This window comes from Phytophthora infestans, genomic scaffold, assembly GCF_000142945.1.
Source record: "Phytophthora infestans T30-4 supercont1.3 genomic scaffold, whole genome shotgun sequence".
Lineage (NCBI taxonomy): Eukaryota > Oomycota > Peronosporomycetes > Peronosporales > Peronosporaceae > Phytophthora > Phytophthora infestans.
Genome location: NW_003303756.1, coordinates 2,545,496 through 2,610,225, shown reverse-complemented (window position 1 = coordinate 2,610,225; position 64,730 = coordinate 2,545,496). Strand labels below are relative to the sequence as shown.

Here is a 64,730-nt window from a genome sequence, read left to right as displayed (position 1 = left end):
CCATGTCTCGTGGCACGGCAAAGAACGGTGCGGAGACACGCTCCAAGGCTGCTGCCGGAAAGGCGCAAGCCAAGAGCACTAAGCCTCACGGCAAAGGCTCGGCACTTTAGGAGGCTACTCATGTGGTCTCCGAGGCGTTCAGTTCATCGGGCGGCAGGGCTGTGGGCAAACAAACAAGCAAGCGCCACAGCCCGTCGCCCTCCGCCTCTCCAGACAATCGTCCGAGCCCTCGGTTCGTAGAACGTGAGTTCGACTCTGGCAGTGAGGACGAAGCCGAGTCCGAGAGCACGCACGATGCTCCTGCGGGCTCTGCGGAAGGGCACAGCCCAGTGCCCAGCGAGCCCTAAGACGACAGCGTGCAGTCGCTCGCTAGTGATCAAGGTGATCACAGTCCCAGGACGTCTATGCGCTCTGAGAGTCCGGCCGTCAAGGCTAAGGGCACTCCCAAAGCTGGTGGCGATGAGGAAGAGAATCCTTGCAAACGTCTCTCGCTTGCCGAGGGTCTTGCGCGTGCTAAGGCCTCTAAAGCTGAAGGCGCCAAGCCCTCCAAAAAGCGTACGGCCTCTAAGTCTCCACTCCGCGAGGAGAAGGAGACCCGGCACTCCCATCGGGGCCTCTTCGACTCCTCGGATGAAGAGGAGGAGAAGGAGGAGGAGGAAAGGGGTGCTATCTCTGAGCCTCGGGAGATCTCGAATGATCTCGACCAGCAGCAGGAGGCCTTCCAAGCTGCGTGGGGGTTCGGTGGTGGCACCCGTCAGCCAGGGAGCTGCCATCAACTCGCGAGGGTGCTGGCCTCCCGAGGAGCTCTGGGTCTGACCTCTTCCTGGAGCTTCTCGTTGCTCCCCGTGGCCTTGTTGGTGGACAGACTTCTAGGGGCATTTACCAGCGTACCCTTGTTCAGAAGGAACAGTTGTTCGTTGACAACTTGAAGGCTGCTCGGTGTGTGCTTCTCGCGCCACACCGCATCCCCCTTAAGGACTTTACGACTTGTAGTAAGAAGCCCGAGAACCGAGGTGGTCTCTATCCTCTTTAGGGATACCCCTGGGTTCTACCCGAGAACTGTCCCACTTGGTGTTCTTGTGAGGACATGCTCTGGGCATGGGTGGAGTCTCTCAAGTACTCACCCACGCAGTTACAGAAACTCCATGAAGATCAGCTGCTGTCCCGCATCCTGGACCAGCGTGATCTTCGTGTTCGGTCCGCCCACATGGCCAGCAAGCGCATGCTACCAAGGGACATCCTGAAGCGCGCGGCTGCTAGCGCTCATGATGAGCGCGGGTACGGAGTGTCTTCAACGTCCGTACCCCGTTTGGGCAAGAAGCCCCGGACTACTTATGAAGCTGCCGCCGCTTCTGTTCCCAGATTGCGACAGCCTTCGGGCAGTCAATCAGGAGCCGTTCAATCGGCTCCCACGAGTTCTCGGAGTGGGCATAACCCCTCCACTCCCCGAGGAGCTGTCACTTACCGCGACGCCTTTGCTCCTGGAGGATCCGCTCCACGTGGAAGTGGACTTCTCCATTCCGGTCAAGCAGGGGCGGAGGTGCCCTCGTACGAGTACGAGTACTCGGCGCCTCCCGAAAGCCACTCTTGTCCGAGTGCTCCGACTGCGGGTCCGACACAGGGCCCTGAGGTTGACCACCTCCGTCAACGTGTCTGGCGGTGATGCTGCCGCCCAGGCCGGAGATCAGGGCGACCTCGCACGTCTTGCGGGCCGCCTAGACCTGTTGGAGCGTGAGGTCGCGAGCCTGCATCTGCGGGTGGATCGCCGGGCCTCTTCGACCGATCTGGACGAGGCCTTCCGCACGATCCGACGGATCGAGGCTCTGTTGCCACGTCCGGAGCCGCCTTCAACGCACTCCCAGACGTACGCGTATCGTGCGTATCCGGCGTACTCAGCGTACTCGGCGTATGGGCGGGGTTCGTTCGTACGGAGCCCCTCCTGCGTACGGTCTTGACCGCAGTTTTGCCGTCCAGACCAAGCTTGGGCGCCTGCTCCGACGCCCTCGTCGACGTCTGTGACCCGCCCTCGCTTTGAGGAGCTGGGCCAAGGTGGGTCTGCGAGTCAGCAACCCCCTACGGATCAAAGTACCGCTTTAGACGTCCAACATAGAACGTCGGGTGCGTCGTCATTGACTTTGGCAGGTCGATGGTGTACGACGCACCATGTCTGGCCAGGACTGCAAATGTCCCGATGAAGCGGTGCTTCAGCTTGTTGCTGTCGACAGAGCTGACAGTGTCAAGAGGTAAATTCCTCGTATCTAGTAGCACTGAGTCCCCCACTTTAAATACACTTAAGTTTCCTCTTCCATGTTTGTCGGAATGCTCCTTTTGTTTATCCTGGGCCGCTGCCATGGCATCGCGGACCCTGCTGACAACGCTCAGCTTGGTATCCATAAAGGATTCCACCTGTTTCCGCAGCGAAACTGGTCTCACATCCGTGACTTGGGAGAAAAGAGCTTTCCGAGCCTCTCCCCCACTTAGAATAGAGGAGTCAGTGTCTCCTTGAAGAGTGAGAGGCACTCTGGGGCGACGGAAGCCGTTCAAGTAGAGCGCCGTGAACCCCGTGGACGCGTGCAACGCAAAGTTGAGCGCAAACTCAACAGCTGGAAGCTGCGTCGACCACGTACGTGGTGCTGCAGCGCACACATGTCCTCGAGCACTCGATTGACGCGCTCTGTCTGGCCGTCTGTCTGCGGATGGTCCGCAGTGGACATCTGCAGACGAGTTCCCAATAAAGGAAACAGCGTTTTCCAAAACGCAGCCGTGAACCGCGGGTCTCGGTCCGAGACAGTCGTCTCCGGGAGACCGTGATAGCGGAACTCGCCATCGACGAACAACGTTGCGGTTTGTTCGCCCGTAGCAGTGACGGGAACCGAAGCAAGATGTACCATCTTGCTCAGCCGACACACGAGCACCAAAATTCCGGTGTTGCCGTGTCCGTCGGCGAGAAGCCCATAGATGAAGTCAAGACTCATCGACTTCCAACAGTCAGCCGGTACGGGTAGGCTCTGTAGTGGAGCCGAAGAGTGCCCTGCGGGTTTGACCCGCTGACATGTTTCACATGTCTTAACGTATCGGGCGACTCACTTGTACATGTGGGTCCACCAGAAGGCCTGAGAGACCGACAGAAAGGGCTTCTCGCGGCCCAAGTGGCCGCTGGAGGGCGCGTCGTGCGCCTTCGCGAGGATGTCGAGCTTCAGTTCCTCGTCGTTGGGTACAACCACCCGTGGAGGTTCATTTGGCTCCACCCGGTAATAGAGGAGGCCATCCTTCAACTCATATCGGTGGAGCCGTGAGCGCTGTCGCGTCGAGAGCCAGTCGGACTTCGCGCTCGTTCCTGCCGTGAGGAACTTGACGATTGGCGCGACAGCCTCATCGTCCCGATACGCCATGTGTATCCGATCATATAGATCCGTTGTCACCCGTGTGATGTGGGCCAACTCATAGTCCGGACGCCGAGAGAGGGCGTCCGCAAGCACGTTGAGCTTGCCCGGCTTGTATTCGACGCGGAAGTTGTACTCCGCGAAGAAGGACAGCCACCTCGCCATCCTTTGCGAGAGGTGAGGCGAGTTTTTGCGAGAGGTGAGGCGAGTAAGTCGCCGTCCTCAAGGACGCGTGGTCTGTGTAGATCTTGAAGGGTCGAGAGCCCAGAAGGTGAGCACGAAACTTCACAAGGGCATATTTATTGCCAGGAGCTCCTTGTCGTGGACAGGGTAGTTCAGTTCGGCGGCTTTGAGCTGCCTAGACTGGAGCGAGATGACTCGTTCATGTTCAGCCGTGTCGGCCTGCAGCAATACACACCCGATGGCGTAGTCGGAGGCATCGCAGACGACGCTAAACGGCTTCGTCTCGTCCGGCAGGGCCAGGGCAGGGGGCGCTTGGAGACTGGCATTGATGCTGCCAAAAGCATCCTGGTGCTCTTGCTCCCAGCGCCAGTCGACGTCCTTCTGAAGGGGGTCCGACAAGGCTTAGCGAAGCCCGCGTACCCTGCTTTGTACTTGTAAAGGTAGTTGGCCAAGCCCAACCACTTTCGAAGATCCTTCTGGGATCAGGGCGTTGACCATGCTGTTATGGCCTTGACCTTGTCTGGGTCAGCCCAAACGCCCACGTTGCTTACGAAGCAACCGAGAAATTTAATCTCTGGTGACGCGAAAACGCACTTGTCGATATTGGCTAGAGCTTGTTTGCTCGCATTACGTCCAACACTCGACGGAGGTGTCCTAGATGCACCTCCATGGCCGTCTTGCCTCCCTCGGCACGGCTATGGACGAATGGCGTCGAAGTGCGTCTGTACGAAGGTACGCAAAGGGCGGAACAATTGCGTTACCAGGCGATTGAACGTCGCTGGGGCGTTAGACAAGCCCTGCGGCATGACGAGCCACTCCCAAAGCATGCCGCTTGGAGTGCTCACCGCGGTAAGCGGGATGTCGCTCTCTCGCATCAGGATCTGGTAGTATCCGTCTACCAAATCCAGCGCACTGAACAGTACGCTCCCGGCCACGTTGTTTAGCAACACATCCTTTCGTGGGATTGGTGCTTGGACCGGCACCGTCGCGTTGTCCAGCTTGCTTTAAGCATGAGCTAGACGCCACTTTCCGTTCGGCTTCCCAACACAGAAAGTTGGCGTCGAGTGCGGGGATTTCGACTCCCGCACCATGCCTGTCTTCGCTTTCGCGGCGAAGAAAGCGTCAATGACCTCGCACTGTTCGCGCGGGATAGGCCATTGCCTCGTGACACAATACTTTGTGCCAGGCACGAGATCAAACTCATACCGTACACCTCGATCCGGTGGGAGTTTGGTCGGTGGGTGTTTGTTCACCACGTCCGCATACTCCGTCACCAAAGGATACACCGGATCATTGGGGCTCTTAAGGATCTCAGAATCCAAGCGCGTCTGACGCTGCTTGTTTAGGTCCTCCAGGACGTTCTCGTCCAAGACAGAGGAGGCGTTCAGCTCCTCCCAAGTGGTCTCAGGTCTCATGAGCACCATCTCGGCAGCCTTTCCAGCCTTGATGTTGGCCAGGAAAGACTCGACCGTCATTTCCTTGAGGCTCAGTAGTATCTCTGCAACCTCCGGCAACGGTTCCAAGTGGACACCAGATGCCTTGACGGGTAAACCGGTCTCGCCATCGAAGATGTGATAGCACTCTTCCACCGGCCTTGTCGGAGGAGCCCGGGCCTTGGACTCCGAGTCGCATGAAGCGACGTCGATCTGAACGAAGTTCGGATCCGACTTGAGGCAGCGGCGGCGTCGTCGTCGACGGCGACCGTGACGTGGAGTTTTGCTACCCACGTATGGGGATGTCGGCGCTCCGACATCCGAGGCACTCGTGGCCTCGTGTGGTACTGTGGTACCCACACAGGAAGCGTGTTCGACGCCTTCCTCTTCAGTTAAGGTCCGGACGATCGCGTGTGGCACTCGGTTACCCACACAGGAAGCGTATCCGACGTCTTCCTTCTCAGTTAAGGTCTGGGCGACCGTGTGTGGAACTCTGTTAACAACTCTGAACACGCTGTTCTTGGTGTTCGTGACAGCTGCAGCTGTCTGCGGAGCGACGTTACCCGCTTGTGGACCTGACCTAAGTTACCCACTTGGCCAGCGCCTCTTCTGGGCGCTGCCACCATCAAAACATCCTCGGAGTCGTCAAATATGTCGACGGCCCCAAGCATCTGCCGGATGCTTTGGTACCCTGGCAGCCCTTGCGAGCGCCCCGGGTCCTGACAGAGGTGGGAGCATGACTCACCAATGCTCTGTCGGACTGCGCAGGGCAGCTGGCACCGATGGCCTTGCCTCGCCAGGCGATCCAGGGCTCGTGCTTCTCAAGCCAGGGTATGCCCAGGATCATATCGTACGATTCCGCAGTTTTCCCGACCACGATCCATCTTTTCGGACTGTATCCTGCCACTTCTCTCCCTCGATAAGGTCAATCTTCTTCTCGTTCCACAGTCTAGCCCAAACATCCTTAATCTTGGCTATCACGAAAGAGTCCGCTGGCTGCCACAGATCCGTGGCGTTGGCAGGAAATAATTGTAGCTTGGCATTAAGAGTAGCCAGCTCGACCTTGCATTCTTCTTCGCTAAAATGAGATGCGCAATTGTCCAGGAAGATGGTCTTCGTTCGGCCTAGGCGATCCGAACTCATCGCTCTCTTCTCAGAGAGATACTGCCGAAACACTTTCTTATCCATCCACCCTTAAGGGCCCGTACGATAGCAAACTCCGGGTACATCGTCCTTCACGCCGCGGATCGGATATTTGGAGTCCTTGTTAGTGAAGATAATCATTGGAGGTAAAATGCGTGCTCCAGGACCACCTGAAATCCTCACGACCATCGTGATGCCCTCCCCGCCTGACACAACATCCGCGTACTTAACTTGCTTGTCGTCGACAAACCCGAGCGTCTTCTTGTTGTCGAAGTCGACTACAAAGTGAGTCTCATCGATATTTTCCACAGTTTCTTCATTCAACGAGCCATCCTCAAATGCACGCTTCACCTTACCTAGGTGGCGCGCAACTTCTTGATCTATCGCAGCCTGCTTAGCTGCACTGACCTGCTTTTTGCCAGTTTGAGTTCGCAACACGATGTGATGATTCTCCATAAAACTTTGAATCCACTGTGAAGTCACCTTATCGTAGAGCTTAGCACCGTTCTCATCTACACTTTCTTCATTATAGCCTTCTCCTTGAGTACGTAGGATTCGCAGTGCCAATTGACGCAGCACACTGGCGTCAAACTTGAGCCCCGCTTTTTGAAGACGGTCAAATTCATCCACGAGATGCCCATACAGCCAAGACACCCATACGGCGCGTGAACGTCCGCGCCCAGGTGAAACCTTCAGGCTCACGCGCTTTCTACCTCCTTTGCGACGAGACGACAGCGTCGTATACCCCCTTTTAGCTGCCAAGAGAGTTTTCTTTTTCTTCCACCAGTCCATAGCTTTGGCAATATTGGCGTTTCTTGTTCGCGAGTTGAAGATCTCAGTAAATTCGTCTACAGCAAAGGCATAAATACCCTTGTGATTTTCCCGCTGACTCATTTGATCTTCTATCCAGCGAACAACCTTCTGACGCTTTGAAATGGCTGTAGTAGCGGGTAGGCTTCGATGGCGCGGTGGCATAGACGTCTCGTCGGCAACGATAGCCTCGTCACTCTACTCTTCATTTTTTGACTCTGAAGTCGCAGTTGCAGACACAGAGTCCACCTCGTGACTGCAGGAAACTTGAGCGGTACGCTCAAATGCCGCGATTATCGGAGATCCATCGCTGTGTACAATGGCATCTTGTTGGGTCTCACAAGGTGGGCAGAGTACAGGCTGCCCGTATCCCTCTTTTCCGACAGGGGTGCCACAGAAAGGCTGCATGTTGATCCTGCACTTCGGGCAGACGTGAACACCGCCAACCAAAGCGCCACACCCTCCACAAGGTTGTTCTGTAGTCAAGTTGTTCATGAGTGCTGAGTGCTGAGTGAAGTGTCGGTTTAGCAAAAAATTTGAAAATGATTGGTTTCAGAGCTAACCATTAGCGGGACCTACAGTTAAAACAGAGGGTTGGGATGTCACTGGACTGTACAGTGGCAGAGAGAATTATAAAAAAAACATTATGAAATGAAGAAGGCTTAGACACAAGTACATGCAATCATATAATTTAAGGCCACAGCCAATTTGTACTTTTGTTGGTATTATTAAATAAATACAGTGGAATTTTTCTTAAGTACGAACATCAGTGCTTACAGAACGGATGCCAATTATTGGGACAGAACACTCCACAGAACATACATCACCGCAGATCTAACTCTAAAAGGGACAATTGACATCCGATGCACTGCTGCTGCGGGACTTGAACTCATGTTGCAGCGATTGGCTAGGGCGATCATTAACCACTGCACCATAAGCAAGCCCGATAGTGAGTACAAGATATCAACCACAACTGAGATTAATAATGAACTCTGAAAAGGTTTGTTCACGTGAATTATTCTCAACAAACTTGAGTGAGAATATTTAGTGTATGAGATTATTTATCAGCTTAGATTAATTACCGTGACCACTGTAGTGGAAAATCGACCGGTAATCTATCCGTCATTTATTCAGATTTGAGACCACTTACGAACCTAAGTATGAATCGCGATTAGGCACTCTAAACGAAAGCGGGGCGTCTCCTTTATCTCTTAAGCCCTTATAAGCTACAAAAAGCTTAAAACTGAAGAAGTTGTGGTCACCCAAAAACATTATCTCCATTTATGGGCCCTCGAAATGACGATACATTTAGGAGTGTTGTGAGCTCAATATTTTTTTAATTTTAAAAGTTCAAGTGCTATTTAAAAGCTCTTGTTAATAGCAATTGAATAAGGGTAGTTTTACAGTCTTTTCGATTGAAGTTTACAATAAATGTCACAGTTTCGGTTAATTGCGAAAATCTAGTGGTCAACTTTTAGCTCGATTATCTCGATAACTCTAGTAAGTATCTTTTTGTTTTGGTTGTGTTATTTCAGAAGCTGTGTGGTTCATTTTATGTATGCTGCTCTCCGTTTTAAATCTTTCCTTCCCGGATTTGATTTTAATCTTACCCCCCTAGTGGAGTCTGACGTGTGTCTGTCCGTACGTCCGTCCGTTACGGGCCTGTTTGCTAGCATGAACCTTTCCTCGCACATGGCTACACTCCACCTGTTCGGTACTATATTTACCATCCTTTCGACTGCACCTATCTTTGTGACTCGGCTTGACTATGCAAAAATTGCACTTTTAGCCATGAATAGGGTTAATAAAACTCACGCTAATACGCGCGTTCTACTGGCTGCCGAGCGCAGCGAAGGCGGCGTCGATTGGCTTAAATCGCATTATGTGGTCTACACATCGTACTTAAATGCACCGCTCAAATTTCATTTTGCTCTCATTTTCAGCTGCGGTTCGGAAGGCCACGCAAAGGGCGCTGCCTGTGTGCGCGTTAGTTAGCATAATGAAAAGGCGCCGATGAGCACACACGTACTATATCGTCGTAGGAGCTGTTGAACAAAATTGTAGGCTTTGGTGACTTATATTTAGGCCTCAATCGAAACTTTAGTACTTATTGGATATATAATGATGTTTTAGGCTTCGTAGTACTTTTGTATTAATTTAACTTACAATATTATTTTTCTTAGTATTATTATCTAGGCATTTCATATTTTTGCTTGCAGTCATTTGTAGTAGTAGTACACATAATAATTATATCAGCGTTTAATAATAAATAGCAATTGTATTACTATTAATAATAATGTGAAAACTTTAAAACATGACTATTATGGCTTACACCCCTGTACCCCACAGTGCCTCCGGGAGAAATATCACCTTCCTTTGTATTTGCGCGTAGTGTGTGACCTTAAGATATTATGTGAGCTTTCCAACAATATATGTTGCGTACATCAAACAAAATGGGAACAGCGTTTGCGATCAAGTTTGCGCGGAGGCACGCGACTCAGCAAGAGCACGAAACACGATGGGATAAAAGAGCAACACGAAGCACAGAAGGTCATGGACGATGATAGAAGATTTAGCCAATGCAAATCACGAAGTGTTTTACGTAGCGTGAAATATGGAAGTGCACCCAGCCATGAAAAGGACAGAAGGACAAGAATATGAAGCGTACGGGCCACAGAAGGGAACTTAATACGTTGACACCCTAGCATGCCGAAATGCGCGGGCTACGAACGAGCACGCACGCTCGAAGCCACGGTAGAACACGTAACGGTAAGAGTGCGCGGACAAAAATTCTCCCATAGCACCAATGTTGAACACGGCGCACATTCGACCGACCAAACATGAAGCCGCGGAAGACCATTAACAGGAGGTTGTCGAGTATTGAAACACGATACCAGGGTAGAACCGGAGCTAACTGGGGAGCGCGATACTAATGTAGATAGCGAAAGCTTGGACGACAGATCAACCGCGACACCAGGAGATAGCACGATAGCATGGACGATGGGACAGCCACTAAAACATGGGAGAACAAGCAGCCACAGGAAATCACCGAGCCACTCAGCACGATAGCACTGTAGAACCTTAGATCGCCTTGCCACTGAGGACGACACTTCAATAAAACACGTTTACCCGGACGGCCGGCCAGCCACAAAATCGCGGGGAAACGCTGTTAGAGACCACGATTGCACACCGCGGATCACGGAACCATCGTAGAAAGCGATAAGATTGGCGAAACATCTATGCTATGCGATCACGATAGCATAGACAGCATAACCACATTGCGATTGCACGATAGCGCGATAACGCGGTAGATGGAGCCACCACTGGGGTGCGCGGCACACAGGTGACAAAAACTTCGGAAGATCACCCATTGGCGAGGGTACCAGAAATGGAACGCTATCGACCATGAATGATTATGGACACGAAGTCTGTGGAATCCACGTAAACCGTTGAGAACACGGAATAAATAGCTGCCACGAAAGAGGGTCGTCGTACGGGAGCGCATGAGACCAAAGGAGCTACGAAGCACTGTGAGAGAATGAGTCCACAAATCCAGGACAATCACTAAGCAGCGTGGGCCGTGGGTGAGCAGGAACCTCGAAGCCGGGAAGAGCACGAAAGAGCATGGGCCATTGAAGAAAACAACACCCAACCTGTAGTACGGGGTAACGGAAACGTTCCAAACCACGATATTATACGGGGCCGAATGAGACTACGGAAGGCAAGTGGTTAAATACACGATGCCAAGATCTACGGGGTGAACCTCGCTCTCAAAACACGCGACACCAAGAAGCACTAAGGTTGCGGCCACCTCATCTCCAACAAACCATGCCACTCCGCCGCGTAGCGGCGGCGAACGGCTAGTCTTACCCCCCTAGTGGAGTGTGGTCTGCGTCCGTCCGTCAGTCCGTCCGTAACGGGCTAGGGTTAATAAAACTCACGCTAATACGCGCGTTCTACTGGCTGCCGAGCGCAGCGAAGGCGGCCTCGATTCGCTAAAATTGCAATATGCGGTGTACATATTATATGTGGTCTACACATCGTACTTAAATGCACCGTTCAAATTTCATTTTGCCCCATTTTCAACTGTGGGCCGCCACCTCATGCGAAGGGCGCTTCCTGTGTACGCGTTAGTTAGCATAATTAAATAGCGCCGATGAGCCCACACGTACAATATCGTCGTAGGAGCCGCTGCAAATTTTTGTAGGCCCTGGTGACTTATATTTCGGCCTCAATCAAAACTTTAGTACTTATTGGATATAGAATGATGTTTTAGGCTTCGTAGTACTTTTCTAATGAGTTTAATTTCAATACTGTTTTGCGTAGTACTATTTTAAATACAATTCATTTTTTACTTGATGTTATTTGTAGTAGTAGTACACATAGCTGCTATATCAACGTTTGATAATAAATAACAAATATATTACTATAAATAATAATGTGAAAACTTTAAATACGACTATTGTGGCTTGCCTCCGGGAAAAAGTGTCACCTTCCTTTGTATTTGCGCACGTAGTGTGCGACCTGAAGATATTGTGCGAGTTTTCCAACAATATATGTAGCGTACATCAAACGAAATGATAACAGCGTTTGTGATTAAGTTAGCGCGGAGGCTAAGCAAGAACAAAAAACGCGAAGGAACACCGACCCACACTATGTAGACGATGGGATAAAAGAGCAACACGAAGCACGGAAGGCCATGGACAACGATAGAAGTCTTAGCCGATGAAGTTGTATGCGTAGCGTGAAAGACGGAAGTGCACGCAGCTATGAAAAGGACAGAGGGACAAGAATATGACGGGAGCGTACAGACCACGGAAGGGAAATAGATATACAGACACCCCAGCATGCTAAAAAGGGTGGCTACGGAAGAATACGCACGTTCGAAGCACGTAGCGGTAAGAGTGCCCTGGCAGCAACTCTCCCATAGCACCACGGAAGAGCACGGAGCACGGTCGACGGACCAGGCATGAAGCTGCGGGAGATTAAAAACGTGAAACCATCGAGCATTAGAGCACGATATCAGGGTAGAACCGGATCTCACCGAGCCAGGGAGCACGATACTACGGTAGCTAACAATCACACGGACGACCGACCAGCCGCGACACCACAAGCTAGCACGATAGCATGGGCTGTGCCACTAAGCCATGGGAGAACGCGAGCTATAGACGAAAAATCACCGAGCCGCGGAGAACGATACCAGTGTTGAACCTGAGCTTACCGAGCCACGGAGGACAGTACTACATTAGAGCTAGATTGCACGATCGGCGGGCCAGCCACGAAATAAACGGGGAGGTGGGCGCTTGGGGTGACCACGACTGCACACTGTGGAGCTCGTTGCCATTGTAGAACACGATAACACGGACAACGCAGATACACTACGTGAGCACAATACCATAGACAGCATTACCACACCGTGATTATACGATAGCGTGATACCGCGGTCGATAGAACCTCACCTGGAGAGCACGATACACGGGCGACGGAACAACACGACTGCATGAATTCACCAAACCACGGAATAGCACACTTCGGCTAGAGCACCGGCGATGGAAGGCCAACGGTCACGAAATAGTATCTACCACGAAGCCAGTGCAACCCACATAAACGTTTGAGAACAGAGAAAAGTTAGCATTTACGAAAAGGCCGTACCAACGCGCATGAACCCACAAGAGAGAGGACAGAACCGCTGAGCAGCGTGGGCCATGGGTGGGCAGGAACCTCGAAGCCGGGAAGAGCACGAAAGAGCATGGGCCATTGAAGAAAACAACATCCAACCTGTAGTACGGGGTAACGGAAACGTTCCAAACCACGATATTATACGGGGCCGAATGAGACTACGGAAAGGCAAGTGGTTAAATACACGATGCCAAGATCTACGGGGTGAGCCACGCTCTCAAAACACGCGACACCAAGAAGCACTAAGGTTGCGGCCACCTCATCTCCAACAAACCATGCCACTCCGCCGCGTAGCGGCGGCGAACGGCTAGTCTTACCCCCCTAGTGGAGTGTGGTCTGCGTCCGTCCGTCAGTCCGTCCGTAACGGGCTAGGGTTAATAATCCTCACGCTCATGCGGGCGTTCTACTGGCTGCCGAGCGCAGCGAGGGCGGCGTCGATTGGCTAGAATCGAATTATGTGGTGTACACACTGTATGTGGTCAACACATCGTACTTAAAATGTACCGCTCAAATTTCATTTTGCTTTCATTTTCAGCTGGGGTATGCAAGGCCACGCGAAGGGCGCTGCCTGTGTACGCGTTAGTTAGCTGAATTAAAAGGCGCCGATGAGCACACACGTTCGCTATCGTCGTAGGTGCTGTTGATAAAATTTGTAGGCTTCGGTGACTCATACTTCGGCCTCAATCAAAACATTAGTACTTATTGGTTTAAATATGATTTGATTTGCTTCGTAGTAGGTTTGTAATTATTTAACTTACACTACTGTTTTGCGTAGTACTATTCTTAAGACATTTCATATTTTTGCTTGCAGTTATTTGTAGTAGTAGTCCACATAATTATTATGTTAACGTTTATAATAAATCACACCTCTACTACTACTATTAATAATTGATACTTTAGGATGTGAAAACTTTAAAATATGACTATTATGACTTCCCACCCGACACCCCCCTGCACCCCACACTGCCCCCGGGAAAAGTATCATCTTCCTCTGTATTTGCACACGACCTTAAGATATTGTGTGATCTTTTCAACAATATATGTTGTGTACATCAAACAAAATCGGAACAGCGTTTGTGATCAAGTTTGCGCGGAGGCACGCGACTCAGCAAGAACACGAAAAACGATGGGATAGAAGAGCAACACGAAGCACGGAACGTCATGGACGATGATAGAAGATTTAGCCGATGCAAACCACGAAGTGTTTTACGTAGCGTGAAAGATGGAAGTGCACGCAGCCATGGAAAGAACAGAAGAACGAGAATATGACGGGAGCGTACGGGCCACGGAAGGGAACTAAATACATAGACACCCCAGCATGCTGAAATGCACGGCTACGGAAGAGCACGCAACTTCGAAGCCACTGTAGAGCACGTAGCGGTAAGAGTGCACGGACAGTAATTCTCCCATAGCACCACGGTACAACACGGAGCACAGTCGACCGACCAAACGTGAAAACGCGATGTACCATAAACGGAAGATCATTCGAGCATTGGAGCCCGATATTAGGGTAGAATCGGAGCTCACCGAGTCCGACAGCACGACACTACGGTAGCTAACGATCTCACAGACGACAGACCAACCGCAACATCGCAAGCTAACACTATAGCATGGACTGTGCCACTAAGCCATAGGGGAGCACAGCCACAGGAGCTATAGACGGGATATCTTTGAGCCACGGAGCACGATGCAAGCGTAGAAGCTCAGCTCCCCGAGCCACGGAGGACAGTAGCACATTAAAACTCGATTGCACGGACGGCAGACCAGCCACGAAAATCACGGGGGTGCTTGAGGTGACCACGATTGCACACCGTGGAGCACGAAGCCCATGTAGAGCACGATAACACGGGCAACGCAGATGCACTACGCGAGCACAATACCATAAATACCATTACCACACCGCGATTGCTCCATAGCGTCGTAACGCGGTCGATGGAATCTTACCAGGAGAGCGCGATACACGGGCGACGGAACAACACGACTGCGTGGAGGCACCAAACCACGGATTAGGACCCTTCAGGTAGAGTACTTGGATGGGAAACCAACGACCACAAAAGACTATGAACCACGAAACCAGTGCAGCCCCCGTAAACGTTTGAGATCAGGAAATAGTTAGCATCCACGAAAGAGGGTCATACTACTGAAGAGCATGAGCCCAAGAGAGAGGGTCCATAATTACCAAGCATCATGGACCACGGGTGAGCAGGAAACCACGATGCCGGGAAGATCACATAAGATCGCAGGCCATTGAAGAACATGACTACAACCTGTAGTACGGATAACCGAAATGTACCAAACCACGATATTGTACGGGTCCACATGATACTACGGAAAGGCAAGTGGTTAAATACACGATGCCAAGATCTACGGGGTGAACCACGCTCTCTAAACACGCGACACCAAGAAGCACTTAAATTTGCGGCCACCTCATCTACAACAAACCATGCCACTCCGCCGCGTAGCGGCGGCGAACGGCTAGTCTTAAACATCTACTGCAGCAACCTGTCTGTCCGTCACACTAAATTGTCGTGCCTGTCACGCTTTTCCGGACAAATCATTGGATAAAATAATTGAAATATTTCTACTGGCTGACGAGCGCAGCGAAGGTGTCTTCAATTGGTTAAAACTAGATGGTGTAGCTGACATCAATAAATGCATGTGTTTCCCAGATTACATATGGGGATTTGCACAAGGCTATACATTATCATATTATAATAATTATCCGAAGGCGGCATCGTTTAAATATTATATACTTTTTTATAATGCAAGTTGTTATTGATATTTGAATACTACAGTAAAAGGAGGGCAGGGTGCTTAGCGTACACGTAAGCATGCGTGTTTCCGAGATCATGATTTTTTTTAATATACTACTCAGTAGGATCTGCGTGTTACACTGACTAAAATGATAATTTCAATATATTTACTGTAAAAATATTAGCATTAATAAGTTATCTGAGTGGGTTTCTGGTACCGTATTCCTTATGTGATTGGCGACAGTCAAATTCTTGAGGTGGTCCAGCCTTTCTGCCAGCATAAAAGATACCTGCATAGAAAAAACTATATGACATGCTCAAAAATATATTGGTCGCCAAGCACATAAAGCGCGACGACACGAAATTTAAAATCATTTGATTGGATGCTGGATTTGTCGCTAATGACCGAGCGGTCGCGAATCACATAAGGAATACGGTATTGCTAAATCGTACATGTTACATGTACAGCAGTAGCCGGTCGTGTAGACTGACCGTAAGAACAAAACTGTGCTTATAAACGTTGTCACTTGATCCACAAAGATATATAGTGTTAGATTGACGTGTGAACAAAAAGAAGTTATATGTGCTGATGACAATTACTACTGTAAGCGAATTGAACTTGACCATTGTTTCCTTAGCGTTTTTTTAGACAACAAAATTCTGATCCTTTTTAATAGGTCGACGCGTTGCCGACAAGGGCGTAGAATAAGGTTTTATATGCAGTGGTAAGATAACAGCACAACATGAGAGGTGTCAATTTTGGTTATTATAAGTAGGCCCGTAAAGAAACGTTAATCAACTTAGAGCCTAATCTACGTTTAACCCTCCTGGAATCATCGTTTAAGTATCAAATAAAAATACCGCCGTCAACAAAAGGCGTCGTGCGACGCATCGTTATATCCAAAGGCTACAGTATAACCATAACAGGCACAGATTGGAGTGTCTAATGACTAATTCCGAATCAGCACAAAATGAACACACTTCAAGGCATAAAAAAATGCTACAGCTTGAATATTTTTATTAAATATTCAAACTGTAACACTTTTAATTTTCTTTCAAAGTAGCGAGTTTGGTTTGCGAAGTGGTTACTAGTCAGTTTATTACAAGCTTAACCAGGCAGTACAAGCGGGTATTTGATGCAAGCTGGACAGATATTCTTTGCATTGTTGCAATCTAGGTTTCAGAAACGGCCCGTGAAATCGAGCACGACGCTAAACTAAATATATTATTTAGCGGTTTTAGACTGAAGTGCAGGTGCTTCTGGGTGGAAGATTAAGGTACAGTGATCGCCAACAACAATAAAGAGACTTTGCCAAGATCACTAGCGTAATCGTTTATAAGCATGGTAAGTATGATGCTAGGGTCTCAGTCTTTTGTACCGGTAAAAATATTTACACGGCTTACTGGGAACTCAGCATTTTGTAGCAAATGAAACGCAGATTTATGAAATTAAAGAAGTCGATTTAGGCACATGGGGGACTCAGAGGATTTGGACTAATTATCCCGCCGAAGCGAAGCGAAGGCGGGAAGGCAAAAATCTAGAGTAAAACCTAAATTACCGCCGCGTAGCGGCGGCGCTCGGCTAGTGAGTATAGGTTAATTAAAGCTACGAAAATCATGAATGTAATGGTGTCTGACTTACACTCCTGGACACAATTATACGGCCACCTCGTCGAGCCCATAACTCAGTCAATTTTTATTATTTGACGGTGCGGTTTTCACACAAGTTGCAAAACATGCTTCAAAATAGCAAGGATGTGCTAACGCTCGCGGTTTTGCACTTTATAGGGAGGCTCACATACAAAAAAGAGATTTGTGTGTCCAGGAGTGCTGGAGAAACCTGCTCAGAAATAATTCTCCTTACCCTAAAGTGGAAAGTCTTCGGCTACCAAATAAAATAACACGTAGGATACGACATATTTTAACGAGTTTTCGATACACTTTCTTGGGAGCCAAGGGGTAAATTTACAAACGACAACTACTCCACAAATTCATCTACGGAATTAACAGTTGACGGCGGTGCAGGTTGATCTTGTACTCCCACGACTGCTGCTGCGCGTAGCTCGACACATACAGCACGTACATGGTGCCCTTAGCATACAATTTCACAGGGAAGAGTCGACTCGGGTCGCTCTTGGGCTGCGCGTCGGACTTGATAATCTGCAGTTTAGCCAGATCCACGCTAGTGAGCAGCTTGGCCGTCGTATTGTCGAACAGGTGGAACGTCGTGTCCGTGAGCACACCCCAGCGTATCACCATCGTCTTCCTTGGTGGCGAGGCACTCGCCGGCGTCTTAGGCGTCCGTGATGCTGGAGAAGCCAGTAGCCCATTACTTGACACTTGTTTGGACCACAAGGAGAACGACCGTCGCCCTCGAGTAGGAACAGGAGGAGCCAAGAGGAATTGACCCGATTTACACGGCATACGGGACGAAATGGGCGTGATCTCGAGCTCCACAGTGCCCTTTACGAAGCGATGGAGTCCCACGATAGATTCCTCCACTGGGAACTTCCATTTGGCCAGTGGGGCACTGAACGTCCTGTTATGTTCCCATCCAGGCTCCATTGCCACAATTGCCTGCCCTAGAAACCGCAATCTACCAGTGTTTGTGACGCCGATCAACGTGGTGACAATGTCGCACTTGCTGGACATTAATGGCACAAAAAACTTGTCCGTCCAGGTGGGTAAATTCACGTTGGTGCATTTTTCAGAGGAAAAGTGGAACATGAACGGTCCGAAGGGTTTCTTAAGCACGCGTACGTTGCAGAAGAGTGACACCACGTTGCGGAAGTCGCATAGCATTTCCAGGCCGCGCACCTGAGTGATCTGTAGCTCCACAGGTCGCCCCACGGCGCTGAGTCGCTTGGCCAAGTTGCGTCTTGCCATGAAGCAGCGTACAAGGCGCTGAGTTACCACTGCCGCTGCGTGGCGCGTTGCACGCTGCTCTAGAGGCTGCAGTTTCTCCTGCTCCACAAGACGCTGTGCCTCCGTTAAGTTCGGGTTGGCGGGAGGAGTGTCATCGCCCCATACGCGACGGCTCTGAGCGTCCATAGGCGGTGTGCCCGGTATCTGAAGGTCCTGCTCCTGTTCGGGCTCAAGCGACAGCTTCTTTACATCCAGTGGTGGCGTGTTGGCCTGGTTGGACGCCACATCCTCGCTCGGACGGCACGGGGGACGCACACTCGACGGCATCGCGGGCTCGATGGAAAGTGGCGTGAAATTGGTTTGGAGAAAAAGTGAGCGCTTACTGAAATTATCTTGTTTTTTGTAAGGGAGAGAGACTAATTAGGACCAGGCAGCGAGGTACCATGTTTCTAGTGAGTCTGATATGCGAGGAAATAAAGGTGGTGAAATACTAGTAGTCGTACAGTACTGTACTACGAGTGTACGTATGAATAGAACCCATACTAATGAATGTTCGGTCCTCATACTTCTAGAGCGCGAGACTTTCGCGCTGCAGACTCGGAAGGACCAGGAGGTTCGATCTAGGACAGGTTTAACATGCCACGACGCACGACGACGAGGCGTCGACGACGGCCTCAAGTGGGGGCTTTAACGAGGCAATGACACTTCAAGTGGAGAACTGAGACGTTCTCCTCCGTCCAGGGCATATAACTCATAAATACAGTTGCGCTGTTTCACCACAGCTCGTAGCCCGCGTGCACATAACGCTGTCATCTTGTCAGCAAGTTCATTTATGATGTGGAAGTATCAGTAACGTTAATCTAGGAGTCCTAATCTAGGACTCAAGAATATATTACAGTAGTATTTTATTTTATTTGTTAGGGCACACTCAACATGATCGAGAGACCTCCCTGACCGAAATGGCGGATTTCCTAGGCCCGAAATCAGTACCAGTCTCTCGATAGACAGAGACCAGCTCTTCTCGGAGACCGTGGCCCAACTATTCTCGTCGAAAGAACCTGCAAGCGCGACCTATTCACTGGCTGAACAAGTGAGGGCACTTAGAAACGCACAAGCAGCAAAGAGGCGACTGAAGTATCGGAAACTCAAATGTGAACGCGAAACACTAGAAGACAAAGAAGCAGTTCTTTCTGAAGATTTGAAGAGATCTTGCGTGCTCGAAAGCTAGCGAAAGCCCTCGGGGATAAAACGCTGGCGACGTCTACGCTGAAGCCTTCCACTAGAAGGCCAGTGTTCTAATACAAAAGGAAGGTCGATTGGTGGCCTAACAGAAGATGCAGAATGCAGAATGCTATCGAGAATCGACGAGATCGCTCAGATGATTCGAGAGACCATGAGCATATCGAAAGACAGGGTGCAGTACTGTGCGTCCTAGTGGCCTCGATAAAACTGCATTTGAGGGCTGTCATGCAAACCTTTGTTCGGTTTATCCCAATGAATGCAATCGGTACTTCAAACGAGGCTGTGACTTTTGCTGAAAGCTGTGGCGCCGAGATCGCACGCATGATAGACTCTTCACTTCTTGTAGACAATGACTAAAACGGGGGAAGGTTGTGATTACTTCGTCGCGCGGACTACGCTTCGAGTTACTCTGTCTACCATCTACTTCGTAGTCGTGTGGCTACGGCGCTACAGCGTCGTCGGTGATAGTTGGCTAACCGATCGCTTCTAATTTAGAAGCTCTAAATATTTGCTCGATTACCTAGGTTTCAGAATCAGATGGTCCTGAAAAGCTACCCACACGAATCAGGTCACCTCATTCGTGTGGATAACTTTTTTCAGATCACCATCAACCGTCACTTTACTTTTGTGCCGGGCCCACAGGATGGGGCATTCTTCATCCAAACCCAACTCAAGTAAAGAACCTTCAGCACCAGGAGCCCCTCCAAGTGCCATTCGGAATAACGTTCTCAACGTTATAAGCGATCGCTCTCCACTCGTGTGCACGTTTTACTATGAATGTCAAGTATTCACGCAGCAGATCCAACTGCCGCTTCTGTACGACCATCCACGGCCTGGAACACAGGGTACAGCGCTCATGGACTTGGAGCTGGATCTTAGAAAAAAGCTACAACTACCCGAAGGCTCCAGTGTCTTCGCTGTCGTACCGGCAGATGAGCTTTACAGTCCCCCATATCCTCTGGTAATGATCAACATTGTGGCTGCTAGACTGTTCGACCAATTTGAAGAATCTCACGTTCCAATTCTGCATTTCGCTTTGGTTGTCCGACACATGGGGCTTCTAAGGCAGCCTCTTCCAATGGGAAATGCATACGAGTCGCCGTTCTTCGCGGTAAATGCGGCAACGTTGGCGGAGTCGACGAGCTGTATTGCACGCAGCTTGGCTCGACGTAGATTTGTTCAGAACTTACAAAATTTCGGCTTTGCAAGACTCGAAGTTACGTCGGAGCAGGCAAAAATTCCTCAACTCGCGTTCGAACGGGTGAGAAAATGGCTGGTGGAACAAATGGAGCTCTCCAAGGAGAAGAGATGGGTCGACTATGTTGATGTAAGCAAAGCTGGAGAGACGGATAACTCGAGTGACAGTTATTACTCTTCACACCCGAATGTGTCTCGTGGGCGACGTGTGGGCTTTAGTTCGGATCGCAATCGAGAGTACATGCAACTACGTCTCCCTATAGCTGCAAGTGGTACACCGTGGCCCCCTGTTTACTTCCAGGATAGCAACGAGAACAAGGAGTTTGCGACCGATCTGCTGACGTTATTGGAGCTACTGGACGATATATCACGTGATTGCATGAAGGCTGTCTGTGAAGTACTAAACATTGACGAGCGCTGGCTATTTGAAGAGCTTCTGGACGATCGAACTCGTCCAACCGATAGCTTTACTGGATCTCGAGACCCAAGTTACCAGTATGGGGCATCGGTGCTTCGTGTATACAATTACCGTAACAAGGGACGTAGCCCCGCTGAGGTGGATCCGAACGATTTTTCATGTGGAGTGCATGCTGATCTTGGCCTTGTTACCGTGTCTCCTGTAGCTACTGTCCCGGGGCTACAGATGTGGAACTTGGAACGAATGAACTGGGTGGAGGTGGAGGAAAATGCCTCAACACTTCACTTCTCGGTATTTGCTGGAGAGACGCTAGGGCTGCTAACACACGGAGTCATCTCGGCTCCTTTGCATCGTGTGCCGCCGATTTGCGTGGAATCGGAATCTGGGAGACAAATGTCCATGCCTTATTTTCTGCGAGCAAAACCTGGTGCGTGTCTTAATCCGAAAGCACCGAAAGCTGAGCAAATAACGTGCCGCGACTTCATGGAGGACGTTGTGTTCAAGAAACGACTGTGGCGTCGAGAGAACAGTAATAATCCTGCACCGCCAGACTACTAAACACAAGCAAGTATTTCATAAATCCGATACTACATGTACAATACTTCGTAGTAGTTTTTTTAAATTACTTCGAAATATTTTTCTTCTAGAAGACATGTACTTTAGGCGATAACTTTGGATGTCGAGAATCGGAACGACAAGAAGGCTGGATGGCGGATGTGACTTTTATTCTGACATCATCATGTTCACATACTCAATATAGTTGATGTTGCCATGTTGATCAGGCTCGAGCTGTTTCGTAGGTAAAAAAAAGCGAATGTGAGAGTTTTACGGATCAATTGCACTAAGTGTTGTTCATTTCGTACCTGGCTGATGAGTTCCTGAGCTTGCTCGGAAGAAATACGGTCTGCACCGTAAGTTGTGAGAGCAATGAGCAGCTTGTCGGCCTTGATGAATCCCGGGGCAGAGGCATTACCTTCGAACGCCTTAAACGCATTCTTAACTTGCTCTGCCGTGTACGTGGCGTTGACTTTTCTCGACATGACTGCCACAAACTCATCGAAGTCTATCTCTCCGTTACTGTCTTGGTCAATCTCATTTATCATGAGGTCTATTTCTTCCGGGGACGTGTCAATACCCAGCGTGTCCATCAGTTCTCCCAGCTCAACTTTCGTGATGGAGCCACCACGGTCCTGCAGAAGCAATCACAAAATAAGTGAATCGAGCTGACAAGGCAACAAGCATGTGAGCTTACTCGATCAACGAGGTTGAAGATCTCTCGGAACTCGATGAGTTCCTCGGAGGTTAACGCATGACTCATGGCTGCAAAAAACTGAAAATGGGTACCATTGCAGTACAGAAGCAGTAGACGCACAATCCCATTTCAACAGCACACTTAATTATGGATTTGGGGGTAAAATAAAAATAGTTGAAAAAGCCACTCGTTCCTTTGCACATAATTTTGATCGTATATGTCATGGAAGGAAACAACAACGTGTTTTTTCTCGAATTAAACTTATAATTTCGTGGCCTTTTCAGACTGGATGTTGGCTAAACGCCAACGCCACCATTCTGCTACATCCGCAAGCGAAGCCTCTGCTCGTTTCGCAGCAGCGTTGGCCTCTTTGCCTCGCCGTTTCCATCGTTTCATTCGAAATGACTGCAGAGTTTCAATTTCATTCAGCTGCAGCGTTGTCTGGTCCATAGCTTTCGCAATTTCTTTCATCTGCAGCTCAAGCCCGCCTATGTCACCTCCTTTTGTTGAGGACATCAGATACTCACGAGCACGTCTGGTAGCCGGTGTGTAAGCATTTTCCAGCTTATTTAAAACGGTATCATCCAGTCCTAACAGACCCCGGAGCTCCTGCGAACGCCAATCTTCTCGCATCATTTGCATCCACTCCGATGAGCGTATATCGGCACGAGACTCAGCTGCAGCAAGTATTCTGCCGCATGCAGCAGCTCGAATAGCAAGCTGGTGCTTCTGGAAGTGACGCATCATTGAGCGCTGTACTGCTCTACGCTCCTCTAAAACGTCCGCACGACACCTCCGCTGCACTGGAAAGGCTGAGCTCGACACAGTAGATTTGTCGAAATTATCGCCTACCATGGAGAGCTTCTCCAGTGCTGTGTTATTGACGATTCCACTAAGTTCTTGTGATGCTTCAGTAGCGTTAGACTCACCCTCGGATAAAGATGTGGCTGTGCCATCCTTTCGAGACTTAAGCTCCGTTGTTAAAAACTCGAGACATAACGAGAGTGCGCCATTTTTCTTTCTAAACACTAAAAATCGTGAAGCTTGAGAGGCCAACTTTCTCCATCCACGCACACTAATCGCTATGACCTGGTGTTTGCACTCCTCTTCTTCTCTTTGTGTTGGTAGTGTGAGTCCTGTAAACTCTTTTTGTTGTTGCAGATTCAGCAGACGTTGCAGAAAGTGGTAATCGCAGTCGACGAAGTATGTACGTTGTGTCCTGACTTCACGATAAGAAAATACAAGCCCACGTGGATTGTCCGCATTGTCGAGTGCCACCTGAACTGCTTCCATCCTAAAACCTTCGTTCTTATCACAACCTAAACAAGGAATCTGTACGGCGTTCCCGTCAGCATCGTAGACGTCCAGTACATTCCGCAATATTCGTGGATTGTCAATGGATACCTGCCAGTTCACACTGTTGTTGTCGCTTTTGGGATGTAGCGCAAAAACGTTTTTCATACACTTGATGACGCTCGTATTACCGCAAAATTCTTGGCTACTCGGCTTTCCAAAAGATATTTCCAGTTGCCGGAATCCGACTTCAAATGTTGTGACAGTGCGTTTCTCCTTCGCTACAAGACCAGTGTCGCTCTTTAGAAAATTGATACACACGCCTTCAGTCACTCTACTCCGTTTTACTGTTTGTGATACACGAAGTCGTTCGATGGCGAACTGCTTCCAAGGCAGATACTTCGTCGAGCGAGCTCCACCTAGCCGTCTTATAGTCGTACCTTCTAGCGCGGGATCTTCGAACCTGGTCGCTAAAGCAGAGTAGATAGCTGAACAATCGAGCAGCCTTCGATACCAGTCGCAGTTCATCTGGAAGGGCCAAAACAAGGCAGGTCCACAAATATTTCCGCCGCCGGTAAGGGCTACACCGCGCGGGTTAAAGTGAGTCGATTGTTTCCAGGAGTTCGAATTACGTGTTGAATCTTGGTAGACGAGCACACCATAGGGAACTCGTTGACAGGTTAACTCGCCATGAGCAGTGGAGGTGTGACGCATACGCTGCAGTTGCTTCTGCTGTTGCTGAAAAAATGAACGTAAATGAGTGATCAACGTTTGCGCAAGTAGCTCGAATGGAGAGGCTTCCGATGGAGTCCATGGCTGCATATCAAGGAAAACTTCTTCGACGGCTTCGTTGACGTTGCTTGGGATTAATATCCCAGTCTTGACGAGACTATTTGATGACAAATCAGCTGGTAGAGCTAAGGAGTCTGCCACGGTTTGACGTTCCACTTGAACGTTAGCTTCCTCCAGCTTCGTGTCGTTTTCAAATACACTGATAGGACTGTAGATTGTTGTCTGGCGAGCAACGAAGTTGCAGAATTGTGAAATTTGTTTCTTGTGCATCCGAAGTGCTTCCAAATTTTTGTCTCGGTACGCAATTTTCTCCAATACCAACTCGAAGTTACCGAGTACTGGTTTCAACTGTAAGTCGAGTTTGTTCAAGCACACTTGAAGCAATTCCGGTGCAATTGCAAGAGGACACCACGAATCGAAGGGAACAGCCAGGAAAATGAACTCGTGTAGCCCAGTCGACGTGGTAGGAACCCATAAGCTAATACAATCCAATAACACCGAGTCGTTATCTTCTTGAAACATTTGCACAGCATTGGAAAGTGGTGCTTTGCTTGGGAAAAGTTCACAATATACCTCGGTCTGCGTAGTAACCAGCTGTAGCTCGGCATGAATACGACGCCACTGATCCATTTTCCTTGTTGCGGCTGTGTATAGATCGAATAGTGTCTTGTACGTGACCGAAATATTCAACTGAGCGGAGGTTATTAAATCTGAAATTTCAAGGCAAAGGGCGTCGCGATCCTCTTTCTCCATTCCTGCCCGTGTCTCTCGCTTCTTTCGTTCTTTCGTCTCTGCTTCCAGTTCCCCACGTACACGTCCGAACAACTTGTGTGCTTTTGTGAAGAAATCTATTCGCATAAACGGAAGCTGTTTTCTCCATGTTTGAGAAGAAGACGATGCTCCTGCAACAGCTTCAATCCAGTCCATCGTTCCAATAAATTCATTGTCAAGCTGAAAGGGAAGACGAGGATCCGCCATCAGTGTTAGTTGATCGAATTGCAAACTTGAAAAGACAGCTACGTCAATCATAGACGCTCTACGGGTTATTTCATCCTCAGGGACGGCACGAATCGGATTGCGAGGACTAGTTTCAATCCACCGATTCAAAATTCGGAAGCTTTCTCGTAAATGGAGACCAAACAGTAAAGGGGAAGTTCCAGATGTGACCATTTCAGGATGTTCCAGCAAACTCTGGAAGCGTAAACGGCTACAAATCCATTCGTAGAGTAAGGTTCTATTGCGACGAAGTAGCAGCGAAGACGAAGACGTGGCGAGATTGGCTTTTAACTGCGATAAATCGGGTAGAGAGCTGGTTTTAAGAGCGCGACGAAGTGCTTCGCGCTCCAGTAAAAGTTTGTACGTAAGTTCACTGCTCATATCGTATCCGGAAATCTGGAAATCTCCAGCGCTGTCCTCAACAATACTAACAAGAACCTGTCGCTTTTGCATCCGGATAACCGTTTGATAACGTTTCGAGCGCTGTTGTGCCGGGAGTGCGTGATCTATGCGTATATCCTCAGATCCATCTTCGAGCTGGGAGAATCTGACGTGCTTCAGCAGATAAACTAAAAGTGTTGACGAGTAGGAATTCGACTTGACACAACAGACCCAGAGCCGAAGCATTAGAGGCTTCTTGCTTAGGATATCAAATACCTCGCTGAGAGACATAACCAACCGAAAGAAGTCGCCACTTTTTGAGTGGTAGATGGCGAAGGTTAGATCTCCCCAGTTTTCATACACGACCACGACACAAAGTCTCCCATCGACAGACACTGCTTGGCGTAAAATCTCATCGCCTTGGCCACATTTACGCCCTCGTTGCAGATCTCGCATCACTCGACTGGAAAGAAATTGCGGAGACAATTGACGTAACGTATGGTAAAATTCTAGTTTCAGCAGCGTGAACTCTCCAGTAAAGCGATCCAGCGTAGCAAGTGATAAAAGCTTTTCCGCTATCGACTTCCAGGCGCTACGCTTCGATTGACTCGACTCTTTTCTCCCACTTGAACCAGTCAGAAGCTGCACGAGTTCCCATTCGAGAAAAATACTATGCACGGAACAGTCCACGGGATCGTATGCTGTAACCCAAATATCGCGTGTCGAGAGCGAAACCTGGCTACCTCGCTCACCGATTGGGGACATACTGACTGTTACTACCAAACGCCGAGTTCTGGTATTCTCTTCCGTTGAGTTCGATAGCACTAACGTACGTCTTCGCAAGTGATTCAGTCTTCGACGAAGCCCAGGGATATCGATCCGGAACGGAGCCAATTTATTCCATAACGGACTTTGGATAACGAGATTTCGGCGAGTTGGAGCCAAGTAACCATCACGTAGCGTCAAGAAGCGACTGCAAAGCTGCTCCATCACAGTTTCCATGCGCGTCCTAGTCGACGTTTCTAACAGAAGCGCTTCTTCCATACATCGATTTGCTCGTTCTGCTAAAGGAAGCCATACACGGTTGAATCGGTCTTGCGCTTCATCGGCTCCTGCTCGAGAGTATTGCTCGTTGTATGTGGCTTGGAAGTATGCGACGCGAAGACGCGCCACTTCTTGATAAATGTCTTCCAACCGTTTGGTTAACTGTCGTTTTTCAACAATAAATCTCCAATCGTTGGCGTTCTCGAGTGGATCCCAAGCTTGAGCTTCCGAGAACGGACGAGACGTAAAGTCGAGCGCTTTCTTTGCATTGCCTACAGCAACAACGTGAGCGTGCTTGGTAGTATCCAGTAACGTTAAGCTTTTCTCCAGCGTTATTAAAAGAAACTTTCGTATTTGCGTCGCCTCACTGTTCATTCGTCTCCAATTCGCAAGGTTCGTAGCTGCGGTCTCTGCGTTTTTACCACAAAATGTAGCGTAGCGCGAGGCTGTTGCTGCTTCTAGTTGTTTCAGCTCCATGTCCAGGATAAGTGGACAAAAACTAGGTGATGAAGAGTACGGGAATAGTGCTTGTGACGACAAAAGCTGCTGTAGCTGGGCTGTTTCTAGTCGGAGTCGATAAATCACGTTATGAGACGAGCTGTACGCACGAATCAACCAGCTCTCGCGCTTCATTTCGTCGGGTAAGATACTCCCACCGTTCAAATGACACGTGCAAACTCCACGATATACTGCAAATTTGTTTCCACCAGCCTGATAATGCGCCTTAACGTGAAATCTCCTCGCGCAGCTCGTACAACAAGAGGATGGCAACACGGATTTCCTTGTGGTCGAAGCACGTCCACCGAAGTTGTAGCCAACCTGGTAATGTCTAAGAGAGTGGAAAGATACAATCACGGGCTCCCCATCCATCACAACTGCGCGCGAGTAAACTGGCGTACAGGTTTTCTTGTACGCACGACGAACCGCTGCTGTGCGTACAGTGTCATAACACGAGTTTGCCACGGCAGCCACCTGGTTGAAGTAAAATACGCGTAATTTACATGCTAGGCGGAGCGCTCTCCTCGTCGCTCGTGCCCTCTGCCTGCCAAGAACACCTCGAAACCAGCGCTGTACTACCAGCGACATGGTACACCATATATCGTATCGTCGCAGTCTTTTGGTAGCATTGTTGACCTCCAGTTGCACCACATCTCCGCGTACCTGTTGGCCTGCGGCAATGAGCTCCGTAAAATGTGTACGAGAGCGAACAAAATAAAGCGGAACCTGGTTCTGCTGGCGCAAAGCTGCTAGAACTTGTTGTCGCTTTTGCACCATTTCTTTGCCGGATTTCTCCAGCTTCTCTTCGAACAAAAAATGTTGTTGATGTGTTCCTCGGACCACTAAGCCAGCCCATTCGCCAGCATCAGGACGACACCACACATTTGGCTGACGCAAAGCTAGTAGCGGTCTCTCCTGCTGAATCTTCAGTGCAGCGCAATGATCCCAATATAACGCTTCTACCAGTCGATACTGCGGGACTGAAGACTCTTGCTTAGACGTCGTTAGCGACGAATCTCTAGCTCCGGGTTTTGGAATCGAATCCATCATCTCTGATTGATAAATCTGCAGCTCTTGCAAGAAAATCTGCTGAGCCCTAAGAATCCGATCTCGACCCAGAGCTTCTTCATCGATGTCGTTAATATCGGAGACGGTAGCACCAAGACGAGGAGCTGTGGGTGTCGGGAATGTTGTGAACACCGCGAGATTTGGATCCTGGATGGGCGTCTTGGGTAATAGGAAAACATTGCCGTGCATCGGAAACGCGTCGTCATCCCCACCACGTCCACTGTTTAACGCTGTCTTAAGTGGCAAGACTTCATCTAAAAAATCCAGATCGTTTGCCATCTTCATGATGTAGTTAACCCCCGTACCGTAGAAGAACGGAGGTATCCAATCATCTGCAGCAGAAGACAACGACGCCAGTTGTTTGGTCTTGCACTCGATGCAGAAACTCGGACCGTTCTTTTCACTTTCCACTGCAAAATGTTTGCCACATGACCGGAAAACATTTCGTCGGTGTGGTAAATGTTCGACTGTGGTGTTCAGTCGACGAGCCTCCGACGCCGCGTGTTCGTCGTATGCACGTTCAGCTTCCTCTTGCGTCTCGAAATATCCCAAGTACACGATATGTTGCTCACGTTTTCCAGTGATGTCTTCACTGCGACGGAACCGCTTAACTTTCGACACGAAGGCACTGGTTCCCTTATATAGCTGCTTCCCCGTGTCTAACGTTATAGATGCTGACCATCCAAGCAGTGGAGCCTCGGTCTCTGGTTGACTTGGAGCCTCGCTACACGTCGTAGTGGGGTTATTTTGCCTCCTTGGCTGGCTGTCGTAGCGTGCAAACCCAATCTTCCGAGCGTGTTGTCGCCACCGATCGATAGTTTCCAGAACTCGAACAGTTAAAAAGCGGACTCGGTTCAATTCTGCTAGGAGGTTTATCTTGGATTTTTCCGTTTCTGCTCGCAAGTTTTGCTGGAATTTAATCATACACTTGCGACTCAGATGATGCACGCGTTCCATCTGAGCTTCTCGCTCGATGATCACTGCTAACACGTTTTTCTCCAGCCACGACTCTTTGGTCTGCACCCACACGGTCATTTCTCGTTTTTCCTCAAATGAAATATAGTAGTGACGCTGTAAACATCCTAGTCCGATACCTTTCTTGGCAGGTTCATTCGTTGCCATGTTCTTTCTTCTAGAACACCGTGAGAGTAGCACCCATTCTCGACACAAAGGTGCATCCACTTGAGGTCGAGACTCAACCAGGTCCCTGTCATCCGAAACTACTCGAGATTCTTGAGTCATCACGCTACTACCGTCAATTCTCACGTTGGATTCGTCATCGGCGCCTCGTGTTGCCAACATTCTTCGGTTTCTTTCAATGGATTCGTTCATACTCAGCCACGATCCAACTCGCTGCATTGACTTAAAATCAAGTTCGTCCTTCTCGATAGCTTCAAGTCCACTCGGCAAGATGTGCGTCTTCGACTTGTCTTCCTTTGTGCAGTGCTCTTCCTTAGTAATGCTATCCATAGACCTTGCTGATTGAGGTCGTGTTGATTGGCCTCCGTATAATGTCTGCCCAAGGGATGAAGCCACCGGAACGCACTTCCGGAAGAGCTCCACACCTGCAGATGATTTGAACTTCCGAACTCGATTGTGAACTCCACTTGCGACGTATTTTCCGTTCAGATGACCAGTACCAGCTCCTGTTACCGTCCACGTCTGTATTCCAGACTTCACTGACGTTAACTCTGGAGCGGGAGGTGTGCCATGCACGGAATAACATATCCAGCCAGTGGTAGGTGGACTGTCGTTATTCAACGCATGCTGCCATTGCTCTTCAGTCTCCACACGTTTGGTATTGACGTCGGACGCAGCAATATAATACACAACGAACATTGAGAGTTCTTTTTCGTTGTTAATCACAGTGTCCGTCGTTTCATTCCGAGGTGTGAACGTCAGCTTCGTCGACGGAGAAGCCAAGACCCATATCCATTCGTGCTGCTTTGTACAGAAAGGTGACGAAGGCAACAACGTCAAAAGGTTTCTAGGTACAGGAGTGGATCGTAGTTCTCGGTACGGATCTTGCAGCAACGCCTTCATCTGTCGAGCTGTTTCGCGTTGTCGGTCTGCGTCTTGCTGGGCTTTTTCAGCCTGTTGCTTCAGATTCATCACCTCTTGATACCTCGACGTGCGCTCCTCGAACCGCCAGCCATTTTCATTTTGTGAGTACGCTACCATCCGCTTCCGAGCTTCTTCGCTTAATTGCTGCGCCTCTTTAGTTGCAGATGCAACAGCTAACTCCGTGGTGGTCACAGTATCTGCGTCTCGAGTGTAAATGTCTCTCGTGGCTGTGCGATGAATCACGTTCTCCACCTCGAGAAACGGATCTTTTGGTGGTGCGTTTGCCACGCGAGTACCTTCAATACGTTGTAGTAGCGGGAACTTCATGCGAGCTGTAGACGACGAAGGGTCTGTAGTTGCCGCAGTGTTTTTTGGACTGGATTTCACAACAGGAAGGTGAACAGTACGCTCGGAAGATGTCAATTCGCGTCTTGCCTCAAGTCTGGCGCGGATTGTTGCCATTTGATTCTCGAACCCTTCCATCTTTCGCTTGAGAGCACCGATAGCTTGTTTCCTTAGCGGTTTAAAGAGAACATCGCGGTTTTCACATCGGTCCTCTCCAAGTACAGAGAGCTCCCGATTCGATCGTCGCGACTCGTCGTCCATCGACAGCTCATTCCGCACCGGACTCGATGACTTTTTATCGGAACAATATCTTTCAACACTTTCATTTTTTCCATTTTGCTTTTTTTAAATCTATTTCAGTCTTGCATAAAACTCATGGAGCCGATTGATTGACAATAATCAACAAGAGACACAAGCCCGGCCCCAATTCTTGAAAGGGGGCCACACTTGCAGGGGAGCTGGGCTCTCGAAGATAGAGGGCTCCTTAGCAAATCGGGAGCTTAGGATAAAGAGCTATACAAGTGAAGTTCGAGCACGATCTATGATGACGGCGATTACAGCAAGAACCTTTTTCATTGTGAGTCAGTTACACCAGCCGAGAATATTTTGCTAAACGGAGATATTTGCAATTTGGCTTTACTGATGTACGAAGTACGAGATAACCATTTTTTCAAGCTTGCAAGAACTTAATGGGCTAAGCCCGGCCGCTATTTTGAGTCATAAATATTGTCTTCAATACATGAGGCGGACAAACGGTTGCGATGCCCAGCTCTGAAGTGGGTGGAGTCCGACAAACATCAGGGCAACGAAGACGGAGAACTCGTGTCCTCCAAATGCCTGCGATACGAGTCATCATGATTGTTTGGATAGCTGTTGGTGCGGGGCCGTTCGTCCTTCAGCTACGGGGTTTTGCAAAATTCGTAACTCCACACAAAATAACAGAAAATCTGGTCACTTCTGCTACAAGAAAAAACAGATTTGTTCAAGTTGTGTCCAGCGACTGCAATGGTCATTGCCGGAGCTCGATGGAACGCATGCCCCACTCACTACTACCGTATCAAGAACGGAGTTCGTTGCCATATTGTTGTCCCACAATACAACGCACATGCCAATTATATTGTCAAGAACTATACTGTCACGCCGCATTATACAACTCCATCTAGCTGTGCTGACCAAAGTTTCCCATTCGAGGGCAATTTCTACCATGGTAGCATTGGATACTACTCCATCTACGCCGAGGCATCAGGAACATTATGCATCTTAGACAACACAGCGTACATACGAGTAAACGAAGTCGGAACGTACGATACCAATGGTAGCAGCCTCGCTAACGACAGAGTAGCATACGGATACCGGAAATCGTACTGGTATATCCTAACCGGTGTCGCATTCATCCTTGTCAGATGTGTCACCCTGCGAAGAAGCTACGTGTCCTGTAGAATATTTGCGAAGCGATGTGACAGCGTCGTCGAACCGATTCGAATACAAGAAGCCGTAGTGTATGTCCAAGAGAGTATGCGGTTATCCGCACATGGAGCGAGGAATTTCCATCGATTTCTTCTGCTCTTCCTCCTCATTGACCAAGGTGACATGAGCGATTTCTTCCTCCTGAGTACACAAGAAGGCTTGTTTGGACGAATCCAATCCATATCACTTGGATACAACTTGGCTGGTGTTATGTCCATGTTGTTTGAAATGGTGGAGACAATGAACTGGATGAGTGAGAAGATGCGCTGCCAAGCCAAAAGATTGCTCTTTAACTACGAGACAGTTCTCGTCGGCGAATTGATCACAGCTGGAGTGTTGCAACACTATCTGACGTCCTTAAGCCGGTCGCATTTACAGGACACAGAGCCAGCGGCAGAAGTGGTCTCTCATTACGTGATGGGACTCGTGGGTCATATTGTGCTGGCGGCTGGTTGTCTGAGTATCATCGTTGCCACAAGAGTCATCGGAGCCATCTTGTTTGTGAAATTACAGTTCGGTACTCTCCAGGTTTTGACGAAAATGTGCTCGGTCGATGCTGCACTGGGAGCAAGGAGTAAGCTGATTCTGCTGAGTGGCTACATTTGGGAAAACGACGAACTGTACTACAAACCCAGTGTACTGAAAGCGCTTGGGGTCTTGAAAGCCGTTTATCCCGATGGCTTTGAGTGCTTCGTGCACACGCAGCTACACTGGATTGCCATTCCACAAGACAATCTTGTTGTTATAGGAACTGTGGTGGATAGAAAGGTGGAGCCATGTCCAGAGCGTCATTGTTCGGGTATCGTGAGCTTATTTGACCACACACTGGGCGGCCCCGCAGTGGATTCGGATAGTGTCGATAGCAATGTGGATGTCTTGAGAGCTTGTGCATCAGGTGCCAGTATCTTCAAATGTTTCAGAGAACATATTGGTTGTACCTCTGAGATCACTCCAGCACCAACACCTTCGAAGGTCAAAGTTCGAGCTTTGAACGATGAGCGGATTACTCGCCATATTTTGCCTGCATGGGAAGCATTAAGCCACGATTCATCTGCGGTATCAAGGAATCCGCAGCTAGCGCTTATTGAGACCAAAAGTCGTCTAAGTTATAACGCGTCATACGCACCGGAGTCATTCCACTGCTAAAGTTGAGTCCGACAGATTGGGTACTTGTACTAAGTATCATTTCATGAGCGACGGCTTTCCGTCGCCGAATAATTTTGAGAAAATGAAACCTTCATCTACGTGGCACATGAATACTCGGCTGGGAGGAAGCACAACGTCACGTCAGAACGGCTTTACATTCGTACTCAAGTAACACTAAGGTACTACTGTACACTGCAGTAGGAGATTTACCTCTCTCCAGCGGCGATACACTTGGCCTCGAATCGGGTGTTGCTGTCGTCGTCAAGCTCGACTTTCTTCTCTAGTTTGTAACTATGACAATTCTGATTAGAAAGCAAGGTATGACAGGGTGAAGGTGTTAAAATTGTACCTTTCTCTTGGGAGTATTGGTGGTGGCGGTATTCGAAGCAAAATTCGTTTTGAGACTTGGCTAGTCCACGACGAAGGCAGATACTCAGCGTGTTCCCATTGTGCCCTTGTGCTCTCTGTCACGTCAAGCACCATTCGCACTCGGCATCAGCGCACTCGACATTTACATCCTGGATATAGGGTTTGCACGTACTTGCCGTCTCCTTAGCTGCAAAAACTATCGGCGAGTGATGCCGGATAAACTGTTTCAAAAAAATAAATACTTGTTCGGAAAGCGCTAGCCCCTCGCCGACACTCTTCGCTGTCATCTGTAGTGACGATTCACATTAGAAGTTTACATTCTATTTCATTTCACTGCAATTTATCATACCTTGTCAATGGCATGGAATGACCCCACGCAGTTGAACACCAGCATCAAAGCTGTAATCAGACCCACCACCAAAATATTAGCGACCCTCCTCCAACCTCCACTCCCACTGTAACTCACGTGCTGGAGCTGCTTCTAGTAATTGAAAGTGAATGTGATTCAGCGTTGCCAGCCACTGGAACGAGTCTCGACAGCAGCAGGTCTGCACTCTAGCCAGTGCCCCCTCCAACGCATTCTCCCACTTGCTCCCAGCCAATTTATGGGCCACTAGTTTCGCCAACCGCGTTGAAGACAATTCACCTTCATGGTCGAAGATAAAAACGCGTTCTTTCCCTGCCTGGTCACTCGTTGCTGCGCTTTTAGTCAGAAAAGCTGCCACGACATGCTCCAGCACTTGAGTCTTGGGAGTGTCACTCGCCCCACAGAGCTCTACAACTTGTCGTGGTCGATATCCAGTTTCTCCTACATTAGGTTTTGTTGTAGCCGCGTCGATAAAGTTTAAACCCGTCGAGAAGCTGCGAGTCGGCCTCCGTGCGAACAAGTCCAGCGCTGTCTCATCCAACTTCAGCCGCTGCATTATTGACGCAAGACTCAAATACAGCAAATGTAGCCATGAATCAAATTTTGATCGATACAAATGCCAAACTGACCATCACTCGTTCAAGCGACAATCGTCTTCGCGCGACATTAAATCTGACCTGGTCAGTTGGCAAAATGGCGCCTACCCAACAAGACAGTATGATGCTGGCTTCTACGCCACTCAAGAGCGCTCTACAGAGCCCCACAGGGGCCACGGAGGAGCCCGCATCGTCTTTATGCGAAGATATGTCCCTTAGCAAGCCGATACTACCCCTTGTGCCCACTACCGACGTGTCTTCACTGCAAAATAAGGCTCGATTGGAGCACGTCGACTTCGCCGCTCTGTACCAGCGATCTTCGCGCGACACAGAGGTCTTTGCGACGCTACAGGGGTTGGAAAAAGAATTAGAAGAGGTCAAAGCTCAACGCAGGACGCAGAGCCAAAATCAGAGCTCGACAGCAGAAGTACCAGCTTTGCGATTCGCCCCGGACCAGCTACAGCAGCTTCTGACGACGCAGGAGGCCGGAGGTGCAGAGAACGCTGCAGGAAAGGAGCATTCTATGCACCTTCATCCTGCTAGAAGCGCAGAGGCTAAGGGAAAGCCGATGCGTCGCTTCCTGGTGTCGTCTACCACGCCGTTCGTCATGATGGCAGCCACGGGTGGAAGAAGTGGTGCACTCGCCGACTCGGATGAGGAAACTGACGCGCAGTACCACAAAGTGCAGCAGCTTCGATGGGAGGAGAATATTATTTGGGGTATCGACTTCAACGCTGATTCTAAACGAGAAGATGAGGAAGACAGAGGTGTGGAAGTGGAGGACTCGGTCGGAGGAGTCACCGTAGCTCAAGAGAAGAGGGCTCCAGTAAAAGGTAATAGATGGACGAAAGTCTCAGAGAAGAGTGATGGTGGATTCCAGACGTACAAGCAGCTACGCGCGGCGAGAGGACAGGAGACGCCTGTGTCGACCATCAGTGGGGAGAACTTTGACATGACGAAGCCCAGGAATTACCGTTGGGAGCTAGAGGATTCATCAAAAGAAAAGAAGCAAGACGAGAAGGCTCAGGAAAATGAGATGCCAACGCTCCCATGTCCACTGAATAAGCAGCTACAGGACGACTCGTGGGTGACTGCTATTGGGTGGAAATCGACCCAGGACATGCCCGAAAGCAAACTTGTGCTGGATGACAACGATGCGTCGCTCATTTATTCGGTCCCGGAGATGGAAGATGTGCGTCCGACCTTGCGTATTCCTGAACGAAAGCTGGGAGCTGCTGAGCAGCGTCTGGCGCAGCTTGACAAGCAGCGGATTGAGAAGAAACAGCGTATTGACGAAGTAATGGGCAACCTTGAGTTCGGCGAGGAGACGGCTGAAGGTCGATTGGGTACCGAAGGAAGTGGCAAGAAGTCGAAGGACACTCGTGTGGTGAAGAACATTGGCTATGTGCACCACTCGCTGCCAGCTATGAAGCTTTCGCTCACGAAGCCAGAACTCCCCAAGACAAAACTGCGCGACTTTCACCGACCGCGCGGTAAGTTCAAAATCAACGAACGGCTGGAGTTCTTGCCACCGCCTCCAGGTGCTGCGAAAATGGCTCCACAAGAGGAAAGTGCCATGGTTACACAGATAAAGAAAAGTTCCGACTTGAATCCGACTGCTGGCGGGAAGTTAATTCTGATCGAGTACACAGAACAGCGCCCGCCGATGCTGTCAAACCCGGGCATGGCGTCTCGAATCCTCCACTACTGGCGACCTCCAGAGGATACATCGGCTGGGTTGGGAATTCTGGGTAAGAAGAAGGCTCGCAAGACACGTCCAAAGCCACCAGATATGAAGATGGGCCAAGTCATTACGCTTGGCGACCACGATGAGTCTCCATTTGTCGGTGACATTCCTCCGGGACGAGTAGTGACGTCTCTTAACTCGAAGCTCTACAAGGTGCCACTTTTTCCGCACAAGCCGACGATTCCGTTTGCTGCAAGTCCGGATGCACGCGAGCGCAACAACTCGGATATCTTTTTGATGTGTCGCTCGATCACGAAGGGTAAGAAGGGAGCTGCAGCAGACAAATCGGGCGGTCTTGGAGTTCCGAAGACTACGGTATACATCATGGAGCTGCCTGAGGTCTTCGTCGCAGGCCAAATTGAGCCTCAAATCGAAGTCCCAGCGCCGAACTCTCGAAGTGCCAACGAGTTTATCCGCCCGTACATGTCGTTTCACATTCTTCGTCTATTCAAGAAAGCGAGCGATGGAGAACGACTTAAGATCGAGGACATTGCGCGTGCATTCCCGAATCAGTCGGGTACCGCTATCCGTAAGCGAATGAAGGAGGTGGCTACATTTGAGCGTGGCGGTAATGATTCAGGTTGGTGGAAGAAGAAACCGGTTTCGCAGCTGCAGAGCGAGGAAGAGATCCGTGCTAGCATCCCGCCTGAGAGCGTCTGTCTTTACGAGAGTATGATGTCTGGTCACAGACGGCTACTCGATATCGGACTGACCAAGCTCTTCACCCCTTCTGGCGTGAATGGAGCCATCAACCATTTGATCCGACGTCTGGAACTGCGCAAGAATGCATTGTCGACACGTCTTGTGCCTGCCAATCTCGAGAGACGAGCACGGGAGAAGACTCAGGCGGAACTCTGGAAGAAGGACCCGGTGGTGCGCAAGCTCGAGAAAGATATTCAAGTCGCTCGTTATATTAACGAGCAGCTGCAGCTTACGCCTTGGAACTTGACGAACAATTACGTCGAGTGCCATCTACAAGGTAAAGGCTCTGGCATGCTGCAACTTGGTGGCATTGGTGACCCCACCGGTCGTGGTGAAGGCTTTAGCTTCGTCCGTGTGCCTCAGTCCCGCGCCAAGAAGAAAGACGGAGAGGAAGATGCAGCTCCGACAGCTGAGAGCAAGATTAGTGCGGAGACTGCAGCGGTGCAAAAAGCCGTGGCTGCTGTCACCGGTACGACTGCTGATTTGCGTAAGCTGAAGATGAAAGAGGCAGGTGATGTGCTGCGCAATCTGGGTCTGGCTGACGCGGATATCAAGAAACTTCGCCGTTGGGATCGAATTCATATGGTGCGTGAACTCAGTAGTCGTGCTACAGCCCACGGTGTGGCTGGTAGTTTGAGCAAATTCGCTCGTGGCGCGCGTAAGTCGCTTTCTGCGCAGCAGCAAGAGTACCGCAAGAAGTGTGACGTGATCTACGAGCGTCAAATGGATGTGCTGAGCTCCACGAAGACGACATTTTCGTCGGATGAAGAGTCTGATGGCGATGACGAGCTGGACGAACTGGGTGCGGATGTCGAGGCTGACATCTTGGGAGGCACAGATACTAAACGCGGCCCGAAGAATTTGTTCCGTAGTGGTGGTGGAGGTCTCAACCGCTCCAAGGAAGTGCTTGCAGAGCGGGAAGACGCTGTGGAGCTGCGTCGCCTGATGGAAGAGATGAACGAAGACACTGGAACCAGTGCGAACGCCAAACCGACGAGTGCTGTGCGTCGTCCTGATGTGGACACCAACGGCTTGCGTAACCAGCTGCGTGCAAGTGGAATTAAAGAGGGTGGCACTGGGGCGAGTGGCATTTCTTCAGCCTCGGGCTTCGGGGCACGATCCAACATGATGTCTCGTGGCGGCTCAACCGTGTCGTCTGCGCTGGCAACACCCACGGGTCAGCTGTCTCGAGTGTCCTCACCAACGCATGGCAGTCGCACACCAGTCCCGTCGGAGCCACCAAGTGCGTCAAAGAAAATTCCCGGCCGCAAGGTGCTAAAGCGTGTCGTGCGGACTATTGAAGAGGACGGCAGCGAGAATGTCCGCGTCCAGTTTATCGTGGATGATAAACTGGTAGCCCGATTCCGCGCGATGCAGCAGCGCAAGGACCGTCAACAGAAGTCTGATGAGCGCAACCAGCTTCGGAAGCGTAAACGCATGCTCGCATTGGAGGATGACGGGAGTTTGCTGGACAAGGCTAAGAGACGCAAACAGCTGCAAGAAGAACTGAAGCAACTGGCGAAGACTGAGGCGCAGAACAAAGGATACCAAGAAATGCTGAAGAAGGGCGAGTCTGCGGATGGCGCTGATGGCGACGACGCTGACGATGGGAGTGGGAAGGGGGTTATTCGCTGTACGCAGTGTCTACAGGTTGGGCACATGCGCACCAACCGCAGTTGTCCGCTGTACATGGCTGATGAAGTTCGTTCAAAGAAGTCGGGGGCTTTTTCTGAGAAGCAAGCGAACGCTATGCTCGCGGAACCTTTGAAGCTCAAGATGAAGAAGTCTCCGTCGGTCATCACCGGTGGCGACTCGAGTACCAAGATCACCGTGAACCTGGCGGAGCTGCGTGAGGGTGCACGCAAGCACAACGCAGAAAAGAAGCGCAAGCGAGAAATGGAGGTGCGTGAGCAGGCAGAGCTGTACAAGAGACCCTATGCGAAGGGCGCCATCAAGCAGAGTCGCTCGCGTATGCCCGTGGAGCACGTCAATAACGCTCTGGAGATGGTTGTGCAACGGCTGCTCGAAATGCCGGAGAGCGAACTCTTCCGCGTGCCGGTGGATGCCAGCAGTGTCCAGAATTACTACCAGATTGTCAAGCAGCCTATGGATCTGAGCACGATTCAGCGCAAGATTGAGGCCAAGGAGTACGACTCGATGCGTGAGTTTGTCAAGGACCTGGAGCTGATCGTCAACAACTCGCGCATCTTCAACGGCGACCCGGCCAAGTCGGTCATCACGGCCAACGCTCAAAAGGTGCTGCGTCGCGCTCAGGACGAGATGGCAGTGCTCAATGCAGAGGGCGGTACCCCGACCACGCCCACCACAGCAACAATAGCCATGCTGAATTAAACAAACGCAGGCGACGAAGAAGAAATGATACATACTTCGTAGCAAACACGACAGAAAAAAATGTAGCGGCAGTATTATTTGTTGACGGCTGCTGTGAAGTCGACGAAACACCTCGTAAGACTTGGCTTTGGTCCCTCCATGACGAGTGAAATGGTAAATCCTTTGTAGATATGTGTAGAATAGGCTCGCAGGTAAAAGTATTTACATATATTATGTTTCGTACGCGAATCTGTAGAATATCTTTTTCACTACAAAGAAATGACGAAAGCTTCTCTATCCTCCGCGGCTTCGCTTGTTCGCGTGGCACGGGCTTCGGATCGCGTGTACCGTGACGAGTGCATTTTCTCCTTCGACTCCGCTCTCTCCCCCTCGGGTCTCTACACGAACCTGCGCTCCTTCCTCTCGTACGGAGCCTCGTATCTTGTGTTCGATCGCAGCGAAACTCCGGCCGTCTACCTGCACCAGCAGCACACACGCAAGCCTAAGGCTTCATCCTCTTCAAGTACCGAAGAAATCCCCACAAAGCTCGCTATTGGTGGCGCTGGGGGCTTCGCAGCGTCCGTAAAAGACAAATTCGAGCTTGAAAAGACTTTCTATATCGTTTCACTGGGCCCAGACCAGCATGAACTCGCCCGGGAAGCTCTAGACTCCCCCAGTCTCCCGTCTAAGCTCAAAGAAGCAGCCGAGGCTGTGCTCAGTCACGCGGGGAACACGGTAACCGAAGAAGTAGCGTCCTGGCAGGAGGAACTCGAGCCTACCAAGTACGCCGAACACCTCATTCAAGTCCCGAACCCACCGCACATTGCGTCGAACCCTTCGGCGTGGAAATGTCAAGCAGCAGACTGTGATAAGCAGGAGAACTTGTGGCTCAACTTGTCAGATGGCTACATTGGTTGTGGTCGTCAGAACTGGGACGGATCTGGAGGTTGTGGGGCAGCATTGACCCATTTCAGTGAGACTGGAGGAATTTACCCATTATCCGTGAAATTGGGCACAATTACAGCTGAAGGGGGAGACGTGTACAGCTACGCACCGGACGAAGATGATATGGTTAAGAACTCCTTGTTACCGAACCATTTGGAGCACTTTGGCATCAATGTTAACAACTTGAAGAAGACGGACAAGTCGATGAATGAGCTGCAAGTGGGACTGAATTTGTCGTACGAGTTTGACGCAGTTACCGAAGCTGGTATGAAGCTGGTACCGGTTTCAGGTGCGGGATATATGGGGTTCAAGAATCTGGGCAATAGCTGCTACATGAACTCGGTGCTGCAGCTGCTTCTGGCACTCCCTGAGGTGCAGGAGCGGTATTTTAAGGTGTCGAAGAAGATTTTCTCGACTGCAGACACGCTGCCAGTGGACGATTTCGCTGCTCAGTTCGCTAAACTCACGTGTGCGACGTTGACGGATCGCTACAAGAAGCAGTTTGTGACGCCGAAGAACAGCAACAAGGAGATCGAAGAGGATGAGATCCATAATGTCGATCTCAGACCAATCACGTTCCGTGGTCTTGTGGGGAAAGGCCATCCCGATTTCTCTACGGGACAGCAGCAAGATGCAGTGGAGTATCTCCAGCATTTGCTGGATTTTATGACTCGAGCTGAGCGTGTCGGTGCGAGTCGCTTGGGGCCGCTTCTTCCTGGAGATAGCGCGACGAGTGCGGAGCTGCCAACTGCAAGCTTGTTCAAGTTTAAACTGGAAGACCGGGTGCAGTGCATGGCGTCGAATAAGGTGAAGTATGTGCCACGTGATGACATGCTTCTTCAATTGCAAATTCCCCTCGAGGCAGCAACCAATGCCACCCAAGTGAACGCTTACCAGGTGCTTGAACAGAAGCGCCAGCGTCTTGGAGACGAGAAGAGAGAAAAGAGTGAGAAGGAAGGAGAAGAACGCGTCGTGCCTAATGTCCCGTTTGAAGCGTGTGTTGAAAAGACGCTGGCACCGGAAGTTATTGAAGACTTCTTGTCCCCTGCTACTGGCAAGAAGGGTCAAGCACAGAAGACGGTTCGCTTCCGCTCCTTTCCGCGCTACTTGCTCGTGCAAATGAGACGCTTTTACGTAGCTGAAGACTGGACGCCTAAGAAGCTGGAAGTTGAAGTGAAGGTGCCAGAACATTTTTCTCTCAGTCGGTTCATCTCAAAGGGTCTCGTCGACGGCGAAGAGGAACTACCCGAGGCGTCTACTGCAAGTGGAACGACTGAGAGCAGTGCTAGTGCTTCAGTAGATGCCGACGAAGTCCTCGTGGCCCAGTTGGTGTCCATGGGGTTCTCGGAGAATGGATGTAAACGTGCTGCTATCGCCACTGGCAACTCCAACGCTGAAGCTGCGATGGAGTGGATCTTTAGCCACATGGAAGACCCGGATTTTAACGACCCTCCTGCCTCGGCAGATGCCGCTGTGAAGGATGAAGATGACGCCGTTAACATGGAGCACGTGTCTAATCTAATGGCGATGGGCTTCGGTGAGCCGCACGCCAAGTGTGCTCTCAAGCAGACCGACAACAACCCGGACCGCGCCGCTCAGTGGCTGTTCAGTCACATGGACGATCTGGACGGTGCTGTGGCTCAATGTGAGAGCGAATCAGCGGTGTCAAGTGGTGATTCGGGATCTTCTGTGATGCGTTTGGATAGCGAGAGTACTGGAGACTATTCTCTTGTGGGCTTTGTTAGCCACGTGGGCAAGAACACCAACTCGGGACATTACGTGTGTCACATGAAGAAGGATGGTCGCTGGATTATCTTTAATGATGACAAGGTGGCTGTGTCGGAGGAACCTCCTCTTGGCGCTGGATATTTGTACCTGTTCCGACGCGCAGATGCTTAGACATAAAGTGCAGAGTAGTGTGGTACTGTATCGCTAACACGTCGCAACGACCTTTTTACGATCTCAGTTCTGGGTTTGTCTGGATTTAGGCATGTCAAACTGACGAAAGTTGCAATGTGTAGACTAGCACAGACCGCAACACATGCGCGTTTGAGGAATTAACGATTGACAATTAGTGAAAAAGGATACAATGACGAAGCAGCCTTCACTGTTCAGGAGCATGTTACTGTGGTCTATTTTCGCTCATTCCACCGTCACGTCGCCCACGGTGGTCGTGGGCTATAACTCGTATGACAGGTCGAGAAGGAGTAGGGAGAGGAAGAAGACGTTACTTGTAGGCGTCAAAAGACGAAGTGAGTACTTTATTAGTATTAGGAAGCCACCAATAACTGTACACCAGCCATTAGTGTCTGTATAGTTTAAGCCAGTCATATCGACTTAAACAGGACCTCCTAAATCTCATTATAATATTTTGGAGTGACTAGGTCAAGGTAATCAAACTGTTTAGAGGATGGGCGACTGCGATGTACGGTTCGCTCCTATCCAGTCTGTGACAGACTCTGTCTCCAGGAGTCACGGCTTTGCTGCTAGCTGTACAGTATTTGCGACACTGTAACTATTACAGTGGTTCATTATGTTTATAAAAATGCAGTACATACTTGTAATTGTACTGTGCATTTGCAGTGAGCAAATTACGGCGTACTATATTACAGTACGAAGTATTAAATGACAGAACATGCCAAACACATGCATTTACTGTTTCAGCACACAGCAAATCATTTGACTTGACTTTTGTATTGTTTTGACCTTCTGAGTGTCGCAATAAGACATAATCGACGATTTGAGGTCACAGCAGAAAAGGGACCAGCCGCGCTTCGCTTGACTGGACGCCCCTTCGGCGCCCCCGCGGTTCGCTGCGCTTGCAATATGGAGATAGAATGTTCTGGGAAGTGTAGTGCTCGGCTCGCTGGTGAGCTCAGCGCTGGGCCCGCCTCCGCAAATACCGCGCGGCCCTGCTTCGCGGGCTCTCCGCGCGGGTTTGCTGCAGCTACGCGCCTCGCACCCGCTCACCTTAGTTGGCGCCGCGGCTATGGCACCCACGTCGCCCAGCCCCGTGTGTACTATCCCAGCGATGGGCGTGTGTTTCTCCTATTTTCTCGTATTAAATGAGCAATTACTGAAGTGCTTTGAAAGTACACCTGCAGAAACAGAACACCGTAAACCAGTTCAAGGTAGTTTACAATGATTCTGAAACAGGACGCAATCAATCTAGCGACTAAAACAAAGAGTATTACAGTACATGTTTGATAGTTGCTCCCTAGAACGACAAATGATGTTTGGTTGTCGGGCTCATATGATTTTTTCTTTTGGACCCCGCCCGTTTTCGGAGGCACTCCATTGTTACATGTGACGCATGGCAGCATTATAATAGCTATCGCCCACACACCGAGCTCCGGAGCTCAGTGTGTAAACGGGTCCGATCTGCACCTGTAAGTAACATGATCCTTACCAGTACCAGAATTAAAAGGTACTTTTGTACGTATACAGATCAGCAAGATGGACTAGCTGGTAGAAATCCTTAGTGCCTGTAGACATTTTCTTGGACAGGCAACTCACTTTCCATTTTCATCCGGGTCACACAAGTCTCCACGAACAATGCAGTTTTTTGCTCCTCTCGTCGCTCTTGTCTACCTCGTCGCCGGTGCTGAAAGTGCGTGCACCGGACCGAACGCGCGCACTACTCCGCCTCCCGGTGCCATTGTCGTTGACGCCACAGGTGCCTACAGGGGGAGTTTCAAGACGGTGTCGGAAGGGGTAGCAAAGCTGTCCACCGCGACGGGAGATAGCACGCTCTTCTTGATGCCCGGCATTTATAAAGAGAAGGTCACGGTCCCGCCGCTCAAGGGCAAGCTTATTGTACAGGGCTACACGTGTGACACGACTTCGTACTCTGCGAATCAGGTCACTATCACCCGTGCCATGGCGCAAAACGATATCCCCGCCAGCATCACCAAGAATCGCAATGACTACACGACCACGCTGCTGCTTAAGTCGAGCAACGTGAAAGTGTACAATCTCAACGTTGCAAACACGGCCGGGAACGTTGGTCAGGCCATTGCAATGAAGATTGACGGTGCTAACTACGGAATCTACGCTTGCAAGCTCACAGGTTACCAGGACACTTTGTACGCGAACCAAGGACCTGCGCTCTTCGCCAAGTCATACATTAATGGTGCCGTTGATTTCATTTTTGGTCTGTACGCGAAGACTTGGTTTGAGTCATGCGACATTGAGTCTATCGGCAAGGGATGCGTCACTGCCAACGGCCGCACCGACAACTCGAACCCGTCCGAGTATGTCTTCAACAAGGCTCGTGTCTTCGGTTCCAAACCGGGGCAAGCTTTCCTGGGTCGTCCGTGGCGGCCGTACGCTCGCGTTGTTTTCCAGAACAGTGATCTCAGTGACGTTGTCGACCCCGCAGGATGGCAAAAGTGGAACGGCGACAACAACACGGGTAACGTCTACTTCAAGGAGTTCAACAACAGAGGAGCAGGGGCTGCGACCACCAAGCGTGTAGCTTTCAGCGGAACGCTCCAGAAACCTGTGGCCATCACGGAAATCCTTGGGGAGGGTTATGGGTCCGCTTGGTGGGTGGACAAGTCGTTCATGTAGACCAGTAATTCGGTAAACATGAATTTCAAGTATTGGCATTGATTAACCCCTTTAGCCCCGCGTCCTGTATTCTACAGGATAGCCATAATCTTATCCTGATTAATACAGGACAAATATTGGTCAGTACTCAAATCAAGTCATGTTTACAATTTTTTAGTAATACGGAATGATTTGAAGGCCAGACGATTGTTGCTAACCTCAGAGGGTATTATTCGTGGCCTGAGCATTTTGCCAGCAAGGGATTAATAGTATTCGGTGAAATAGTACTCTGTGGTACTACTCATATCATTTAATTTTTGGTATCTCTCATACTCATACCCAGGTACAGAGTATCTATATTCATAGTAGTATTACCGCCGTTCTCTAACCACAATAGTAGTTTCACTACTACTATTTTGAAAGGCCTCCCAGCCACAGGTTTCATTTTGCAATCCGCACACAACTGGCTGTAAAAGACTCTCAGTGTACACGCGAACGATGGGGTGCGCTGTGAATGGATGCCAAGAAGGTGACGAACTCAAGACAGACCCCTGCACTGTGTGCGGCAAGCAGGTGCACCACATTTGCGCCATTGGTGTGTTCGAGGGCAAGGACTCCGCTTTGAATGTAACGGGGTACGTAGCACTAAGTGTACCCTGGTTACATGAAGTGTGACACTTCACACTTCAGGAGTATGACATGTCATACTCCGGGATATTTGGTACAAGGTACCAAGGTCATTCAAAACCAACCATTGGTTAAATGACATTGCATTTCTATAGGTAACTGATAGTTTGTATTAACCTCAAACTTAACCTACCTATAAATATACTCAGTTTACAATCTACCTTATTTAGGTCACTTCGCTCTCTTTAATTAAAGAGGGGACCTGTGAACTGCCGTTCACTGAGAGTTTGTATACTCTCGGAAGATAACTTCCTCTAGCGCAAGGTGCTGTGTGACCCCGTCACACTTGGTAGCACTTGTAGTCAATCCACGCCATCGCGGGTAGACTACCTGAACCTCCGAAGTTCGTTGCCATGGATAGGAACGACTTCTCCCATATGAACGACTCTCAGTTCGAGTCGGTTCGGAAGATGGCAGGCATCTTCGGGATGGAGGCCCTGCAGAGCCTGGTGGTATCAACACCGGCTGAGCAGCTCGAGCGCGTCAATGCATTCGACGCGTACGAGCAGGGCCTCATCGCGCATGTGCGGGAGAACCTGCAGGCTCCGGCGGCGGAAGCAAACCCGCCTCACCCGAAGCCAATACGGCTGAAGGTAAAGCCGTAGGAAGGGAAGGAAGGCGAGAACCTTCACTTCTGGGTCCGAGAAGTAGAGCTCGCGATGGACGCGGCTCTGATCTCGACCGAGCAACTGCGTGTTGCTTTTGCACTCTCCAACCTTAGCGGTCGTGCTAAGAGATGGGTGTACACTCGGGAAGCGACATCCCCTGGATGTTTCACATCCTGGGCTCAGCTGTGCGAACAGCTCCGAGCCGCGTTCCTCCCGGCGAACTACGAGTACCGCCAGCGTTCGCGCTTCCTCGCGTGTAAACAAGGAAGACGCGAGCTGCACGAGTATGTGCAAGAGATACGGGAGCTCACGGCGTCCCTAGTGGGAAACCCACTCAATGAACACATCAAGATGACTGTGTTCATGGACGGTCTTCGAGTGGGCCCCGCACGCACTCAGCTGTTCCGGGTGCAGGCAAGCACCCTTGAAGAGGCGATTCAAGTGGCTCTTCAAGAAGAGTACAGCCATCGCCAGGCGCGTACGCCGGCCTCAGCGTGGCCTGGGAGTTCCTTGTCGGCTCCCGGTCGAACAAGCCCCAACGGACCAGTTCCCATGGAACTCGGGTCCGCCGAACAGCGTGACATCCGCTGCTTCGGCTGTGGGAAGATGGGCCACTTCAAGCGCGACTGTCCCGCGGAAAGACTCCGCAGACGGTCCTTCCCCAAGCCCGTCCTCAAGGGTCGCTGGCAGAAGCCAGGATCCCGGGGACAGGGGAACGCAGGGAACCAGTAGGGGCGGGGCGCCCTACTGGGGAAGAACTAAGTCTTCGTGATGGGTGCGCGGGTGGCGCGTACCACGGGGACTTAGCCCCTGATAGTCTTCGCACTCTCGAATCGGCGAAGAGCAGCGGCGGGTTGCTCGTAGTACACGGATGTGTACGGGGGTACGATCACCCCTTTAGAATCTTGATTGACTCTGGGGCGTCGAAGAATTTCGCACGCCGCCAGACGGTTGCTCGTAACAGCAACAAGTTGTCCGAAGCTTTGCGAGAAAGCAAGGGCAACGGGACGGTGTCAGTGCGACTGGCCGACGGGAAGGTCGTCACTGTCCCCAACGTCCAAGTGGATCTGGCTGTCAAGTTTGAAGACTTTGACAGCCTCGAACAGTTCACTGTTCTCGATATGGATCCATATGATATGATCCTGGGCATGCCCTGGCTTGAGAAGCACGAGCCCTGGATCGACTGGCGAGGCAAGGCAATCGGTGCCAGCCGCCCTGCGCAGTCCGACAGAGCATTGGTGAGTCATGTTCCCACCTCTGTCAGGACCCGGGGCGCCCGCGAGGGCTGCCAGGGTACCAAAGCATCCGGCAGATGCTTGGGAGTCGTCGACGTATATGACGACTCCGAGGATGTTTTGATGGTGGCCGCGCCCAGAAGAGGCGCCGGCCAAGTGGGTAACTTAGGTCCACAGGCGGGTAACTTAGTTCCGCAGACAGCTGCAGCTGTCATGAACACTGAGAACAGCGTGTTCAGAGTGGGTAACAGAGTTCCACTCACGGTCGCCCAGACCATAACTGAAGAGAAAGACGTCGGATACGCTTCCTGTGTGAGTAACACAGTGCCACACGCGGTCGCCCAGACCTTAACTGAAGAGGGAGGCGTTGAACACGCTTCCTGTGTGGGTAACACAGTGCCACACGCGGTCGCCCAGACCTTAACTGAAGAGGAAGGCGTTGAACACGCTTCCTGTGTGGGTACAACAGTACCACACGAGGCCACGAGTGCCTCGGATGTTGTAGCGACGACATCCCTAGACGTGGGCAGCAAAGCTCCCCGTCACAGAAGCCGTCGGCAAAGACGCCGCCGCCGCCTCAAGTCGGATCCGAACTTCGTTCCGATCGACGTCGCTTCAAGCGACTCGGAGTCCAGGGCCCGGGCTCCTCCGACAAGGCCGGTGGAAGAGTGCTATCACATCTTCGATAGCGAGACGGGTTTACCCGTCAAGGCATCTGGTGTCCACTTGGAACAGTTGCCAGAGGTTGCAGAGATACTGAACCTCGAGGAAATGACGGCTGAGTCTTTCCTGGCCAACCTCAAGGCTGGAGAGATCGCTGAGATGGTACTCATAAGACCTGAGACCACTCAGGAGGAGCTGAACTCCTCCTCTGTCTTGGACGAGAACGTCCTGGAAGACATGAACAAGCAGCGTCAGGCGCGCTTGGGTTCTGAGATTCTCAAGAACCCCAAGGATCCGGTGTATCCTTTGGTGACGGAGTATGCGGACGTGGTGAATAAACACCCACCGACCCAGCTCCCACCGGATCGAGGCGTACGGCACGAGATTGATCTCGTGCCCGGCACAAAGTATTGTGTCACGAGGCAATGGCCTCTCCCGCGCGAACAGTGCGAGGTCATTGATGCCTTCTTCGCCGCGAAAGCGAAGGCAGGCATGGTGCGGGAGTCGAAATCCCCGCACTCGACGCCGACTTTCTGCGTTCGTAAGCCGAACGGAAAGTGGCGTCTGGTTCACGCTTATAACAAGCTGAACAACGCAACGGTGCCGGCCCAAACACCGATCCCACGAAAGGATGTGTTGTTGAACAGCATGGCCGGGAGCGTACTGTACAGTGCGCTGGATTTGGTAGACGGATACTACCAAATCCTGATGCGAGAGAGTGACATCCCGCTCACCGCGGTAAGCACTCCAAGCGGCATGCTTTGGGAGTGGCTCGTCATGCCGCAGGGCTTGTCTAACGCCCCGGCGACGTTCAATCGCCTGGTGACGCAATTGTTCCGCCCTTTGCGTACCTTCGTACAGACGTACTTCGACGACATTTTCGTCCATAGCCGTGTCGAGGGAGGCAAGACGGCCATGGAGGTGCATCTAGGACACCTCCGTCGAGTGTTGGACGTGATGCGAGCGAACAAGCTCTACGCCAACATCGACAAGTGCGTTTTCGCGTCACCAGAGATCAAAGTTCTCGGTTGCTTCGTAAGCAACGTGGGCGTTCGGGCTGACCCAGACAAGGTCAAGGCCATAGCAGCATGGCCGACGCCCCGATCCCAGAAGGATCTTCGAAAGTGGTTGGGTTTGGCCAACTACCTTCACAAGTACAGCGCTGGGTACGCGGGCTTCGCTAAGCCCTTGTCGAGCCTCCTTCAGAAGGACGTCGACTGGCGCTGGAAGCAAGAGCACCAGGATGCTTTTGACAGCATCAAGGCCAGTCTCCAAGAGGCCCCTGTCCTGGCTCTGCCGGACGAGACGAAGCCGTTTAGCGTCGTCTGCGATGCCTCTGATTACGCCATCGGGTGTGCATTGCTGCAGGACGACACGGCTGGACAGGAACGAGTCATCTCATTCCAGTCCATGCAGCTCAAAGCCGCCGAGCGGAACTACCCTGTCCATGACAAGGAGCTCCTGGCAATGAAATATGCCCTTGTGAAGTTCCGTGTTCACCTTCTGGGCTCTACTCCCTTCGTGATCTACACAGACCACGCGTCCTTGAGGACGGCGACTAACTCGCCTCGCATCTCCCTTAGGATGGCGAGTTGGCTGTCCTTCTTCGCGGAATACAACTTCCGCGTCGAATACAAGCCGGGCAAGCCCAACGTGCTTGCGGACACCCTCTCTCGGCGTCCTGACTATGAGTTGGACCACATCACGCGGGTGACAACGGATCTATATGTTCGGATACGCATGGCGTATCGGGACGATGAGGCTGTCGCGCCTATCGTCAAGTTCCTTAAGGCCGGAACGAGCGCGAAGTCCGACTGGCTCTCGTCGCGACAGCGCTCACGGCTCCACCGATATGAGTTGAAGGAGGGCCTCCTCTATTATCGGGTGGAGCCCACTGATCCTCCACGGGTGGTCGTACCCAACGACGAGGATCTGAAGTTCGACATCCTCGCGGAGGCGCATGACGCGCCCTCCAGCGGCCACTTGGGCCGCGAGAGGACCTTTCTGTCGGTCTCTCAGTCCTTCTGGTGGACCCACATGTATAAGTGGGTCGCCCGGTACGTCAAGACATGTGAAACATGTCAGCGGGTTAAACCCGCAGGGCACTCTTCGGCTCCACTACAGAGCCTGCCCGTACCGGCTGATTGTTGGAAGTCGATGAGTCTTGACTTCATCTTTGGGCTTCCCGCCGACGGACACGGCAACACCGGAATTTTGGTGTTCGTGTGTCGGCTGAGCAAGATGGTACATCTTGCTCCAGTTCCCGTCACTGTGACGGGCGAACAAACCGCAAGGTTGTTCGTCGATGGCGTGTTCCGCTATCACGGTCTCCCGGAGACGATTGTCTCGGACCGAGACCCGCGGTTCACTGCTGCGTTTTGGAAAACGCTGTTCCCTTTACTGGGAACTCGTCTGCAGATGTCCACTGCGGATCATCCGCAGACAGACGGCCAAACAGAGCGCGTCAATCGAGTGCTCGAGGACACTCTGCGCAGTGTGTGCGCGGCAGCGCCACGTACGTGGTCGACGCAGCTTCCAGTTGTTGAGTTTGCGCTCAACAACGCGGTGCACGCGTCCACGGGGTTCACGCCGTTTTACTTGAACGGCTTCCGCCACCCCAGAGTGCCTCTCACTCTTCGAGGAAACACTGACTCCTCTATTCTAAGTGGGGGAGAGGCTCGGAAAGCCCTTTCCTCCCAGGTCTCGGATGTGAGGCCAGTTTCGCTGCGGAAACAGGTGGAATCCTTTATGGATACCAAGCTGAACATTGTCAGCAGGGTCCGCGATGCCATGGCAGCGGCCCAAGATAAACAAGAGGAGTACTCGGACAAACAAGGAAGAGGAAACTTAAGTATATTTGAGATTGGTGACTTAGTGTTACTAGACACGAGGAACCTACCTCTAGACACTGTTAGCTCTGTCGGCAGCAACAAGCTGAAGCACCGCTTCATCGGACCTTTTGCAGTCCTGGCCAGACATGGTGCGTCGTACACCATCGACCTTCCAAAGTCAATGACGACGCACCCGACGTTCTATGTCGGACGTCTTAAGCGGTACTTTGACCCGCAGGGGGTTGCTGACTCGCAGACCCCCCTTGACCCAGCTCCTCGAAGCGAGGGCCGGTCACAGTCGTCGACGAGGGCGTCGGAGCAGGCACCCAAGCCTCGGTCGGGACGGCAAGGCTGCGGTCAAGACCGTACGCCGGAGGGGCTCCATACGAACGGACCCCGGCGCCATACGCCGAGTACGCTGAGTACGCCGGGTACGCACCATACGCGTACGTCTGGGAGTGTGCCGCAGGCGGATCCGGACGTGGCAACAAAGCCTCGATCCGTCGGATCATGCGAAAGGCCTCGTCCAGATCGGACGAAGAGGCCCGGCGGTCCACCCGCAGGTGCAGGCTCGCGACCTCTCGCTCCACCAGGTCCAGGCGACCCGCAAGACGAGCGAGCTCGCCCCGATTCCCGGCCTGGGCGGCAGCATTACCGCCAGTCCCAAGGCCAAGTGCAATCTCAAGCACGAGGAGACGTTGACGGAGGCGGTCAACCTCAGGGTCCCGTGTCGGACCCGCAGTCGGAGCACTCGAACGAGAGTGGCTCTCGGGAGGCGCCGAGTACTCGTACTCGTACGAGGGCACCTCCGCCCCTGCTTGACCGGAATGGAGAAGTCCACTTCCACGTGGAGCGGATCCTCCAGGAGCAACGGTGTCGCGGGAAGCGACAGCTCCTCGTGAAGTGGAGGGGTTATGCCCACTCCGAGAACTCGTGGGAGCCGATTGAACGGCTCCTGATTGACTGCCCGAAGGCTGTCGCAATCTGGGAACAGAAGCGGCGGCAGCTTCATAAGTAGTCCGGGGCTTCTTGCCCGAACGGGGTACGGATGATGAATACATACCGTACCCGCGCTCATCGTGAGCGCTAGAAGCCGCGCGCTTCAGGATGTCCCTTGGCAGCATACGCTTGCTGATCAAGTGGGCAAACCTCACACGAAGATCACGCTGGTCCAGGATGTGGGACAGCTGCTGATCTTCATGGAGTTCCCATAACTCCGTGGGCGAGTACTTGAGAGTCTCCACCCACGCCCAGAACATGTCCTCACAAGAACTCCATGTGGGACAGTTCTCGGGCATAACCCAGGGGTATCCCCAAACAGGATAGAGACCACCCCGGGTCTCGGGCTTCTTAAGACAAGTCGTGAAGTCCTTAAGGGGAATGCGGTGTGGCGCGAGAAGCACACACCGAGCAGCCTCCACGTTGTCGACGAACAACTGTTCTTTCTGAACAAGGGCTCGTTCATAGATGCCCCTAGAAGTGTGGCCGCCCACAAGGCCACGAGGAGCGACGAGAAGCTCTAAGAAGAGGTCAGCCCCAGAGCTCTCCTCGGGAGGCCAATACCCTCTTGAGTTGATGGCAGCTCCCTGGCTGACGGGTGCCGCCAACGAACCCCCACGCACACGCTGGGCAGCTTGGAAATCCTCCTGCTGCTGGTCGAGGTCATTCGAGACCTCCCGGGGCTCAACAATGGCACCCTCCTCTTCCTCTTCTTCCTCCTTCTCCTCCTCTTCATCCGAGGAGCCGAAGAGACTCTGATAGGAGCGTCGAGTCTCCTTCTCCTCGCGGAGTGGAGACTTAGAGGCGGTACGCTTCTTTGAGGGCTTGGCGCCTTCGGCTTTAGAGGCCTTAGCGCGCGCAAGACCCTCGGCAAGCGAGAGACGTTTGCGAGGACTCCCTTCCTCATCGCCACCGGCTTTGGGAGTGCCCTTAGCCTTAACGGCCGGACTCTCAGAGCGCACAGAGGTCCTGGGACTGTGATCACCGTGATCACTAGCGGACGACTGCACGCTGTCTTCTTTGTGCTCACTGGGCACTGGGCTGTGCCCTCCCACAGAGCCCGCAGGAGCATCATAAGTGCTCTCAGACTCGGCATCGTCCTCACTGCCCGAGTTGAACTCACGTACGAACCGAGGGTTCGGACGATTGTCTGAAGACGAGGGCGACGGACTGCGGCGCCTGCTTGCGCGCTTGTCCGCAGCCGCGTCACCCGAGGATCCGATCGCCTCGGAGGCCACCTGAGTAGCCTTCTTAAGTGCAGAGCCTTTGCCGTGAGGCTTAGTGCTCTTGGCCTGCGCCTTACCGGCTGCAGCCTTGGAGCGTGTCTTAGCACCGCTCTTAGCAGTGCCACGAGGCATGTTAACGGTCGAAGTGGAGACCTTGACGAAGAGCGCACAGGTTGCTGCTCGAGGCTCTAACTGTAAAGTGAGCCTCCGCCGCGCTCGCGCGGCCGAGTCGATGGTTTTCGACTTTGAGAATGAGAGTTTGTGACGAACATCTCTTCATTCTGATTGGTCGGTAAACCGAACCTAAGTGGGGGAGGATGTAACGGGGTACGTAGCACTAAGTGTACCCTGGTTACATGAAGTGTGACACTTCACACTTCAGGAGTATGACATGTCATACTCCGGGATATTTGGTACAAGGTACCAAGGTCATTCAAAACCAACCATTGGTTAAATGACATTGCATTTCTATAGGTAACTGATAGTTTGTATTAACCACAAACTTAACCTACCTATAAATATACTCAGTTTACAATCTACCTTATTTAGGTCACTTCGCTCTCTTTAATTAAAGAGGGGACCTGTGAGCTGCCGTTCACTGAGAGTTTGTATACTCTCGGAAGATAACTTCCTCTAGCGCAAGGTGCTGTGTGACCCCGTCACATTGAATGAGAGGTAATATTGCGTGCTATATCCTACATAATCAGTATGTAAACTAACTGCACTTCGGTACAGGTTCTGCAGCTCAGAGTGTGTAGCGCGTGTGTATCGTCAGTCCGACATCAATCTAGATCCAGCTCCAGCGACCTCTAAGAGACCTGCAGGTAATATTTGGGCTGGCTCGGACTCTGATTTTTTCGCCATCGCCGGGCAGTTCTGTGAATGAGACTCGTGCGCCCTCACAGCGCGTTACAAAGCGCCCGAAGGTTGGCAAGCAGTCAAAGCTGACATATGGAGTAGCTGCTGCAAAGGGAAAGACCAAGGTTAAATCCGTGGCAACTCCAGCTTCCTTAGATTCCCCTGAACTCCCTCCACCGTCTCCAGTATCGGAACTTGGTGTTCCGCTATCCGCCAGACAACGACGTACGCGTGGCGTACACGTGCAAATTGATCGGAAGATCTATAGTCAACTACGCGGCGTTTCAAGCTTATTTTCAATCCAACAAAGACACAGCCAATGTGTGGTCTGTTATTACAGCTCAAGAGTGGATGCTTGCTGCAGTGATGGAAGCGGCCACAAACTCCATCGCGAACCTAGCTCTAGTTGAAGCACAGAGCGAGAACCTGGTGCCTCGTCATGGTGGTTTTCCGTCGGTTGGCAGAAAATAAGTTGAAGTCGTTTAAGTTTCAGATGATGGGCATTGAAGCACTTCGGTCTAAAGAGGAAAATGAAACGAGTCATCGCAGGGTGCTCAGGACCCGTGATCAATTCTCAGAAGAAGGCAAGATATGCCTACGGCGAACGCTTCTACAACTGCAAGCACGTTTTCCAAAGGTAACTCGTGAATCGATAGCATCTATACTGCTTGACCCCGCACCAAGGCGGCGGTGAAAAAAATTGCTGCGATAGGTAGCGTGGCTCGCAAGGAGGAAAAGGCTTTGTATACTGGTGCTATGGACTTTCTCAAAGAAGAGCACCGTCACATATTTCGCACGATGGCCAAACAGAAGCGACTTTCTTTTGGTCAAGACGTGGGGTCACAAGGGAACAGCATTTGGAGTCAAGACACCTCGCCATTTTCTTCGCCAGCATCCACCGGCTGGGACGACGAAGACGAGTTGCTGGTCGGGGCCCCTATTCGGAGTAGTCAAGCACGAGATGAAGTGGCGGAGGATGAAGTTAATGTTAGGGCGGATGAGGTGCTAGCCGAGTGGCTTGAACTGGAGCCCGACTTGTTAGAAATCGCGACTCGCCATAACCCGACCAAGACGGGGAAACCCAAGGGCTTGTATTGGTCTATGCTTGGCCTGTACAAACACGTGGACGTTCTGCAGTGGCTTAGAGAAGAAGGTGAAGAGCGTTTTCCCTCAATTGCCCTTCTTGCACGCATTCACTTGGGCAAAGTGTCATCGTCAGCTTTCCAGGAACGAGTGTTTTCATCTGGAGGTATTGTAATGGGGCCATTTCGCACGAGAACCGATCACAGGCGATCCGAAAAGCAGCTTCTCCTCAAACACAATCGCGATGAGATAGTGAGGATGAAGCAAGACGCTCGAAAGGCGGTAGACAGCAAGACGACCGAGTAGTACTGAGAGTAGTAGCGATAGTAGTACGCATACTACTACCCATACGCCTGTATCTGTAGTAGTATGAATATGTCGCCGTCTACGGACCCCCAATAGCTCCATTGATACTACTACTCGTTTTGGAGCGCAGCTATTAACCCCTGTTTGCCAGACTGGGAGCATCCCACTCACAGCAAATCTTCGAATTTGTTAGGATTTGCTGATATCTTCCAAATCCGAACTCGGTATAGCGTATACTCTGCGTATACCCCTCCCACACAAATAATCCTCCCCCTCCAGCAAATTCGTGGCGCCAACGGACCCAAATGCCGCCATGTCCACGCAGCGCTCCAAAGCGCCCCCTGTTGGCAGACGCCAGCGACGATACCAGTGACGGCGCCGCATCCGGCGGCTCTTTGACTGAGTGGGAGCCGTCACTAAGCCCACCTCGTGTGGAAAGGACGGGGACGAGCAGCGCTAGCGAGGAAGCCGGACCAGTCTGTGTCATCGCTCCGCCTCCGGGGGAGACGCAGTTCAGGTCGTGGGAAGAATTCGAGGCATACTTCGCGTAGTACTAAGCTCGGTCGTTCCAGGTACAGTGTGAAAAGTTCTTTTAAAATTATATTCAGTGTTATCTAAGCTAATTGGTTGGCATGTTATCGATACAATATTAGATCTACCGTACCAGAACGAGCACCTCAGTTCTAGCACAGAATGCTCGGATAGATATCCAGGGATCCAAGGCGTTTAAAATTCCCGACGAGTGGGACCAGTACGCAAAACATACGTGTGTACGCATTACGACAAATTTCAAACGCAAGCCACAAGTAAGAGGCCTCGTCAGGAGAGTCGAGCTTCTGAAAGCTCTGCCCAGGTATGTTGCTGCTGCAAATTAGAATGTCGGGTGTGCTGAGCAAGCAGCATGATCAATTGGGTGAAGCCAGATTCAATAGGGCATGGTCTGGTTCAATCTGGCATGGTCTGGTATGATTGGGTATTGACTGGTTTGATCGGACAAATTGGCTAATATCTGCTGGCAATCTTTCGTTGTTTTCAGATCAATGTGTGCGCTCAAGAGATCAAAAAAGCTACCCATACATTTGCTCTAATGATTACGAAGTGCCACCTTGAGCACAACCACACATTGAACGAGGACGCTTTCAAAAGCCACTCGTCCAACTGTGTGTCCCTCGGTGAGAGTGCTTTAGAGACAGTGGATGAGCTCCGCAAGGCTGGAGCGAAAAAGACAAACATTCTCAAGTTTACCAAGGACAATTCTGATAGCAATCCGAAGCCGCAGGATGCTCATAATTTGGTTCGCAAATTGAAGGCTCGCGAACTAGGATTCACCCCAACCTCAAGTTCAATGCGGTTAAAGAAGTGGATGTCCGAATTTGGTGATGTTCCTGGCAACGTGGTGCGCATCTTCGTGAACGAAGTGGGAGAAAAGGTATGATATACGACGTTTATGTTTTAAATTTTATTTTGTTATTGCCTATTTAACCGCTTCATTATGTTAGAGATTGGCAACCTGTATTGCGCTTCAAACCAAACACATGCGATCGATCTTCAATCAATTTCCGGAGGTACTTCTAATTGACGCAACGCATGGAGCCAATCGATCCAAGTACAAGGTCTTCTCTTTCATGGCACACGACACTTTTGGAAAAGGCCAGTTTGTGCAGCATGCCCTACTCCACAACGATCAGTGGAGAACACTGCTGACTGCACTGGAAGAATTTAAGACGAATAACCCGGCTTGGACGCGTCTTCAGGGCGTGCTCACCGACAAGGATTTCACGGAGCTTTCTGTTTTGAAGACAGCATTACCTGGCGTGACTATTCTACTCTGCCAGTTTCACGTACTGTAGTACTTGAGGAAGGAAACATCATCATCGGATTACGGCTGCAACACGTGGGAGAGGGATCAGCTGCGAGGGCTCATGGACCTCCTGGTATACGCGAAGACGAGAAGGACTACATGGAACATTTCGGTACATGCTGCATGTGTGCGAGGTTGGTCGTTCAAGGCCGGAGTCTTCAGATTCAATCGGGCAGGATAGGGTTACAGTCAGATCGAAACCCTCTGCGGTCGGGGTGAATTTAGCTCCAGTCGGGCAGAATCTGGCCCCAGACTCCGTTGAACCCGCGGATGTGGCTGCTGCGACAAATGAACCCACCACCCACCCATTTGCTACCTATTTCATCAAAACCTGGGATAATTATCGTAAGTTATGGTGTGCACACAAGCGGCAAAACACCATCACACTCGGCAATAACACCAATAATAGATTGGATGCATCCTGGAAGCAGTTGAAAGAGTGGATAAATGCGTTTATGGCTGCGGACGAATGCATTGCGTCTATCATGTACTATCAAACGCTTCAAGAACGACGGTTCATGGATGAAGTCTACAAGAAGGTTAGCATTCAGCATGTTGGATACGATCAAGAAATGACTCTCGTGGCTAATCTTGTCAGCGAACACGCGTGCGAGCTGATACAAGACCAAGCATTGTGACCTTGGCATCTTATCCAGTCAAAAACAAAACGACCAGCTATCAGACTCTCCTCCTTCTACCCAGCCAGCTGAAGCGAGTTCAACCATTGAGAGCAGCCAAGTCGAGAAGTCTGGCACTCAGTCTGGTGAGTCTGGCATCCAGTCTGGCAAACATCTTGAATCGAAAACCCAAGAGCTGACAACGACTCTTCAAGAAGTAGGGAATGAAGAATTGCACGTAGCGAGCCCTCCTAGATCCCGAGGGCGCCCAACGCAAACAGCAAAATCGAAGAAATCTGCTCGTAGAAAGAATGCCACGATCGTCCAGGAGGACTCAGACTTGTACGCAGCGAATTTGAGCCTGGCACAGTGCGAGATGCTGTTGAAGGCGTGCCTACATACGATACATCTGCCGCTACCCTATCGCGATTCAAGCTGTATGAGTTCAGTAAAACTCCCAGGGCTCCAGTAGCCCATGCGAGAGCGAGCTTACCACCGGCGAAGAAAATATATCCTGTGAAATCCATAACCCGTGTATTTCGCAAAGACTTCATTGAGAAGTGCAGCGCCAAAGTCTCAGCCCTGCAGAAGAAACATAAAGATTCATCGGGTGTAAATCTAGGCTAGCAAGAAATTGCGGTGGGAGTAATCGGTGTTGGAACATACACTACCTAGACGTTGGGTGTAATGCAAAAGTAGTACAGGGCGATGAAAAGCATACAACACGTGGACAAAGCTATAAAGTGTATCGAGACTATTGATTTCACTCTGAAGATGCCCAAGCATTTCCAAGTTGATCCAGACCCAGATATACTTGCTAGGCTGAAGGTCATCCCTCTTCTGTCCGTGCAGGTACAGCTAACGTATATTTATTGATACAATGGATTTACCAACGCTGATAACATCTTCTTGAATATAGGCGGAAGCGCTGGAGCTCGTTGGCAAGTCGCCCTTGGGTGATTGCACCGTTAACACTTTAGTGCTGAAGCTGTTTGCAGAAAGAGTAGACACGATTGGGGTCGACACGTCCATCGCGGGGAACGTTATGAATGGCGATTAATCGATCTATACAATGAAGGGCGTGTTTGTAGGTGTTACGGGCGAGAAGATTTTGATTCCGATCATCTGCGGCAAGAATCACTGGTGCTCCGTCATGACTGACCTGACATGTAAATACGAATGAGTCTACGACCCGATGAATTCCAGCTACGGAGTGAAGGTTCGCCCCTTGCTGACAAATTGGTGACGATGCCATCAGACTTTGCCCCAAGAAAGTACCGAGCCCGAATATACGAAAGTGATCTTGGGGTACAGCTCGATAGCTACAATTGTACCATGTACATGCTGTTGGCATTCGAGATACTTGCCGGTGCTACTACTATGCGTGCGCTAAGTAGGAAGGAGTTGCAGTATTTACGCTATCGGTATCTCTGCATGTGCATTTAGCTGAGCAAGTTTTCAATGATTTGGTCTTTTGTTTGAGTGTGTCAATGGCATGACTACCTCCGAGTTATTCACCCTGCACTTTGTCTTGAGAGTTAGATATCCCCAGCGCAGTTTGCTGAATGTCTTGCAGATTTCATTTTCGAAACCGACAGACATCGAGCTTCCGGTTATACGTATACTCCCGAAGACGCATCAGCTGATGCCGTCTCCTGCTCTTCCTGAGTCTGGCATATTCGGGCATGCTAATCGGGTGTATTCTGGTGTAATTGTACTGTCTCTTGCTACCCAGTCTGGCTGAATAACGAGTGCCTTTCGAGATTTTCAGATTCAGTGATTTCGCACGTGTCCAAGGTTTCGCGCCATTTGCGAATCGGACGGACGGACAGCAGTAGCCAAAGCTGGGTGGCAAAACGCAAGCGGATCAAGTCGCTTACCTGGGGAAAAATATGGACCAAACTCAAGAAACTTGGATGGAGGTGTGAGCGCCCAAAAGGGCTTGCAACTGAGAATCGCAACTTTACACCTGCAGGCTGGGAGAAACACCCACACGCAGCCCACCTTGTCGACTATTATGAGGGTCCCGATGAAGAATGGAAGCATTTGCTTGAAGATGGTACGTCCTAAAATGCGTATTATACTTATGTTGAAGAGACTTACTGTGATGTAGTTCTGTATGACGACGCTACCGTTGCTGCTGAAGCTTCAGTCCCAGCATCACCCGCTCGCCTGCCAGCTGTCCAATCCGACACATCGCCAGCCGAATACATCGCCAGCCGAATGCTCAGCCAGCACTCCTGCTAAGGCTCCGGCCAAGTCACCCGCTCCGTCTCCCGGCCAGTCTCCCGCCAAGCAACCTACCAAGTCTCACACTAAACCGCCAGCAAAGGCGCCTCCCCCCCCAAACGGTGGTGAGAACACCCCCAAAGAAGCGCGCAAGGAAGGTGGTTGCATCGAGAACATCGTCACCACAGCGATCGCCACGTGTACCAGCACCGACACGTGTACAACCACTTCGGAGCACGCACCTAGTGGCTGAAACGGTAGATATATCGGCTGGCAATGACCGGATGAGTTCTGGTGACGAAGATGACTTCGCCATAGACGACGACTATGCTGTATCCGATGTCGAAGCCTCCAGTGAAAGTTCCAGTAGCGAAGATGAAGCGACGAGTGATGAAGAGGACGCGGTTGATCTCTCTGCTGGGACCCTCTTTGACAAGATGACAAAGGAGCAATTGAGTGAACACGCAAAAACTGGCTGGAAGACCTTTTTCGAAGACAAATGTAAGTACAAATCGGTATGATACAGAATGTCATTTTCTGAACCGTAACGAAATCCTGTATCAGACACTAATTATATGTTTTCGATGCTTGATGTAGGTACTTCTCTGTAGTTATTGTACCTTTCTGCCAAAACACCCTCAGTTTTATGGTCCTACGTAGGAGGATGGCCCTTACGGAAGCCCTCCTATCTATATCGGGTCCTTCCGACTAAAATTTAGCATAACCCTTAACGAAAAAAACGCCGAAAGACATATGTGACCATATCTGATAAATGTTTATTAAAATATTAGTATGCATTTAGATGACCGCTCATTCTTTGGGGTGTTGTCAGTATTTTCTGTTGTCTTAAAGAGATGGTACCATCTCCGAAGGCTTCTGGCCGAGACGCCCAGTACACCGGCAACTACGCTGATCTCAATATTGGAGACATACTGCAAGACAATGCCTCGCCAGCGTACGTCTGATGAGTAGTCCATATTTCATTTAAAATCAATCTGTTGTGGATACCTTACGTAACGGTAAATGATCGGCAAATCCTGGCCATTCAGCCCTTAATTCGTTGAAAGGTACCCTTTAGACCAAATCGGAGCCCTTACGTAGGACCTCCACAATCAAGTATTTTTGGATAATAGTCGGCAATAGCAAACAGTGTTATTGGTCATAGATTATATTATTTAGTGACCTGGCTTACCAATTCAGCTTCAGTTCGTCCTCAAACCCCACCTTTAGCCCTACCCACCCTTGCTTAGGGCCAGCCTTTAAAGGTCAGATTGGCCAAAACTTTGGAAAGGCACAATACCTGCTGCCGATCTAGCACGTGCTATCGCCGCCCCCATCCAGCTCACTTAAGCACTGGGATGCAACCTGGAAGGTTTATTCTTTTTGTTCATACCCAAAGAGATGTGGCTTGCTATTGCTACCGAGTCAAACCGATATCAGCTCCAGTACCGGGAGCAGGTGGCGAAAGAGATCATGGCTCACCAACAACGCATCAAGGACTGACGAATGGCGTACAAGATAAAGACACTGCAGCAAATTCAGAAAGAGCAGAGAGCGTTCAACCCTATTCAAGCCCACGAGTTGGTGTACTTCATTGGACTACTCTGTACCCGTACCCTGTGTCCTCACAAAGAAAAGCTGTCAAAGCACTGGGCAGTGGATGCTCAAGGTGCGGTTCCCAAAGAAACATTTGGGCGTTACATGGTAAGAAAGCGATTCGAAGAAATCGTGCGCTTCTTGCACTTTAGTGACAGCAGTCATCCTGATGCGGTCAGGTACAAGACGTGGAAGATCAAGCTTATCGCCGACACAATCAACACAATATTCAAGCTGGAGATGACGGTGGATCAACGAATTGCCTTCGACGAAGGAAGGACACCTATGCGGAGCAAGTACAACCCAATGCGCCAGTATCATCGAGGGAATCCCCACCCATGGGGTACGAAGTGCTTCTTGACGTGTGACGCTCATACCGGTTACTGCTACAGGTATGGGTATTATGTTCGTGTATAATACAGGACAAAACCTCACGCCTTTTTGTTTTATCCTGTATAGGGCCGAAATTTTTCAAGGAAAGGTTGACACAGATAGCGCGGATCTGAACGAAGGCCCCAACGCCGTGCTGCGCAATGTTGATGCATACCTCGACGGCCTTCCCAAGAAACGGCTCATTATCATGGATCGGTTCTACTCAAGCGTACTGCTGTCTTCGATTCTGCTGCAGCGTGGCCTCTACCATGTTGGTACAATTCAAACCATCAGACGTGGTTACTTGAAAGCTATCCCATATAAGAATGCGAAGCGACCGAAAAGTATGGCACGAGGGTAATATCATATCGCGCATTCCAAAGAGGAACCCAGCATGATTGCGGTGTCGTGGATGAACAGCCGTCCCGTACTCTTCATCTCCACGGACTGCAGCACGGAACCAGCAACTCTGTCGAGGCGTGAGGGCTCCGCAGCTGTCGATGTACCAGCATCGCGCCTTGTCAAGGAGAATCAAGACGGCTTGGGAGGAGCTGACGTACACGATCAATTGCGGCTACAGAGATACTCAATTTAGGTCCGTTTTACTCGCATTACACTTACCCTGTATAATCCACGATCAACTGACCTACATCTAACTATATCCTGTATTGTTCAGGGTGCCATGAAAATGCGGAAGTACTACCACACTATCTTCCTTGGGCTTGTTGACATGGCTCTGATCAACGCATTCATTATCTTTCGCCGCGTGCAAGGTGATCGCACAGCTGCTTCAACTCAACCAACGCATGCGCCCTATATGCGAGTAATGCAGATGTCCTTACTGGCTGTTGGCGCATCAGATTTCAAAGGTGACTTATCGATTCGCGCGCTGACTGACACGCCGGTACCCCCTTCGCGACTTCGAGATACAGACTATCGACAAGCCATACAAATAAGCAAGTCGAAGTGTACCGTACGACGCGAGGCAAGAACAAGACGAATCGAGGAAGTCGACAGTACGCTTGCAAGGTATGCTCATTACTGCGACCGACGAGAAATCCGTGGGAAGCTACCTTCTATTGTGCTGAGAGTACCGAGACAAGATTCGCGGGGACACCTGACGACCGTTCAACTGCTACGGGCAAGATCTATTTATGTCAAAAGGTGCGACAGCACGATCCGACTGCGGCGACAAACTCTGCCACCTGCAGCCAAATTTGGCTCGAGCTCTGGAAAGGCGGCGCTAACATTCCTCCGGGGTTGAAGACGAACAGGCTGCGTACTTCAGCAGGATAAGAAGCGCAGGCATCCGACAGAGACGATAATGTCCCTAATGATAGTTGTAGCGCCAGGTCGGGAAGTGATGGAGGGTCGCAAACGGATGGCGGCGTGGAGACCCCAGTGATCTAATCAAATTAATGTATGTATACTTGTGAATGAAGGTAGCTGTAAATTTATACTTTTTTTTAACTACGATTACACTAGCTGTAGCTTGGAAATACAGGATGCACCATCACATCTCCTCAAAATACACTGTACTGTCCACGATAAATAGCCAATCAAAGATTGTGATCCTCACAATCCTCACAAAAACTCCGCAATAGTTAAGGCAAGTCATTTCGTTATTTTGTATAATAAAGGATAGCTTGGGCCCAAAAACGCGGGGCTAGAGGGGTTAGCACTACTTGCAATGCCATACTGCAAGCATTTACAATACTGCAATACATACAGCTGGAGTGCACGATACTGCAATTAGTACTGAAGCCCTCATACCAAACCAACTATTTGCTCAATCTTCCTCTAATCACCCTCGGGCCGTAGTGGAGTGTCTGCGCTCGATCCAAAATCGCTTAACCACGTCAACTTCGAGAAGTTACTGGTTTTGAAGCATGACATGCTGCGGCGGAGTTCATCCGTTTTCAAACGGAAACACATGAAAAACCTCATTAGAAGGGTCGCTGGCCGCCTGTAGGCAGGAGTAGTCACTTCGAGAAAAACCACTAACCAAACAAGACAAACACTCTTGCATTTAGCTTCTATCTACCCGGCTTGTCGCCATTCAGAGTCCTTCAAGCAGTCCAACCATCGCTTCCTTGTGCATCTAAGTGCCACCGCACATTTGGTGTCTACTCTACTGGTATTCCTGTTCAGGAGAGGAGTCTACCACTTTTTGTAGCATTGTAGCCTTTATCGGAGGTTCTCAAGATAGAAACAGAAGACGTTGATGTCTATAGCAGCGAGACCGAGGAGGAATCACTTTAACCCGGCGAAATCGAGCAAATTCGAGCGGTTCTAGGGAACCTCGGGCACCTCGAGAAGACGATTAACGATCCACAGAAAAACCAAGATCTCATGCTCGACTGGGTAACGAATTTTGCCAACCGTACCGAACGCAGGCAACACGAAAGCTACAGAGATTAGGGCTAACCAGGAGCTGTTACAGCAAGTCACCGAGAAGCTTCAAGTATACGCACAAATAAACGAATCGAGAGAGAGTAC

General features: G+C 50.6%; 11 protein-coding genes across 11 annotated transcripts in view; 7 read left to right on the top strand and 4 right to left on the bottom strand.

Annotated features, from left to right (window-relative positions):
• Positions 1 to 17,352: 17,352 nt before the first annotated feature.
• PITG_02553 (uncharacterized protein) lies at positions 17,353 to 18,613 on the bottom strand (the record flags this gene model as incomplete). The annotated part of the gene is made up of 1 exon (XM_002907424.1): positions 17,353 to 18,613. One exon carries the CDS (start codon positions 18,574 to 18,576, stop codon positions 17,380 to 17,382), a length of 1,197 nt encoding a protein of 398 aa, XP_002907470.1.
• A 1,956-nt stretch (positions 18,614 to 20,569) lies between these two features.
• PITG_02552 (uncharacterized protein) lies at positions 20,570 to 21,664 on the top strand (the record flags this gene model as incomplete). Its single annotated transcript, XM_002907423.1, has 2 exons — positions 20,570 to 20,616; positions 20,665 to 21,664. The coding sequence occupies 2 exons, from the start codon at positions 20,570 to 20,572 to the stop codon at positions 21,662 to 21,664; spliced, it is 1,047 nt and encodes a 348-aa protein (XP_002907469.1).
• Positions 21,665 to 21,829: 165 nt separating this feature from the next.
• Positions 21,830 to 22,424, bottom strand: PITG_02551 (calmodulin-like protein; the record flags this gene model as incomplete). The annotated part of the gene is made up of 3 exons (XM_002907422.1): positions 21,830 to 21,895; positions 21,970 to 22,296; positions 22,359 to 22,424. The coding sequence occupies 3 exons, from the start codon at positions 22,422 to 22,424 to the stop codon at positions 21,830 to 21,832; spliced, it is 459 nt and encodes a 152-aa protein (XP_002907468.1).
• Positions 22,425 to 25,161: 2,737 nt separating this feature from the next.
• Positions 25,162 to 31,100, bottom strand: PITG_02550 (uncharacterized protein; the record flags this gene model as incomplete). Its single annotated transcript, XM_002907421.1, has 2 exons — positions 25,162 to 25,208; positions 25,253 to 31,100. The coding sequence occupies 2 exons, from the start codon at positions 31,098 to 31,100 to the stop codon at positions 25,162 to 25,164; spliced, it is 5,895 nt and encodes a 1,964-aa protein (XP_002907467.1).
• Positions 31,101 to 32,723: 1,623 nt separating this feature from the next.
• On the top strand, positions 32,724 to 33,124 carry PITG_02549 (uncharacterized protein; the record flags this gene model as incomplete). The annotated part of the gene is made up of 2 exons (XM_002907420.1): positions 32,724 to 33,059; positions 33,116 to 33,124. The coding sequence occupies 2 exons, from the start codon at positions 32,724 to 32,726 to the stop codon at positions 33,122 to 33,124; spliced, it is 345 nt and encodes a 114-aa protein (XP_002907466.1).
• A 737-nt stretch (positions 33,125 to 33,861) lies between these two features.
• PITG_02548 (uncharacterized protein) lies at positions 33,862 to 34,744 on the bottom strand (the record flags this gene model as incomplete). Its single annotated transcript, XM_002907419.1, has 4 exons — positions 33,862 to 33,884; positions 33,994 to 34,108; positions 34,171 to 34,220; positions 34,288 to 34,744. 4 exons carry the CDS (start codon positions 34,742 to 34,744, stop codon positions 33,862 to 33,864), a joined length of 645 nt encoding a protein of 214 aa, XP_002907465.1.
• Positions 34,745 to 34,881: 137 nt separating this feature from the next.
• On the top strand, positions 34,882 to 39,669 carry PITG_02547 (transcription initiation factor TFIID subunit 1, putative; the record flags this gene model as incomplete). Its single annotated transcript, XM_002907418.1, has 1 exon — positions 34,882 to 39,669. The coding sequence occupies one exon, from the start codon at positions 34,882 to 34,884 to the stop codon at positions 39,583 to 39,585; it is 4,704 nt and encodes a 1,567-aa protein (XP_002907464.1).
• Positions 39,670 to 39,843: 174 nt separating this feature from the next.
• Positions 39,844 to 42,408, top strand: PITG_02546 (ubiquitin carboxyl-terminal hydrolase, putative; the record flags this gene model as incomplete). Its single annotated transcript, XM_002907417.1, has 1 exon — positions 39,844 to 42,408. One exon carries the CDS (start codon positions 39,844 to 39,846, stop codon positions 42,406 to 42,408), a length of 2,565 nt encoding a protein of 854 aa, XP_002907463.1.
• A 1,656-nt stretch (positions 42,409 to 44,064) lies between these two features.
• PITG_02545 (pectinesterase, putative) lies at positions 44,065 to 45,081 on the top strand (the record flags this gene model as incomplete). The annotated part of the gene is made up of 1 exon (XM_002907416.1): positions 44,065 to 45,081. One exon carries the CDS (start codon positions 44,065 to 44,067, stop codon positions 45,079 to 45,081), a length of 1,017 nt encoding a protein of 338 aa, XP_002907462.1.
• A 14,982-nt stretch (positions 45,082 to 60,063) lies between these two features.
• On the top strand, positions 60,064 to 60,516 carry PITG_02544 (uncharacterized protein; the record flags this gene model as incomplete). Its single annotated transcript, XM_002907415.1, has 2 exons — positions 60,064 to 60,093; positions 60,148 to 60,516. The coding sequence occupies 2 exons, from the start codon at positions 60,064 to 60,066 to the stop codon at positions 60,514 to 60,516; spliced, it is 399 nt and encodes a 132-aa protein (XP_002907461.1).
• Positions 60,517 to 64,710: 4,194 nt separating this feature from the next.
• Positions 64,711 to 64,730, top strand: part of PITG_02543 (uncharacterized protein) — a gene marked incomplete at both ends in the record, with an annotated part of 668 nt that continues 648 nt past the window's right edge. Inside the window, one exon of the mRNA XM_002907414.1 lies at positions 64,711 to 64,730. This exon is cut by the window's right edge and continues 648 nt beyond it.